Source organism: Schistocerca piceifrons, unplaced genomic scaffold (genome assembly GCF_021461385.2).
Source record: "Schistocerca piceifrons isolate TAMUIC-IGC-003096 unplaced genomic scaffold, iqSchPice1.1 HiC_scaffold_1683, whole genome shotgun sequence".
Taxonomy (NCBI): Eukaryota; Metazoa; Arthropoda; class Insecta; order Orthoptera; family Acrididae; genus Schistocerca; species Schistocerca piceifrons.
The window spans coordinates 411,351-483,439 of NW_025727549.1; the positions used below are offsets into that span (position 1 = coordinate 411,351).

Consider the following 72,089-nt stretch of genomic DNA (forward strand, 5'->3'; position numbering starts at 1 on the left):
CCACTCTACTCAAGTTACCTCTTCACATACTGCTGGCCATACTATTACCATCATGCCTGCTACCCAATGAACAACAACCATAATGTAGCAATATCTCATTCCAAAACACAGAGTAAAAGCCATATGTAACAGTATAAATTCTTATGTAAGTTAACAAGTAGTCATTGTGCTAATCTTGACAATAATTTACGGTTCTGAAAGCTAATTCTATGAAGTGAAACTATTATTTTGGAATTTTTTTTTATTCTATACTGTAATTAGAAAAGGCAAATATAATTTTGCTATAACTGCTGTTTGGATGTGATACGATCACCCACATAGCTGTTATTTCCATAATGCATACAATAAAAGTAAATCTGTAATGGGTTTGTCTGAATTTTTTAGTACAAAATTGACAAATTAAACTTATCAATACCGTACAGTGACATAAACTGAAGAGACTGTTACCCATCAAAACAAACTCACATACCTTCAAAATATTTCACATTGCAGGTTCAGCATATCCTGAAAGTTTTCACAGGCATAATTAATGTTACTCTATCTACACCAATTTCATCCGTACTGATCTCTCCACTCATTTCTGCTCTTTTAACTCATTTCAGTTACATAATATACACACAGGTCCCGCAACACAAGCATGAGAAGTGTTCAGTACCCGCTGTATTAGGCACCTCACTGTGCAGCTGCAGGTTGAATGTCTGGAATCAGGTTGTACGCAGGTTGCAGGGAGTTGGCTTACAGAGATACTGTACAGCTCTACAACAAAAGAAGAGTAGACCACTCACACCGGGGCACCACTGGGGTCTGCCTCCCATTTACTCAAACCATACTGAGGCGACCTTTGTAACTAGGAGAATACTTGTGCTCAATCTGGAGCCAATCCCAGACTTTGTGTGTCTGAACACAACACCCAACTTCAACTTGGCAGTTGCTTCCAGTTTTCCAAGACTGTGTACAGGTTCTCCTCTAACCCTCTATTGAATTAGCACTCCTAGGAGAAACAATATTATGGGGATTAGCTCATCCAAAGACTGCAAGTTGATTCCTGGAAGAATCTTTCATTTTGGAGTGGCACTTATACTGAAATTCCATCTCAGTGCCTTATAAGTGTACCTCAAGTTTCACCACAAAGGACCACAGTTTCTTAGCATTAATGGAGGGAACTACTCTCAACTAAAACATATGAAACCATGTGTAACAGTACTTTACAGTACAACTATATTATTTTTAAAGTCCAATAATACCCACAGATGTCTCGTAACATTGAAAATATTTAAACAAATAATTCCATCCTTTTATTATCACCATGGCCAATCACAAGTTAGGCAATTATTTTCCGGGGACTACACTCACTACGGTTGTAATAGAGTTGGTTTTCTCAGAACTCAAGTTGAAGGTGGTATTCACTTCATTATCATTTCTGAAATGGCCTAAGACTTAATTTACTCATTTACCTGATAAAATTGGTTTTATTGTAAATTACTTATCTAATTAATGATGGCAATTTGTATACCACAGCATTCCTCTGTGGAGGGGCAAGCCCACAATGACGCTCAACCATCCACAGTACAGAGCTGATAATACTGCTGTCACTAATTGATAATTTTGCTTTTAGAAGTTTCACGTTCAAATTTTGAGCCTTCACCTTCAGTAAAACTTGCATTTTCAAAACTATCTGAGCCAGAAATGCAACTTCAAATGCTCCATTACTTCCTGGATCAGGAATTAATGTGTGAATGCCAGAAAGGTTTTATGTACATGACTATTTTTCCACCTTATCAATTTCTGGACACCGAGGTACCTGCTTTGGGGATGTCCATTAACTAGCTGAACTCAAAACCTCACCAAATCTCATTTAATGGTGGAGGGGAGGGCAATGAAAACCTCACATCAGTTTGTTAATGGAAAGAATATACATTATTATAGTGGATAACATTTTCATTCACAAAATTACTCTCCTGTATAACAATATTAAAGTGCCCATCAACCTTTATGGCCCCTCTGCACTCAATGCTATCATTCCAGCAAGACGTTAAGCATTCATGGGCGGATGCTAAGATGAAGTTCACCAACGTGACCTCTCTAGTGATCATACAAATGAAGTGAGAGAAAAGCTAAGTAATCGCACAGTTCAAAGGAAAGTAAAACAATGTCATCTTTCATTCACAAAGTAAGTAAAGGTTCAACGAGATTTAATTTATTGTATAAAATACATCAATAAAAGACTAGTTTTTTACCTATCCATCAAAACTATGAATACTATATTTGCAGAGCCTTTTCGTCTGTCTGACTCTTGTCTGTCCATCTGTATACTCTTCACAGCTGTAATGTGTAAAATAAGTGTTCTCAAATGTTTTTAATCAGGAGTTAAAAATACTATTTAATACACTTTCTAAATGTATATACTACATTTTTTCTGCAAAATTAGCTGTCGAATGACAGCTACATTTACAATGGAAAACAACAATTTTAATTGATTTAACTTTCTTGAAAGCTGCCAAATGGTGGAGAATATTCAGAGAATATCTGTTATCATAATACATGACATTAAGTTTTATAAAAATAATTGTGAGCATTGCATTAGGTATTTTTAGTGGTATAAAGCAAAAACATGAACATATCAAATAAATTTAATTATTTAAAAATTATAGGGTAAACTTCAAGTGAGGGGAAGGGAGGGGCTTTCACCACATCTCATCTAGGGAGGAAGGTGGGTTCAAATCTTCTTAAAAAACCCTCGTACAATTAATGGACATACCCTTTCCTACATCATCCGCAGACAGGCCTCTTTATCAAGATGCCACTCTCTACATCCACATTCCTGTTCCTTGTTTCCTTATTTTACATACTTCTTAAGATAATACTGCATTATCTCCACTGATAGTTATGTGTGACAACATTTATTTCAATCAAAGGACATAAATAAAGAATGGAGTTGGAGATACCACACCTTGTCAAGTTTATAACTAATATTTCTGGTACGATTGCTGTACCTTTTGGCATTTGTATCCTATGTATTGATATTTACAGTTCATTACAAACAAAGTGCCAAATAGATTAAGAAGTGGTGTTAGTCATCAAAACAAGTAAAACAAGTCCAATTAACATGTGCCAAGAGAGGCATACTTTCTGAAATCTGCATGAGGGGCTGAAAGACTATTGGTTGCTGATGTGAGCACAGTCACCACTTGGTGCTTCATGAAGTGTGTCAACAGTACACATCACTCTGATGTAGTCAGTAGTCAGTTATGTGGCTAGAGTTGTGTTGTAGCATAGCTTGTTTTGTTAGTCTGTGTAACTGTACAGTAAATTACGCACAACCCTTGGTGTTTATTGTGGTGTCTTAGCTACTTATACAGAGTACTTTCATACTGTTTTTAAGTACAAATGGTCCAGTGCATTTTCTTTTCTCTCCAACAATGGAAACCTACTACTCCACAAATGATATGGCAAATACGATTTTATGTTGCAGTTTAGCTAATGTAAATAACTTTCAAGTATGTGAACTACATGCTGAAAAATATCTGCACCTCAGAGTAGCACCTAATAAACTGTTTGCCAAACATGTCCACAGACCTAGGTACACAGGTCCTTTGGCAAACAGTCGATAGCCTCGTCCACTCCATACACCTGATACGGATGGAACATGCCACCTTAACAGACAAAAATTCTATAAAATGTGTGACGATTAGTGGGCTGTGTGGTTCCTACCCTTTTATAGACAGTACTTCATACACAATTTCTGTATCCATACCAGCACAACCAGACATCAAGGCAACAAGATCACAACTGGCAACTTGCAGTTCTATCAATGGCGCAAGTAAGTGTGTAGTGCAGATCCTTTGTTTGTATCTAAGATTTCACTTACAGATAAGGTGCACACCTTACATCAATTTGTGTCATAAACTTCCAATATGAGCATGTGTAGGCTGATGAAAACCTCATCCACCTGCGCTAAGACAGGATAAGCACTGTTTCTCAAACAACAAAACAGCAGGTGTTTTTGGGCAAAGATTAATAGGGCCACAGAGATTAAATGGTGCTCATTATCAGTATTTTCTCATTAATACTGATGAAGGACGAGTCGTGTCAGTGAAGACCACAGATAAGGTTGATGCACAACGGCACAGCAGCACATTCTCGCAGCAGTGTGGTAGAACATCTAGCACTGACACTTCAGGACCACCACCAGTTTGTTTGGGAAGGCCCCACTCTCCTGGTACCCCACACCCCAGTCATAAATACTTTCGCTTATGGCAACAACTGAAGAAATAATGGATTTAGTTTCAAAGGAGTGTGATTCCAAATCCTGGAGAACAAAGGGACACACTGTTGTGGTTACTAATAACACTGAGCCCCTCCTGTAAACAAGAACTGAGATCTAAGAAAGTATGTGATTCCACAAGCTCTTTTATAGGATCTGTTTTCTTGTTTTGATGATCACTACCACTTCTTAAATTATTATGCGCCTTAAAAAAAACCTCTTTATTTTGTGGTTTTGTGTACTGTCTTGTTCCAGATGTAACCAGAACACCTGAGCAACATCAACAGCTCTGACACTTCTACGTGTCAAAGATTTCTGGGGGTGTGAAATAATAATAATAAAAAAGAAATGTGTTGACAGGGAGAACCAGTCTGCTGATTTGTTGTTGCAATCATACAAAATAAGATTGCAGGGATGCTGCAAAAAATAAAGTAAATACATTCTCTAAATAAGAAAGCATCATAAGGCAAAAAATATTACAAGCTAACAGCCCATAAATGTACAATGGGCCAAATAGTTGAATCTGAGTCATAAGTAATGTGATATCACTTCAAAGATTGATGCACTTATTACGGTTTTAGACATAAAAATAAGAATACAGAAAGCCTGCCAAACTTGTACTAAATTTCCAGAAAAGCAAGACCCACTGAAGGTGGCTCACAGCTGTGAAAACAATTGTGTAACAAAAGATCCGAACTTGGTCAATGATTGCAGAAACCAGTAATTTCCCTTTGAAATTTTGTGTGATTGTGCTGGACAATAACCCATTTTAAAAAGGCTTATTTATTTCCCTATCTTTGGTTTTATTTTTGAGATACTGCTACAATCTTAAAAAACAAAAAACAAAAACATAATTGCTCATATTAACATTACTTACTGACTCTTGTTTGATGGTAGTCACACCACAAACAAAGCTTTGATGTTGTTCTGCTTCCATCTTCTGGGAGAAAAAAATTTAAAAAGAAATTAACACAAAACAGACAACAAATAACTAACAGCAGGTAAACCATGCACTACAAAAAAGTGGGTGACTAGTTCCAAATCTTTTATTTTGTTTGACTGGAGCTTCAAAACATGCACAGCTATTGGATGGGAGTTGACAATTAAACCAATTGTTGAAACCTTGTTTCACATATACACACAGATTCAATCTGTACTTGATGACGTTTAAGTTTATTCAAATCATTTTTCTGTCTACATATTTTTTTATAATATGTAGATTTTTTATAAGTTCCCCTTATATGTAGAGCTAGATAATCAGAGCTCAAAGTGGTGTTAAGATTGGCAACTTGTTTTCAGCGTTTGGAACTGTAAAATTGTGCATTTCACTAAACAAACCAAAAAAGTGATATTCTATGACTACAACACCAGTGAGTCAGAGCTGGAAGCAGTGATCTTATGCAAACACCAGGGTGTAACAATTTCTAAGGGTATGAAATTGAATGATCACATGGGTTCTGTCATAGGTAAAGCGTTTGGCAGACATCTGTTCACTGGTAGAATATTGGTGAAAGATGCAATATGTGTATAAATGAGATTTCTCACAAAACTCTCACGTGACCCATCCCGGAATGTTGCTCAAGTACAAAATAAGGCTAAAAGGGGATCCTGAATGTATACAGATAAGGGCAGCATATATTGTCACAGGTTTTTGACTCAAAGAAGCATGCCACAAAAATGTTAAAAAATCTGAATTGGCAGACTCTTGAAGATAGATGCCGAATACTCTGAGAAACTGAGCTGTGATGTTTCCGGAAACAGTATTATGTGAAGAATTTATAGAGACAATGTTTAGCTCTCTGTGTATCACTCCCACAGATACCGTGAAGACAAGATTAAACTAAGTACAGAATGCTCAGAGGTATTTAAATAGTAATTTTTCTCATGCCCCAGGTGATATCGGAATTTTAGAAAACCCTAACATGTGTTACGGCATAAGGTTTACTCTTCCATGCACTTCACAGTGGTTTGCATTTGTTCATCACTAATTCTGTAAATTATCTGAACACTTGGAACACAGATCCACAAACTGTTTTTAGTGCTGCAGAAAAGCAAATTCGTTGTGAATAACCTTACATGACACAGCTTCAAGTATTTTCGTTCCTTCATCAGTTGTTAGCATACTCATGAAACTTCCAGGCATCTAGTTGTTCTCAAACAGCAACTGAATAGCTCATTAAGAAAATATTTCACATTAAAGATTACTTGAACAACTAAGGATGATGCTAAAAACTTTAAAAGGTTGTGTTAATATTGAAGACTAATAATCTCACAACCCCCTCCCCCACCCCACCCCCCTTGAACCATGGACCTGACAATTACTGAGGAGTCTTGTGTGCCTCAGCGAAAATAGATAGCCGTACCGTAGGTGCAACCGCAACGGAGGGGTATCTGTTGAGAGGTCAGACAAATGTGTGGTTCCTGGAGAGGGGCAGCAGCTTTTCAATAGTTACAGGGGCAACAGTCTGGATGATTGACTAATCTGACCTTGTAACATTAACCAAAACGTCCTTGCTATGCTAGTACTGCGAATGGCTGGAAGCAAGGGGAAGCTACAGCTGTAATTATTCCCGAGAGCATGCAGCTTTACTGTATGATTAAATGATCATTGTGCCCTCTTGGGTAAAATATTCCAGAGGTAAAATAGTCCCCCACTCGTCTCTCTGGATGGGGGCTACCCAGGAGGACGTCGTTATCAGGAGAAACAAAACTGGCATTCTACGGACCAGAGTATGGAATGTCAGATCCCTTAATAGGGCAGGTAGGATAGAAAATTTAAAAAGGGAAATGGATAGATTAAAGTTAGATATAGTGGGAATTAGTGAAGTTCGGTGGCAGATGGAACAAGACTTCTGGTCACGTGAATACAGGATTATACAGGGTTATAAATACAAAGTTGTAGGGGTAATGCAGGAGTAGGTTTAATAATGAGTAAAAAGATAGGAGCACGGTTAAGTTACTACGAACAGCATAGTGAATGCATTATTGTAGCCAAAATAGACACAAAACCCATGCCTGCCACATTAGTACAAGTTTATATCCCAACTAGCTCCACAAGGTGACGAAGAGATTGATGAAATGTATGATAAGAGAAATTATTCAGATAGTGAAGGGAGACGAAAATTTAATAGTCATGGGTGCCTGGAATTCAATAGTAGGAAAAGGAAGAGAAGGAAACGTAGTAGGTGAATATGGAATGGGGGTAAGAAATGAAAGAGGAAGCCGCCTAGTAGAATTTTGCACAGAGCAAACTTAATCATAGCTAACACTTGGTTCAAGAATCATAAAAGAAGGTTGTATACGTGGAAGAAGCCTGGAGATACTGGAAGGTCTCAGATCGATTATATAATGGTAACACAGAGATTTAGGAGCCAGGTTTTAAACTGTAAGACATTTCCAGGGGCAGATGTGGACTCTGACGACTATCTATTGGTTATGAACTGTAGATTAAAACTGAAGAAACTGTAAAATGGTGGGAATTTAAGGAGATTGGACCTGGATAAACTGACAGAACCAGACGTTGTAGAGAGTTTCAGGGAAAGCATTAGGGAACAACTGACAAGAATTGGGGAAAGAAATACAGTAGAAGAAGAATGGGTAGCTTTGTGAGATGAAATAGTGAAGGCAGCAGAGGATCAAGTAGGTAAAAAAGACGAGGGTTAATAGCAATCCTTGAGTAACAGAAGAAATATTGAATTTCATTGATGAAAGGAGAAAATACAAAATGCAGTCAGTAAATGAAGCAGGCAAAAAGGAATACAAACATCTCAAAAATGAGACCGACAGGAAGTGCAAAATGGCTAAGCAGGGATGGCTAGCGGACAAATGTAAGGATGTAGAGGCTTATCTCACTAGTGGTAAAATAGATACTGCCTACAGGAAAATTAAAGAGACCTTTGGAGAAAAGAGAATCACTTCCATGAATATCAAGAGCTCAGATGAAAATCCAGTTTTAAGCAAAGAAGGGAAAGCAGAAAGGTGGAAGGAGTATATACATGGTCTATACAAGGGATATGTTCCTGAGGACAATATTATATAAATGGAAGAGGATGTAGATGAAGATGGAATGGGAGATATGGTACTGCGTGAAGAGTTTGACAGAGCACTGAAAGACCTGAGTCGAAACAAGGCCCCGGGAGTGGACAACATTCCATTAGAACTACTGATAGCCTTGGGAGAGCCAGCCCTTAAACAGCTCTACCATCTGGTGAGCAAGATTTATGAGACAGGCAAAATACCCTCAGACTTCAAGAATAATGTAATAATTCCAATCCCAAAGAAAGCAGGTGTTGACAGATATAAAAATTACCAAACTATCAGTTTAATAACCCACGGCTGAAAAATACTAACACGAATTCTTTATAGACGAATGGAAAAACTGGTAGAAGCCCACCTTGGGGAAGATTGGTTTGGATTCAGTAGAAATGTTGGAACACGTGAGGCAATACTGACCCTACGACTTATCTTAGAAAATAGATTAAGGAAAGGCAAACCTACGTTTCTAGCATTTGTAGACTTAGAAAAAGCTTTTGACAATGTTGACTGTAATACTCTCTTTCAAATTCTGAAGATGGCAGGCGTAAAATACAGGGAGCGAAACGCTATTTACAAGTCGTACAGAAACCAGATGGCAGTTATAAGAGTCGAGGGGCATGAAAGGGAAGCAGTGGTTGGGAAGGGAGTGAGACAAGTAAAAGTAAAATAAGAGCCCACTTCCTTTAAATGGCTGTCGGTTCGTCAAATCAAATAATTTTTTTAAATATAAGTGAGTTTACTGGCGATAGTATTTCTGTTTACCATGAGTTCCGCTTATGTCATTTCCCAGTGTAAACCAGCTCTGCCCAATTGGTAATGAAGGAACGTGATGTTTAATGCGGATTCTGAATTATAACGTCTTTTTCTTGAGGTTACCAGAGGTAAAGTAAATCTGTTTGTGCCTTTTAAAAGTAAATGCCTGAACCCACGCATTTCACCTGTGATAGTGCGATCAACCAGACCATTGTGGCCACATTTCCCAGCCCCAGGAGTGTGCTGTAACAGATCATATGCTTAGCGTACAACATTAGTCACGGTGGAAAATATGCGAGTCTATTAAATGATTAAATAGAAGCAAGCTTCTGACAAGGAGATTATGCTATTCTCATGTCAGCAGGATGTAAAGACTCTTCTAGGCATCATAGCCTCGATGTGAAGCATTTTGAAATTTTCACTAATTCAGCAAATTTTTTTGGTTGAGAAAATCCACTTTGAAGTGTGAAGTTACCGGATAATTCGATTATTACCATCATTATTATTATCATTTTCTTCATACCGCTGCTGGAACACATGTGCTTGAACATCATTTAGGCCTAATGCCTTTTGGTCATTATAGAGGTAGTTGCCCAAGAACAGTTTCTTTCCCTGTCTACGGAATTCTTTTCATGTTAATATGAAACATCAACAATAACACGTAGATTACATTAAAACTGAAGTAACTGACGAAGACGTCACTTGATAACAAAAACGCGCTGTCTTTCTTCATTTACTTGCGCCTAGAAATGGCTGTCGAATACTGCCAAGTGCCAAACCAAAAATCGGTGGATCTTACTGCCTTCCGATATATGTCGCTGTCAGTTCTTCCATATGATTTGGTCGACGTGACCTGTTTCAAGTTGTGTATGACAGAGAATGTTTTAGAAAATAAATTGTTTTCCTTTGCAATAAACAGAAAGATTTTCATTCTAAGCTATCCAAGTTCAAAATTTTCGCAACATTAGTTGAAATTTAATATTCGCTTCTGTAATGTGGGAAAGTATTTCACAGTTGCAAAACCCGCATCCGACCCATTGACCTTACACTTAATCGCTGACCATAAATTCTAGCTCAGAGTGACATCAGTTTAAGTAACATAATGTAGCGAAGACTATTTGCCAGTGCTCTTTCTCACCGGAAAATACGCAATTAACCCACTGGGCTCCATAAGTAAACTGTAACAGTAATTTCTGTGTGTATGCAACGCATACGGATTGTAGAATTTAGTAATGCACTCTCTTCCAATTCTGTCTACAATACAGTACGCCTGATCAAACGGGCCTTTTATCATTACAGGCAACATCATAGTGACAACAGTAATGTGCTTTTACTGACAACCTCACTGCTCGTTTTACCTGATTTTGTAATCATTTAAATAAACAAAATGAGCTTCCAGTGTACGTTTTTTCTCATAAGACGCATAATGGCAATGAAGCTTGTGGCATCAAAGAGAGACCATTTATGTTGTTTAATTTTTCTCCTTTTCTGTTTATGCCAACTTGAAGGCACTACATTCAATTCAGTTCTCTTTATTTTGGTGCGGGGACGCGCAAGTGCCAACGCAGGCACAAACGAGAGATCCTTAATTTTAATGCCAAGCAGAAGCTACAGAGGTGGCTACATGGCGGAAAACTGATAAATAGCGAGACTACGAGTATGAAGGTCTCGGCTTCGATCCCTGGTCAGTCCCACGAATTTATCTCCCGTTTTACACTTATTTCCCTTTGGGCAGTGTTTGTTGATGTGAAAAATGCCGAGTTGCACTGTGGTCCGAAAGCCACGTTAAACTATAGGTTCCCCTATTAACTGTCTAGGCACGTCAACTCAATGGTCAGAGGAAAGCAACGACATAGCACCTCCAACAGGACCGTGCCTACTAAAGCACTGTGGTGTTCAAATCAATCTTCTGACTGATGACTGCTTTACTTTACTATGGGTTCCACAGTTAATGATCTTCAGGTTATTAACATTTTTGTGTTTTCATGGTGTAGCTTTGATATCAGTAAACGTAAGTAACCGGCCGAGCACTGTCAGCGTTCGAGCTGTCAAGGTGGGAGACGACGATGCTGCCGACCCCAGCTACAATCTTGTTCATGGCTATGTTTCAGTCGACTACCACTTTGTGCCTTTCTGTGTATTTCAAGATATACTTTTATACACTTGGTATGCATCCACATTAATATCTGACAGAGCTGTATTTAGCAACACGAATCAGATATGTTTTCCGAGCAATATATCAGAAAATATGTCGGTGCAGCGAGGTTTCGTTTGTGTGTTGCGCATGGTGCAAGAAATATTTGTGTTTTGCTTGCTTCTGTGATAGGTTTCACCCCACTGAACGTGCGCAAGCTCACGAATAGACTATCAACAATTGGAATTACGCAATAATACACTTGAAAGGTGTATGTTTGCATTATATAACCCGATGAAAATAACTGTAAATAGATAATATACCTACTTGCTTATTACTCGCGCTTCTTGATGCTTTTCTCAAAAAATTAAAATAAAAAGAAAAGAAAAAGAGAGAAAGAGAGAGAAAACAGAAATGTATTTCAAATATCAGCTCGGTGATGCCATGTTCGTCTCGTGATGTAAAGCAAGGATAGTTGATAGGTAATATCTCGTTGTACTAGCGATACGTGTGGCTACAGGATTCTTTCTTTTCTTTCTGCAAACAACCAGAACAGAATTCAGTAACAAAGTGGTAAGACCACCTATGCAGTGGGCCGATTAAACACTCAGCCTTTCTTGGTTATTTTGTTAATCGTCTGTACTGCAGTAAACGTCCTTGATTACTGATTTGTTATTACTACCATTTTCACTGTTATTCGTCTCACAATAGCTTTCCTACCACTCATTGCTGCCGATGCACGTGAAGAGTGGATCAGGATGAATGGAATGTGGGATGTTTCGTCACGGAGAATATACACATTTATCTCGGCGTCGTGTGTTAAGGGTAATATGAAAATCTCAGTAAGAGAAGACAACAATGAGATGCCGGTGATGCAGGCAATAATATCCAACTATTTCTGTCGACTTAACACTATGACGACAGACAAATTGGCGTCTCAATGTATCTTGATAATACTTTGTTAGCCTTGTTGCGGCCTCGTTCTAATACCTCATGCAAGCAGGCATAACATTTTGGTTTCTGAACACCGAGCAATAACACACAAAGATAGTAGATGGAAGGATACAAAGAAACAATCAGACTCATGGGTGTGGATGCAGTTCATCATTAGAAAACTAAAAAAGATCGATGTATACGCTGGTTAGTATACATTATTCGTATAGATCTGAAGATGCAAAAGCGCAGATCTGCACAGTGCCCGCATCTGCACTTTAGTTACTGTCTTAATGGGCCTAATATTTAGTTCCTTCTCTTCTGAATTTTCAAATGTATTGATTATTACGTGGCACAGAATAATTAGTTAACTGTGTTTCTTACAGCTCCCTTCCTACCAACATTTTTCTACATTCTCGTGCAATTCATTAAATGCTACTAGTATGACCACAAGACTGCACATAGATGCAAGCGATTTCAAGGTGCAGTGTTTGTTATCTTACTTTTCGTGAGAGGTGGAAAAAGTTGATTTCCAAAGACTTTTTATTGTACCGAAATAATCTGTTGTCACAAAGTAACAGGGTAAGTATTTTATTCGTATATATTTTGTGGGAAACTGTAATCGTGATGGAAGTTTATACACCTGAATGTTTGACACAACTGGTGGGAGAAAACGCGCCCCTCCCCCATATCCTCCAATGACACGAGCGCGGGATTCTCCTCGCATTCCGCTACAGAGCTGTTCCTAGCACAACTGAGAATTAACCACATAGTCAGAAAAATTTGGCGACACTGACAGTGCAATCACTTCCACGTATGGTACTGAATTGACTCGCTAAATTCACTTGATATTCCCTTTCCATCCGAATGCCTCTTGCTTATAACCCCTAGACACTGACACAGCAAATTCAATTTTTTGGCTAAAGAAATACTATTCTTCACGTAAGTGACAACTTCTATAATCGTTCACGATTCGTTATGAGGCTGAGCGACTAATACCATGATGAGAGTGGCGTGCTGGCAGTAGTGTGTACGTAGCCCCGCGCCCCCGCCCGTATCTCGTGTCGCAACGGCTAAATGAGTCGTCAGTTCTAACCGTGGCAGGGATCAGCGTGTGCAAACTTTTTTTCTGATTTATTTTATGGAGCTGCGAATTTCCAGAAAAAAAATCTCTAACGAAATTGGAAGAAAACTTTTACACATCAAGTCCTCTTGGTAGCTCGACACAGAAAGCTGTGTTAATATTCATAGATCTCGATTTCTGACCGCCAAACTGCTTCATAATACATCTCCATTAATTAATGTATGGACCTCAAGACAAGCAAATGTTGTGCTCGACTACCGGCCAGGCACGAAAACGTCCATGAATGAGTTTCTTAGTTTTGAGTACACTTACGAAAGAAATATAAAAACAACCATGAGAGTTACTGATTTATGATGCTTAGTTCACAATCATTTCTGAGTATTATTAGTAACTACGCTCCAGTCCCTAAACCTAGTTACAGAAATGTGAATCAGACACATTACGTATTCCAGGCCGTGCCAGCCGCGTCTTTGAGATGCCGGTATGGTCACTTCCCAGCCCTCTGTAGGAACACATCGGTTCGTCTTCGTCCTGCTGGTTCTGTAACTCAGATTTGCCAACAAGGCAACGTATGTTTGGCAGCTCTGTGATCGACGAGTTACTTCCTGGTGTGCATGGAATTAGCCTCAAAGTTCACTTGATTTCTCGTGTCAGTTCCATTGAATAATCTGAGTTGTTATCGCTTGAGGTGTAACAAAAGATTGTAAATTTACCGTTTTCAGCCCAGCAAAGTCGTTGCACGTGGAAATCGCAACTAATCTTGTCCGTTAAATAGCGATTCACGAGTTCTAGTCACTGTTGGCCTCGTAATAGGAATAGTGGATACATACGTATTCGCTAGCTCTGTGGTAATATGCAGACATGTAAAAAGCGCCTGTTCTGGTTCGCGGTTCCAGTCTCGCTAGATCTGACGTTTTTATCCCTTCTGTGAAAGAGCTACAAGCAGTCAGATCAAACATCGATAAGGAAAACGGAAGAATGTACTTTCGGTTCATAGTGCAATGGTGAAAAACTAACAATGATGCACAACAGGTAATGCCTCTTTCCGTTGCTGAAAAGCAGATTTTGGGTTTCTGGGAATACATAACTTTATTTACGAAATGGGGCATTTGCATACCTCTTGAGTATGACACAGCATACCAATTAAACACAGACCCAATCTAAATCTAAGTGAGTAGTATTTTACTAATTCGGTTCGATAGAGGCACGCTTGTGTACAGATACTCAGCTTTATTAAAACAGACTTTCGTTGTAACGTTATAGTGGGTAGTTTTATTTCATTTCTTATAATACAGTGCACAATTTTCGTAGGGTTTCTTTTAGTGATGTTTGAAAAATAGTAAACATGAGAGAGAAATTAATCATCAACGATATATGCGAATTCTCTGATGTTATCTACAACAGTCTGACACTGCACATGCAGTATATTGATTACATGCATGTTGAAAACTTGTTCTGAGTTAATGCTGTCAAACAAGGTTTGAAGAAGAATAATATGCCACTACCACACGACAGCTAATGTAGAAAATACTTTTCTGGCGTATTTTGGCACGATGTGTTCTCCCCATACATAATACAAAAATTTCGAGATGCATCTGCTGCCTGACTGTCTATTAAACCTGAAAAGAAAAAAATGTCGCAGTAGCTGGATCTTTTTCCACATGCGACTATTTTGGGTTGAGAAGTGAAGGGAATAATGTCCAAAGTTCCATTAGATTGATAACTTCAGCAGACAGCAGAATTGCGTTTTTAAAAATGTATTTGAACTCGCGACGTTTCGTCGACAGTGCATTACACTTACCGTTACACTACCAGCTGAACTGTAGCTACAGCACCTCAAGAACTTCCGCAATCCATAGTGTTGTGAGACAATGCATATGGCCGGATGTAGACTTCTGAGAGACAGACAGTTACAGCTTTTATTTTGCACTGCACGGCGTTTTCAACAGATAGCGCAATAGAGTAGCTCAAGTGGAAAGGAACACTTCCTATTTAAATTTCTGCATCCTACACTGTTGGCAGTTCTGTGTAGGTGGCAGTTACGTTGTTTTATTTCGGCGATTACAAAATTGAGTCGAATGTATGCACTGGGTAGCCGAGGCAGCTAGTTCATGGCGATTCGGTCAACCAAGTAAATGAATGTACTGAACATCCTGCAAACCACTACACGGAGCCTGTGTGTCAGAATTCTCATCTTGTGTGCCGCAACGGTGTTATGATAGAGAAATGAGTCGTAGAGAAGAGGGTTTGGTGGTCTGTTGGACTGATGATAGTTTCATATGATGTTGGTCTCGGTTCGGTTCCAACTTCTGCCAATGTTTTTTGATAGGGAGAGGCAGATTCTATTCTCTTCTGGCTTCGCCAGGTGAAGAAGGTATAATGGCATTGTGGTCTGAAATTCACATTAAAAACGATATTCCTTCTCTACCAAGTAGACATTAGGTTGAAGCACAATAAAGTCAGGAGTGGCGACATGTAGAAACTCTATCACTGGTAACCTTCCTTATAGTAGTTATTTATTTCTAGTGACGAAACAAACGCTATGTAGGGTCACAGGACACTTATTCCATTTTTAATTTGAGCTTCAGTATGTCGATAAAATTGGTTCTGAACTGGGAATGCAACTCAGACCGCCCTTAACGCGGAATTTGATCCCTTCGTGACAATACAGCTCGACTACAATTTGTTGTTTGTTCAAAACTGCAGATTCCTCAACATCTCCACACATTGGGCGTGAATGGGTTCCAATCCCGGCCCGGCACTAAAGTTTTCATTATGTGTTATCAACCCCTGGCGTGAGAACACCTATCTGCTGGTGGATAATAATTTTGATTTTTAACGTATTTTCATTCGTTGTCAATACTAACGATACCTGACGTTTTTGACTCCCAGTGAGACGCAGAACTATTTGCGAGATCACTGTAAATTCAAGGACGTTATTCCGAGCTGCTGGTGGAGAAAAATTCGGTAGCTGACGTCTCTTTGTGTGTAGTCAACAACGATATGTGTGGGGTTCGATTACCAGTCAGCACTTAACTCTTCGTCATATTATTTCTAGTTCAAACATGCTGACATGTCACTGCTGGTGTAACAAACCCATATTTAACGTTAGTTTTCTCTACAATATAACAGCGATAGGTGCCGGGTTGGTGTTCTGGGAAGGAAAAAATTAATGTTTCGTCTCTTCATTTCAGTTAAAACATCTTGCTACTGCCGAGAAAATCCGATATGTCACAGTTGATTGTGCTTCGGTAACAATCCGATTAGGTTCTGGGTTCGAATTCCTGTCCAACACAAAGCTTTACCTCACGGCATTTCAAGTAAGTTACTTGTGAAGAAGCAATATTTAACATGTCTCGTAGTTCGTTAACATGGACAGTAGATGCTGGGTAGGAATTCGCGTCCGTTAAAAATGTTTACGTTATGTAATTTAAAGTTGATATTCCCTAACTGATGCTACCTAAAATCGAGGTATATCACTCTCTGTATGCCTACTCGGGAATGACTGTTAGTTTCCGTCAGCCACGAAATCTTTGCTTAGTCTGCATGACCTGGGTTTGAATCCATATGCATAACGAGACGGTTCGTCTTGTCATTTGAAGTCCATACATATTCTCAACTAGCAGCTCAAGAAAAACGTAAATTTTTAATGTCATTTTGTGTTAAATGATAAGTACGGTATGTTTCTTTTAAGAGGAAATCATGAATACGACGAACTTACTACGTGCATTACCTATCTGACGTAATAATGAGAGTGGTAACATTTCAGGTATGTCATTTATTGTAATAAATGTGAACTTACAAGCCTTAAGGACAGTCTTACCTGTGATAAGGTGTTCCCTGATATTTGTAATATCGTGGTATTACTTTACATCTTGAGTTACTGCGATACAGAACAGTGTTTTCTAGTGGTGATTTGTTGGAACCATTTTCAATAGTCAAACGACTGTACCGAGGAGCGATTAGAGGACCTGATAGACAGCTGCGTTATGAGGGTTTTATGCGAATCGGGCGAAATGCAATTCAGGTCGTTCGGATACTTTTGAGCACGACTGTACATCGTGTCTACCGATTTCCGTCCCATTCAGGTAATTCCTTTGTGGTGCGTCGTTTGTCTTTTGCCGTAGAACGTACTCTCTACAGACTTCTCCTTCCACTCTACTAGTCTGCGCAATTGCATCATGCCAATGGAAAAGGCTCTGCTAAATGCAACCAATGTATTTTTTTAAGAACACAACTATCTCCCCGCATAGCAAAAGGTTTTACAATGTTAACCAATCGTTTCAGTGCCAATTGCTCAGTTCTTACACAATTCCAACTCTTCACCCAATTTTTCCACTTCAGCCAATACGCTACTGTCCACGTTCACATTTCGCGGAAGTTGGCGTCCTGATTTCCCCTTCTCTACTGTTTCGTTAAGATTAACCAGAGAGGAGCTCTCCTAAAACTTTATAGACAGGAGTGTGCTCACCTGTTAACCGGCGACGAAAATTTGGCCCAACAGTTCCCAAAGGAAAAAGAATTCCTGAACACAATACAGCTAAGTCGCTTTTCAAGGAACACAGAAATCTCCGTCTGTTACTGACTTCCCCCTGCACAGCATTATCAGAAGGCGAACCGTCGGAAGAAAACACAGTTCTTTTGAAATGTGTTTTGCCCGGATGGCACTGCTTGTAAAATCAAGACTGCACGAACAAAGGAGCTCATCACGCTGCTATATACGACTCTTCTGAATCTAGGCCCGGCAGTGTATGTTATGTGTACCACTGCCAGAAAGCAATGCGCAGGCACCTGGACCGAACAAGGCTCGAGCTGTGGTGTTTACCTGTGATGAGCACATACTCTGCCCATCACACTTGTTTTCTCCTCTGAAAACTAAATTTTGAAGTGTTTACATGACCAGCCTGAAACGGAATTGTGAAATCGGTCTACGAAATCCGGATTCGAGAGCCTCATGTAAACATAGTGAGTGAGCTGCTTATAAATGTTGACTCCGACTTTGATGGTATATCAGGGCACTACAATTGGCTCTGAGCTCTGTGGGACTTGACATCTGAAGTCATCAGCCCCCTAGACTTAGAACTACTCAAACCTGACTAACCTTAGGACAGCACACTCATCCATGCCCGAGGCAGGATTCGAACCTGCGACCGTAGCAGCAGCGCGGTTCCGGACTGAAGCGTCTAGAACCGCTCTGCCACAATGGCCGGCTATGTGAAATTTCAGAGGCTACCTTTACCACCATACAGGTTACCCGTCTGTTTTTCAAGGAGCTCTTTTCGGAGTGGGGGAGTGGCTATGTACATGAAAAACGATATTCCATTTGAATCTACTGACGTAGCAAAGCACTTCACTGTATAGGTCTTCGACTGTTGTGCAGGAGTAGCTGAATTTATTGAAACTTAACGTTAAACTTTAATTACTTATAGGTCCCCTAATTCGGATTTCAGGAAATTTCCGTTCAAGCTAGAGAGGGTTCTCAGCTCAATTTATGGAAAGTATCAAAAATTAGTTTATGTGGTGACTTTAACATTAATTTTACAAGTGACTGTACAATAAAAACAATGTTGAAAGATCTGCTAAATTCATGTCATCTGACGTTGATTATGTTCTTTCTGACCAGAGTGCAGGGTACGGTAGCACAAACACAGATAATATTTGTGCATACACAAATGTTAAATATAATCGCAAAGCATTTAGAAAAGTTAATCCAGCGGTAACAGAGACTTTTTCTAACTTCATTAAAGAACAAAAGTGGTAGAACGTTTATAGAGCTGATAAAATCGCCGACAAGTAAATATAATACTTTCCTCAACATATTTCTCATGGTGTTTGAAAGTTGCTTCCTATTAGAGCACTCTATACTGGATACTAGCACTAACAGGCATTCGAGGTAGCTGATTAGTGAGATAAGGATATCTTGTAGAACACAGTGGGAATTATATAACGCTAGAAATAGTCACAATAGAATTGCAGTAGCCCGTTACAAACAGTACTGGAAAGTACTTAAAAATGTTATTGGGAAGGCAAAAAGCATGTGATATGCTAATAGAATAGTTAATTCCCGGGATAAAATTAAAACCATACGGTCAGTATTGAAGGAAGTGTCTGGTCGGCAGCACAAGGTCAAGGACATAAAATCAGTATTTAATACAGATTCCGTTACTGATAAGTCAGATTTAGCTACAATATTTCACAATCACTTTCCCAATATAGAAGGTGAGCTAAATAATACCTTAGTTTCCAAGGAGACTCACATTTCTCTCTTAGAAAATGACTTTCCAAGACTATTCTCTGAAATATACTTCCGTGATACTGACAAGGGGAGGCTGAGTCAATAATTAAATCGTTGGGGACTTAGGGCTCTCATGGATATGATGGGTTACGTGGAGAATACTAAAGCACTGTGCTGCATATATTAATCAGTACTTAGCCACATTTAGAACTTTTCCTTTAGGAATGGTCAGTTTCTTGAACGATTAAAGTACTCAGTAGTGAGACCGGTATATAAAAAAGGAGAAAGGGATAACGTCGACAGTTTCAGACGTAATCCTATACCATTGGTGTTAGCTAAAGTTATGGAAAAAGCTGTATACATAACGATAATTAATCATTTCAGTTCACATAATTTGCTGTCAAAAGATCAGCTTGGGTTTAGAAGTGGTTTAATAACTGAAAATAATGTATTCTTTTTTTCTCTGTGAGTCACTTGGATTAAACAAAAACTCGTGGACACTAGGTGTTTTCTTTGATTTAACTAAGATGTTCGATTGTGTTGGTCACAAAATATTACCGGAGAAGTTGGAATAAGACCAGTAACACGCAACTGGTTCCACTCATACTTTCAGAATATACAGCGGAAGGTCATACATCCACAGTAATGAGAACGGCTAAGACGTGGAGCCTGACTGAGAGACGGTTGTGGAAGGGGGCTCGGGTGTCAGTGATGGGACCGTTCCCGCTTCTTATATGTATAAATGTTACACTTTTTAATATGACAGGTGATTCTGAAACATTTCTGTTAACTCGGTAGTGAAGGATATCGAGTGCAGCATAGGCAAAGTACTAAACAGTACAGTTCGTGGCTTGTAGAAAGAAAATTGTTGCTAAATCACAATAAGACCCAGATTTCACCGTTTCCAACGCAGAATTCAACTAAAATTGCTATTTTGATTATACAGGACGAGCATATGATTTATGAATTTGAACAGTCAAAACTCCTAGATAATCGGATAGTTGGTAAACTGTCATGGAATTCTTTTCAAGATCTTGTTCAAAAACTTAATGCTGCTATTTTTAGCACCATTAGAATAGTATCTGAGCTATGTGATAGACCAACACAGAAATTAGTCTACTTTGTTTAGTTTCATTCGCTTATGCATATCGTATTATTCTCTTGGATAACTCTTTCCATTCTCAAAGTGTATTTTTGGTTCAGAAATGGGGAGTTCGAGCAAAATGTGATATACCTTCGCGAATCTCTTCTCGGCCCCCGTTCAAGAGTCTTAGAATTCTGACACAGGCCTCTCAGTATACGTTTTCTCTAATTTCGTTCGCTGTTAACAACATGAGCTTATTCTCTAGAAGCAGCAGCTTTCCCTCAGTTAATACCAGGCAGAAATCCAGCCTGCATTTTACTCACACCTCCTTTCCTCTTTGTGGAGAAAGGCGTGCAGTATTTGGTGCATCCATTTTCAATAAGCTACCATGAAGAATTCTGTCAAAGCTCACTCCTTCTAGTGTGACGGGAATTCATGTGTTATATTGTTGATTATGCCAGTTTTTACTCGTCAATTTGTCAGTTGCATACGCTTCGTGTAAACGTTAACTGTTATTTCGTTTCTGATGTTAATTTCATGTGCTGACACGTTCCATAACCACGGAGTTTTGTTTCTCAGTTTGGTCCTGATGAGCCACAAGTATAAAATAACATAAAAATAAATAAATCACTTTCCAGAACGAAATTTTCACTTTGCGGCAGAGCGTGCGTAGGTATAAAACTTCCTGGCAGATTAAAACTGCGTGGCAGACCGAGAATCGAACTCGGGACCTTTACCTTCTGCGGGCATTTTTTTTTTTTTCACCAACGATATTACAGAGGTTGACCATTAAGGGGAGTTAGAACGGAAATTTTTTTTTTAATATAAACTCACATGGGAAGTCTTTTATTTTATTTTTTGAAATATAATCTACACTGGTTGAAAATGATAAAATTTTTACATGCATTACTTCAAGATTTAATAAAATCGCTAATTTTTTATATAGAAGGCTGCGATGTGTTGGCCATGTCCAGAACAGGATGGGCACCAGGTTGAGGAAGTTGAAACAAAGTTTGAGAGACAAGAACCATTCTGATCGTAAAACCATAAGAAACAGGCTAACAGACAAAATGATTGACGAACTACGGCAATATTATGGGATGACCATCAGAAATAATACTGAGGATTTGTTGAAAATGAAGCAGGCAGTATGGGCTACCGTCTTCCACAGACAGTCAACTGATGAAAAACCCTCTGGGACCTAATTCATGGTGCAATTACCGCAATGCCCAGTACTTAAAAAGTCCATAGAGCAGTAAACATTCCATCCCAACAGCAGTCGTGGACATCATAACACCTATTTACAGAGACCTAGCAAAACCTGAATTGCTGAAGAAGTGTCTGCATGGTCAGACTCAAAATCCCAATGAGTCGTTCAATAATCTTACATGGACTCGCTTACCAAAAAATGTTTTTGTTGGAATAAAGACACTAACGTGGGGGTCAGTGATGCTGGTATTGCTTTTAGCGATGTGCAACATTGGTAGGGTGAAAGTGCTGCAGCATATGGGAATTAATCCTGGAGCAAAATGCATCAGAGAACTTGGGCGGATGGACAAGGCTCGCACTGATAAAGCAGAGTATGCAGCACAGTTGGCCACTGAGGAGTCCAGAAAGAAGAAAAAACTTGGAAAAAGATCAAGAGGATGATGTACAGTATGGTGTAGGGTGCTTCCGAGTGACTAAAAATAAAAAAAATCAAGCATATATTAAGTGAGTTACAGTCTTTTGAAACTTTAGAAGCCGTTCCTGAAAATTTACATTTTCTGTTGCATTTCCCTAAATCTCAGATACCACTTCAAGTAGAGTATTCAAATTTTCATGGAGTAATAAGATACATATCCTGGGTCCACTGAACTAAAAGAACAACATAATGTTATGTATAATTAAAATTATTTAGGATAACGTACAAAAAAGTACACAAAATTCTAACCGTGTAATTAAAAAATTGTATTTCCGAAAGCAGTTGCTGAAATGCAGTTATTGTAGATCAGTAGACACAGAACATACAGTTTAATGCCCTGTAAAAGCTTCATGTCAATGGCTACAGTAGTTCCTTAAATACAGGGAAACCAAGTCAATAAATTTAACATTATCGGGATAGGGCGTTCCAACTCCCCTGAAAGTGAAAGTACTTCAAGAGTGGCCAACAGCAGACTGACTACACTTTTAAAGACGTACATGACATTCAGTATTCATTTCATTATTTCATTGTAAGATCGCAATCGCTGCAGGAGACGTACAGCTTCAGGTTTCTTCTTACCAAGGACAGCCGTCGATCAGGTGGGTGTTAAATATATGTCGTGTGACTAGGGCCTCCCGTCGGGTAGACGGTTCACCGGGTGCAAGTCTTTCGAGCTGACGCCACTTCGGCGACTTGCGCGCTGATGGGGATGAAATTATTATAATTGGGACAACACAACACCCAGTCCCTGAACGGAGAAAATCATCGACCCAGCCGGGAATCGAACCCGGGCCCTTAGGATTGACATTGTGTCACGCTGACCACTGTGTTTTCCTTTGTTGATCCCATTTTGTTCGTTGTATACGTTCGGGGCGGACTTCTCATGACACCCGTTCAGGTTGTTCGTTGATCCGTTCACTCAGTTTTTTTTTTGATTACAGAGGGTAGCTACCCCTCTGACCGAACACGCCGAGCCACCGTACGGTGTAGCACTCAGCTACCGGTGGCGGACAGGTGAATGTTGTAGCCGCGTGAAGTGTAGCCGCAGCCGTCTACGCCCGCCTCCGCTGCACGAGAAATCCCAGCTCAGTGAGTGCTCCAAGTTGGTCTTCTCGAAGGGTAGTTTCTTGTTTTTCCATTTCGCGGCAAGTATGTATCCACACTCTGGTTTCCCGAGTTTGGATTTCTCTGTTAACTTCTCTGAAGTCTCAGCGTCACACTCTGAAACATCCTTTCTCCCAGCTTGGGCGCATCAGAATATGAGGAGGGTATCACGTTCATGTAATGGGTTTCTTCTCTTAATATCCAGATGAATGTTGTGGATGAATGCTATTCACAACAAATAAACTTAAAGAAACGGAAGGAAAGTTGCTTCTCCTGTGGTGGTAGCTTCTCACCATTTGGAAATGAAATTTACTTTGCAGCAATATGTAAGCGTCAGTTTAAAATAAAGAAAAAAAAGCAAAAAAAAAAAAAATCCTCCAACAAATTACATAACATTTCTCGTTTGACTATTTACAGTTTTCTCGACTGGCGTGTGTACATGTGACTTTGTTGTGCTTGCGCTCGTCAGCTATGTGGAAGATACTTTTCCGAACATGAAGTAATACTGGGTGTCCGAAAAGACTTTCCCTGATTGCATAAATTGATAACTCAGGCTAGAAGTAAGATACAAATATGAAACGTGTGTCGGATTGTTTACAACTATCAAAGTTTTTTTTCTGTTGTAGGTTCACAGTACGTAAGTAGTGGATGAGGTGCAGTGCCCAAGAAGCCATGTTAACCAATCAGGAGAAGGCACAGTGTGTCCTGTGGTACCATGAGACACGATCACCAACCACTGTGCAGAGACACTTCCAGACAACATTTGGACGGAATCCACCTGATGTCAAGAGCATTAAAGCCTGGAATGAGAAGGTCAAGAACACAAGATCGGTTGCTGACCTTCCGAGGCCTGGTCGACCAAGTACCTCAGCAGACAGGGTGGAAGCTGTAAGGCAGTCTTTTCTGCGAAGTCCGAAGAAATCGGTGCGCAGGGTCTCACGTGAGTTACAGATGCCAAAAAGCTCTCTCCATGACATTTTACACAAAGGTTTTTGTTTCGTGCATACAAAGCGCAAATCGTTCAGGCCTTGTTGCCCAATGACAGTACACGTCGAAATGCTATTACATATTGAGGACGATGATGGTTATCTCAGACCAATTGCCTTTTCTGACGAAGCAACGTTTTTTGTCAGTGGAGTAGTGAATCGCCAGAATGAGAGCATTTGGGGTTCACAACCCCTGGCGAGGTCACGGAGTGCACCAGAGGCAGTCCAAAGGGGAATGTTTGGTGCGCGCTATTGCACGATCGAATTATCGGGCGATTCTTCTTCACTGAGGCAACCATCACATCTGCAGTGTATCTGGACGTGTTGCAACTGTATGCTGTTCCTCAGCTGCTTCAGTATCACCCCGATGTCTCGTCTCAGCAAGACGGTGCACCGCCTCATCGGGGTTTGGACGTCCGTGCCTATCTCGATACGACCTTTCCTGGGCGATGGATTGGTCGTGATGGGCCAACGGTTTGGCCTCCACGCTCTCTTGACATAACCCCATTAGACTTCTGTTTATGGGGTTATGTCAAGGACGAGGTCTACCGAACACGTGTACCAGATCTTGAAACCCTGCGGCAACGGATAACCACAGTCGTTGAATCGATCCCTCCAGTGATGTTGGCTAATGTGTGGACGGGAATTAAATATCGCCTAGATGTGCTACGTGCTACCAAGGGTGCTGATGTGGAAGTTTACTGATGTGTGAAAAAAAACTTTGATAGTTTGTGAACAATTAGACAGAAGTTTCATATGTGTATCTTACTTCTAGCCTGAGTTATCAATTTTTGTAATCAGGGAAAGACTTTTCGGACATCCTGTACGATGTGGAATGACTCTCAGTTTTGAGGTAAAACGCAAATAAAAAAGTTTTGGAACAACCGTTTGTACTTAGGATCTTTTTCCAAATTACGATGTTGCTCCTGAACATACAAAATGAACGCTTTGAGGAGTGCATGCTGTTGGGTGACAATGTACAGTACGCACGTTGTCCGAGGGCCAGGTATAACTATTGTTCTTCGCGGCAGGGAACAAGTGCTAGTCCGGGTGTAACACATCGTCCACGGTGATCGCATTCTCTGTCGTCCTGTTAATAATCGATAACTTTTTCCTCGTCCAGTTCCATATCACGATGTTCTCTCCACAAACGAAGGTGTGAGTCATTGTGTCTATAAAATGACATTGGTTATAGTATGGTGTAGGGCGTAGTTTAATTTTATGCATCTTTTCGCCTGTAGAGATCTTTTTATTTACAATGTCATACCATACAGCAGCTATGACCGACATATGAACGGGGATGGTGATGTTCGCCTATATACGTTTCCGTGCTCTATCCCGGTTTTTCTTTTCGATTGGATTTCGTTGTTGTCTCTTTGTCAGTTCAAAGTAAGGTGTAGAGGTACTAAAATGATGAGGTGACAGGTGCAGGCAGTTGGTTTCCGTGAAGTAGACGCTGACGCATCCCAGCCTTTGGATGGTGTGCCCAACGTTGATTGGCGGCGTCACATCCTGAGGTACTAAGGAGGTGAATAGTCTCTCGTATATCCCAGTCTGGTTGCTGCTGATTATTTTGGATGTTCTATGTATGAAGACCGCAAGACGCTGAGTGCGTACATCCTTATACACTACTGGCCATTAAAATTGCTACACCACGAAGACGACGTGCTACAGACGCGAAATTTAACCGACAGGAAGAAGATGCTGTGATATGCAAATGATTAGCTTTTCAGAGCATTAACACAAGGTTGGCCCCGGTGGAGACGCCTACAACGTGCTGACATGAGGAACGTTTCCAACAGATTTCTCATACACAAATAGCAGTTGACCGTCGTTGCCTGGTGAAACGTTGTTGTGATGCCTCGTGTAAGGAGTAGAAATGCGTACCATCACGTTTCCGACTTTGATAAAGGACGGATTGTAGCCTATCGCAATTGCGGTTTATCGTATCGCGACATTGCTGCTCGCATTGATCGAGATCCAATGACTGTTAGCAGAATATAGAATCGGTGGGTTCGGGAGGGTAATACGGAACGTCGTGCTGGATCCGAACGGTTTCGTATCACTAGCTGTCGAGATGACAGGCATCTTATCCGTATGGCTCTAACGGATCGTGCAGCTACGTCTCGATCCCTGAGTCAACAGATGGGACGTATGCAAGACAACAACTATCTGCACGAACAGTTCGACGACGTTTGCAGTAGCACGGACTATCAGTTCGGAGACCATGGCTGCGGTTACCCCTGACGCTGCATCATGGGCAAGAGCACCTGCGATGGTGTACTCAACGACGAACCTGAGTGCACGAGTGGCAAAACGTCACTTTTTCGGATGAATCCAGGTTCTGTTTACAGCATCATGATGGTCGCATCCGTGTTTGGCGACATCGCGGTGAACGCACATTGGAAGCGTGTTTTCGTCATCGCCATACTGGCGTATCACCCGGCGTGATGGTATGGGGTGCCATTGGTTACACGTCTCGGTCACCTCTTGTTCGCGTTGACGGCGCTTTGAACAGTGGACGTTACATTTCAGATGTGTTACGACCCGTGCCTCTACCCTTCATTTGATCCCTGCGAACCTACATTTCAGCAGGATAAAGCATGACCGCATGTTGCAGATCCTGTACGGGCCTTTCTGGATACAGAAAATGTTCGACTGCTGTGCTGGCCAGCACATTCTCCAGATCTCTCACCAACTGAAAACGTCTGGTCAATGGTGGCCGAGCAACTGGCTCGTCACAATACGCCAGTCAGTACTCTTGATGAACTGTGGTATCGTGTTGAAACTGCATGGGCAGCTGCACCTGTACGCGCCATCCAAGCTCTGTTTGACTCAATGCCCAGGCGTATCGAGGCCGTTATTACGGCCAGAGGTGGTTGTTCTGGGTACTGATTTCTCAGGACCTATGCACTCAAATTGCGTAAAAATGGAATCACATGTCAGTTCTAGTATAATATACTTGTCCAATGAATACCCGTTTATCATCTTCATTTCTTCTTGGTGTAGCAATTTTAATAGCCAGTAGTGTACCTAACCTGACTGCATTGCGAGCCAGTGTTATCTGAACTGGAGTTTTGAAGATATTTCCTTTAAAAAAAAAAAAACAATATATGGCAACAAGAAGCTTGTGAGCAGTGTCAGTGGGTTTCGGTAACACTTTCTACTAAGAACATAGATACTTATAAACTGCACGCTTTGGAAGCAGTTGAGGGATCTAGTCTTGTTTGCCGGCCGAAGTGGCCGTGCGGTTAAAGGTGCTGCAGTCTGGAACCGCAAGACCGCTACGGTCGCAGGTTCGAATCCTGCCTCGGGCATGGATGTTTGTGATGTCCTTAGGTTAGTTAGGTTTAAGTAGTTCTAAGTTCTAGGGGACTGATGACCTCAGCAGTTGAGTCACATAGTGCTCAGAGCCATTTGAACCATTAGTCTTGTTTTCTTGTAGTTGAGCCACCCAAGCACGACTCACGACGCCTTCTCACAGCTTTGCTTGCGGAGATACCTCATTTCCAAAGTTATAGAAGCTCTTCTACGAAGCATGCATGACTAGCATCGTGGAAAAAAGAATACTGCGGAGTTATGGCTTAACCACAGCCTGTAGGATGTTTCCAAGATGAAATTTTCATACAGCATCGGAGTGTACCCTGATATGAAATTTCTTGGCAGGTTAAAACTGTATGCCGGACTGATAATCGAATCGGAACCGTTGCCTTTTGCAGGCATGTGCTCTACCGACTTTTGTTTCCTTTGGATTCAGAGTGCTAACCATTATACCATACTTTATACGCACGCGCACGCACACACACACACACACACACACACACACACACACACACACACACACACACACACCTGGCTTCAATGCACTTGTTTTCAAGTACAATTAATTGACATGCGTGAAGGACTATTCTTTCTTTGTTTACTAATTCCACTTCTCGTTACTTGGAGCGCGCCATGAGGTGCACATTTCCATCTTCGTTGGCGCTGATAATGATGAAGATCTCTGCTAGAACTTTTTTTCTTTTTTTTCATATGTGGTCTTCGACAGAGAAATAAACTCAGATGATACTACAACAATCAAACAGAAATGGTGGTTTCAGGTATCTCTGTTGCCTGAGAGCTGAAATGCATTCTTACATTCCTCGAAAACTAAAACATGTTCCAAGTACACTTACAGTGAGTTATGCACCCATAAATGAACAGACTTCCTGAAAATTTAAACATATTCCTTATGTGAAACTTCCTGGCAGATTAAAACTGTGTGCCCGACCGAGACTCGAACTCGGGACCTTTGCCTTTCGCGGGCAAGTGCTCTACCAACTGAGCTACCGAAGCACGACTCACGCCCGGTACTCACAGCTTTACTTCTGCCAGTACCTCGTCTCCTACCTTCCAAACTTTACAGAAGCTCTCCTGCGAACCTTGCAGAACTAGCACTCCTGAAAGAAAGAAGTAAAGCTGTGAGTACCGGGCGTGAGTCGTGCTTCGGTAGCTCAGTTGGTAGAGCACTTGCCCCCGAAAGGCAAAGGTCCCGAGTTCGAGTCTCGGTCGGGCACACAGTTTTAATCTGCCAGGAAGTTTCATTTCAGCGCACACTCCGCTGCAGAGTGAAAATCTCATTCTGGAAACATCCCCCAGGCTGTGGCTAAGCCATGTCTCCGCATTATCCTTTCTTTCAGGAGTGCTAGTTCTGCAAGGTTCGCAGGAGAGCTTCTGTAAAGTTTGGAAGGTAGGAGACGAGATACTGGCAGAAGTAAGGCTGTGAGTACCGGACGTGAGTCGTGCTTCGGTAGCTCAGTTGGTAGAGCACTTGCCCGCGAAAGGCAAAGGTCCCGAGTTCGAGTCTCGGTCGGGCACACAGTTTTAATCTGCCAGGAAGTTTCATATCAGCGCACACTCCGCTGCAGAGTGAAAATCTCATTCTATATTCCTTATGTGTATATAAAAGAATGCTGAGGATGCCCGCCCAGTTGGCCGTGCGTCGTTAGACCCCACGGCTTTCCAGACTGGGAAGGAGCGCCTGGTCCCCGGCACAAATCCGCCTGGCAGACTTGTGTCGAGGTCCGGTGAGCTGGCCAGTCTGTGGACGGTTTTTAGGCGGATTCCCATCTGCCTCGGCGAATGCAGGCTGGTTCCTCTTATTCCATCTCAGTTACACTACGTCTGCAATCGCTGTGCAAACAAGTTCTCCACATACGCGTACACCACCATTACTGTACCACGCAAACATAGGGGTTACACACTCGTCTGATGTGAGACGTTGAATGGGGGGAGAGGGGGGGGGGGGGGAGGTCGACCGGGGGCCGAACCGCACAGTAACCCTGAAAGAGTGGTTCGGTATGGGGCGGCGGAGGGCTGAAGTGGACTGCGGTAGTCGTTGTGGGGTTGTGGACCACTGCGGCTGTGGCGGGGACGGAGCCCCTCCCTCGTTTCTAGACCCCCGGTTAACATACAATACAATATTAAGGATACATATCTACCTTTTGAGATAAGAACGCTCGTATTAAATCAAATTTCTTGTGTAGTGCTAGAGCAGGCTCGTCCAAACTGTGCCCCTGGGGCGCCAGCGCCCCGGGCGAATTCGTTATGTTGCTGCCTGCAGTGACCGAGTCGCGCCGCTGCCGCTCAGCTGGCTGTGCGGGCCGCCCGCCCAGCCTCGCCATGCCGCTGTACGCGCGCTTCGTACAGACGACGAACCGCTGCACCAGCAGCCGTCAAAAGCGACACAAAGCCGTTAGTCAGCAGACGCAAGGCTACAGTGGATCGAGATGAATGGTCAACACCAGCAGACAAAAAGAAAAAGGAGCGACGCATCCATACTTAACCTGAGAGGGAAATTAATTTCCTGTGTACTGCTGTCGAAAGTCGTGCCAAATGTTTAGTATGTCATCTGAACCTGATGCGTTTAAAAAAGTTTAGTGCAGACGAGTCAAGCATTTCAGAAGAAAAACTTATTTCGTGGGAAAAACAATTGCGCGAGAATTGTGGACACTTTCGTGCACTAGACAGCGTTAAGGAAGATGTGAATTTTTCAGATTATGTTCAAATCATTTGCGAATTACAAGAGCAGTTTGAAAACAGATTTTTGGAGATAGGTGAGCTTCAACCGGCCTTAGATATATTTGTTCGCCCGTTTTCCCTTCGGGCTGACGACGTCTCACAGGTGCTTCAACTAGAGCCGACTCACCTGCAGTGCGATATCCGCCTGAAGGACCGCTTTCTTACATGTCAAACTTTGGATGACTCTTACAATTGTCTTCCAGGAGGGAAGCACGCGGCCGAAGTTCTCCCAATGTTTGGTTCCACATATATCTGTGAGCGCTTTTTCTCTCTTTTAAAACTTGCTAAAACTAAGAACCGTTCATTACTTGGCGATAAAAAATTGACTTGACGTTATCAGTCTCACGGAATATTGTACCAAACATAGACAAAATCGTTTCCTCGAAAAAGAAAAAAAGTGTAAAATGTTAATTGTCTTCTTTAACAATGTTGACTGTAAGAATTAAAGAGCTTTATAACCTTAACCCTATTTTTTAATAAGTTTTCAAACTAGGTCGGCTAAAATTATTACGTAGAAAACAGCAAACTAAGGATCCGATTTCTAAACTCTGAAAAGGGATACAAAAAGACGTAGCTCGAAGTATAATAAAAAATATTTACTTGTAACTGCTAACAGTAAGAATGAGATTATATCCGTTACATAAAATTATTTCTAAAATAGAATATTTATGACTCTAGTTCATTTAAGAAACTGATAAACTTTTCACAAGACGCCTATTGTACATATGACGAGTGTACATGTGCGGTACTAATAGAACGAACCTGTGGGTCAGAAAACAACTAAGATGTTCATAGATTCTTGTTTTGCACATTGTTTTCTAAAGCTTTGTGTGGTAATTCTGCCACACGATCACTAGTTGTTACCTAAACGCTAAATGGTTTGCTTGTTTTACTGCTCATCGGCCTCTTTTACAGAGGTGCGCTTCCTCTGTTATTTTGTTTTCTTTGGATCTGACCGCGGGACAGCCCACCGCAGAGCAGTGCTGTGCGGTCTCTCTCTCTCTCTCTCTCTCAGCAGCTCTCTCTCTCTCTCTCTCTCTCTCTCTCTCTCTCTCCCCTCTCCTATGCCGACACTAGCGACACACGGTCGCGGCCGGGGCGCTGAACTACACTGCCTTGCGCCCGTGGGGCGCGGGCGCGCCCGCCGGACGCAATTCTTGGAAGAGCCTGTGCTAGAGGGAGATACAATTGGGAATAGTTTTTGTATTAACCTCAACAATGGGGACCCCTCAATCAGAAGAAAGTATTGTAGGTAGCTATACAGCACCTTCTACACTATGAAATTGATAATGTGCTTGGAAGTGTATCAGGTATTCGAGCCGTTCCTCTTCCGTGTCGTTAAATTGCCGGAACGCTGGTATGCTGGACAGCGGCACTTGTTGCGCTAGTCAATCGGTCGGTTTCTGTTGTGTGGCCGACGTGGCTTGTGCAGCCACAAGTTGTTGTGCTGTCGTCATCAAAGCAGCAATTTGTTGGTTCTGAAACTGAAAAGCTTGTGTTAGATCCGTCACATTGGCCATCTGCGGCTGAGGCGCTGGGGCTGGGGTGGAGGGGGTGGGGTAGCCATGGCTTACACAAATACGTTATACCAAAAAAGCAATCAGAGCCTCTGAAAAGAGAAATTTGATTAGTTCTGCGGCTCCCCTCCTGGAATACATGTAAGAATACAATAAGAGATTAGCGACACTTGAATACGAGCACCCCTACAAGTAAAAACACAAGAAAAGCAAGTACATCTGCACTGAATTACACTCGTCGCCAGTTTTTGTGTCGACTCGTTGTCACTGTAGGCTTGTACGCTGGGAAGCAAGGAGACAACGTTGTTTGGTGGCCGGTATCTTCTTCTATAACACAAACTGCACGCTTGTATTAACAAGGTTCTTTATTCATAAGAACAAGAAGTTACTTAAGACAGTCCAGGTGTTGTGGTACCAGTTCTTCTGTAGTAGTCCACGTTAGCCTCACTGCTGGTGAAGTACACGTCCCGCTATGCACACTACCCTGGGTCACTAGGTACTGACTCACTCTGAGATAGAGGCTGAGCTAACTGCGAATGCAATTCCCTTTGGGCTGCGACTGATGACTCGACTCGTTGACTCACTGGATGACTGCCCAGGATTGACCAGGCCCTCCGGTCTACAGCGGCTATCTAAATACTGGCGGCCGAGAGGCCATTGGCGGCGCGTCCCCTGCGAGTCTGTTTTTGGCCTCTCACTTCATAGGTGCATTGCTTGTGCCTACTATCGATCTTCTCGCAACCTCTTTGCCACGTGGTGCGCTAGAGACAGCTTAGGCCAGCACATCTATTATTGTCAGTCGTACAGATCATGATGGCAAGTTTATGTCATGTCCATTTCCATATCTCGTTAGCAGCGCTGCAAATAAAACGGTGGAGGAGTGTATCAGTGTTCTGACAGTCCAGTATTTGACAAGCCGATCCTGAATAGACGCTCGTTTGTGCTTCTGGTGTTGTATAAAGTGCAATACCATGTAGCTGCCGGCCACTGTGGTCGAGCGGTTCTAGGCGCTTCAGTCTGGAACCACACTGCTGCTACGCTTGCAGGTTCGAATCCTGCCTCGGGCATGGATGTGTGTGATGTCCTTAGGTCAGTTAGGTTTAAGTAGTTTTAAGTCTATGGGACTGATGACTTCAGATGTTAAGTCCCATAGTGCTTAGAACCATTTGAATCACGTAGCTCATACATGCGACAGTAAGGTTGTAACATCAATATTTTGCCAAACTTTACTACAAGTGATTGTGGGGAAGTTCTCTGCTAATTTGCTTATACACTTATCTTCTGCCAGCACTTTATAGACTTCCTTACTTGTTCAGTTCCTTATCTTTTATCTGACGTAGCTATTCTCTATAATATATGTTTTAATATGCAACAACCTATAACTAATATGGCCGACCATAGCAGGAAACCTGCTGCTATCTGGAGGAGAGGCAACATTCACAACGTCTGCTGTGGGATTTCCGTCACCTGTTGCTAGGACGTTTGCTGTCCTAAATATCAACAGAGCTCTGCATTTATCTCTAACGTTGGTGAGCCTTAAGCCACCATTTGTTTCAGGTAGATTCATGGTTTGGTAATTAACCATAAGGACACACCATGTCCATATGAACCACGCTGGAACAGATTCATTGCGATTCCGTATTGTTGGAGGCAAGGGGAAAATACTTGCGAGGGAGTACACCTTAGGAAGCATAGCAAGATTTATCAGCGTGATTTTTTTTTCTGTTATTACTAGAAGACGAGTGGAATTCTTTCTTAATATCGCTCTGATGTTACTGAGCTTCATTTTCAAATTCAAGGCTGTTGTCTGGGTAGGAAATTGGAAATTTGTGGTAAGGTCTTATGGAACCAAACTGCTGAGGTCATAGGTCCCTAAGCGTACGCTCTACTTAATCTATCTTACACTAAGGACAACACACACCCATGCCTGAGGGAGGACTCGAACCTCCGACGGGGAGAGCCTCGCAGACCGTGACAAGACGCCGTAGACCGTGCGCCTACCGGATGCGGCTAAACGTAGGACATTTGCTAAACCACATCCCTAGAAGTTTGATGCTATCTGCTTCTCTGCTGGTCCAGTTTCAATGAATCATATCCCTCGACCTAACTGCAAAATGCTGGATTTACTTACATTGACTTTAGCTCCATAATAGTAACTACATGTTTGAATCACGTCTTGTATCTTCATAACATCGGTTGGATCAGACATGTACATGGCCAGGTCATCTCTGTAAAGAGAGGTGGGAAGTGGCAACAGGTAGCAGAAGGAATAGGCCTAGAACTAAGTCTGACAGTTTTGTGGTGAATGTCAAACATAAGTTTGACCTGTTGCTTCAGTTAGAAACTGATGAGCCTCAAGCAGAGGTAGGTGTAGACAGGACACAACAAACTTTCAATAGGAAATTGAAAAAGAATGTAGGAAAGTCATCGAAAAAAAAGGAAGTTTTGTTGTTAGGCAGTTCTCATGCCAGAGGTGTAGGCCAACTTCTGCAGGAGGAATTAGGACCAGAATACCAGGTCACAAATTTTTTCAAACCAAGTGCTAGTCTGGATCAGGTGACAGAGGATTTAGGTTCACTCTGTAAAGGATTTACCAGGGAAGACACCGTGGTTATTGTGGGAGGGCCAGGGAACAGCATCGACAGAGATCCTGGGTACAGTATAGAGTGTGACCTGGTAAAGATTGCGTCAGCATCGAGACACACCAATGTTGAATTTGTATCTGTCCTGAGACGCCATGACCGGCCTCATTTGAATTCTTCTGTTGGGAGAGTTAATTTGGAGTTGGAACGGCTGCTTGGATCGGGTGCGGGGGCTCATATTGGTGTGGTTCCTGTTGATTATCTCAGTAGGTGGGACTATACCAGGCACGGCCTACATCTCAACAGGAAAGGGAAGGGGAAACTGGCTGGGGTAATAGCAGGAAATTTAAGGGGGGGAGGCACTGCCATAAATGGTAAAATACCAGTGGTTACAGGTGTTGGAGCAGCACCTTTTTTAGGGTAGGTAAGACAGAAAGATGTCAAGTTCTACGAGAGGTCAGGATTGAAACAAATCTTCAGTTTAGGAAAGAAATTAAACAGCACAATTCTAGCACATTGGATCACCAATCACAGCTACCAATTATAAATTTTCACCAATCACCAGAAATTTTATCTCCACCAAGTTGTATCTCAGTCCTAGGTAATTCCATTGATGAATTAAAGTCACCCAACCCAGTTGACATAATCTGCCTCTCTGAACACCATGTGACCACTGGTATAGGAACTAGTCCTAAGCACAATGAGAAACTCAGACAGGAGAGTACTGCAAATGTTAGAATAAGGAAAGGTTCTCATAAAAGTATAATTAAAAATAATGTAAGTATATTTCATCAAAATATTGGGAGTTTAAAGAATAAAGTAGATGAGCTTCTGGTTTGTTTAGAAGATTTAGAAGCTGAGAATGAAATAGATATACTATGCCTGTCTGAGCATCACATTGTTACTGATATGGATAAGGTAAATGTAAGTGGTTGTAAGCTCTCTGCACATGTAATGAGACAAAATACGGAGAAAGGAGGAGTTGCCATATATGTCAAAAGTTATCATTGTGCAAAAAGTATAGAAACAAAAAAGTTTTGTGTAGAGAAACATATAGAAGCATGTGCCTGTGAGCTTAAATTAAATAAAGGCACATTTATAATTGTAACTGTATATAGGTCCCCATCAGGAAATTTTCATCTATTTCTGAAAAATTTGGACTCCTTGTTGTGCTATCTGTCAGACAGGGGGAAGCAAATTATTATTTGTGGGGACTTCAATGTAGATTCTCTGAAAGAGGGTAATAGGAAAAATGACCTTGAAGTATTACTCGGTTCTTTCAATTTGGCACCCGTTATTGATTTTCCTACTCGGGTGGTAAAGGATAGCAGCTCACTGATAGATAACTTCTTTATAGACCAAGATAAGTTTAACCAGAGAAATGCTCAGCCTGTTGAGAATGGTCTTTCTGATCATGGTGCACAGCTAGTTACAATATATGACATAACTCCATTCAGCAATACTAAACAGTCCTCCAAAGTAGTACGTTCAGTCAACGATTTAACAATTGCAAATTTCAGGGAAAGCCTACAGCAGTTAGACTGGGATGAGGTGTACCGTGAACCTGATGCCAATTTAAAATATAATTTATTTCATGACATTTTTGTAAACGCATTTGAAAACTGCTTCCCCAAGAAAATAGTTAAATATACTCGTAAGAAACCTTGTAACAAACCATGGCTTACTAAGGGTATAAAAATATCTTGTAACCGGAAAAGGGAAATGTATCTCACAGCAAGAAAGAGTAGTGACCCAGAAACTATCAAAAATTATAAAAACTACTGTGTTATATTAAGAAAAGTTATTAAAAAATCCAGGAGTATGTGTATCATGTCTGAAATCAGCAACTCTGATAATAAAATTAAAACAATTTGGAATATTATTAAAAGAGAAACAGGTCAACCAAGTGCAGAGGAAGACAGTATTACCATCAAATTGAATGAAAACTTTACGAACAAAAAGTCAGAAGTTGAAAATATTTTTAATAATCATTTTCTAAATGTTGTGGATATAGTAGGATCCAGGTGTTCATTAGAAGATGCTAGGCTGTTAATGGAAGAGGCCATACCTATGCAATTTGATACAATTGAAATCTCACCCACTTCTCCTTCTGAAATTAGGAAAATAATAAACTTGCTTAAAAGCAAAAACTCACATGGAATTGATGGCATTTCCAGCAAAATACTAAAAGCTTGTTCTCAACAGATAAGTAAGATTCTCAGCCACCTGTGTAATAGCTCTCTGGAACAGGGCATTTTCCCTGATAGACTGAAATATGCTATTGTTATACCTTTGCATAAAAAGGAGGATAGATCTGATGTCAACAATTACCATCCAATCTCCCTTCTAACAGCTTTATCCAAAATTTTTGAGAAAGTAATGTATTCAAGAGTAGCTTCACATATCTGTAAAAATGAAGTACTAACAAAATGTCAGTTTGGTTTCCAGAAAGGTTTTTCAACAGAAAATGCCATATATGCTTTCACCAGTCAAATTTTGAATGATCTGAATAACCGAACACCTCCCATTGGGATTTTTTGTGATCTCTCAAAGGCTTTTGATTGTGTAAATCATGAAATTCTGCTAGACAAGCTCAAGTATTGTGGCATGAGTGGGACAGTGCACAAATGGTTTAATTCGTACCTAACTGGAAGAGTGCAGAAAGTTGAAATAAGTAGTTCTCATAACATGCAAAGATCAGCACATTCCTCAAACTGGGGAACTATCAAGAATGGGGTTCCACAAGGGTCAGTCTTGGGTCATTTGTTGTTCTTATTATATATTAATGACTTGCCATTCTATATTCATGAAGAGGCAAAGTTAGTTCTCTTTGCTGATGATACAAGTATAGTAATCACACCTGAGAAACAAGAATTAACTGATGAAATTGTCAATACTGTCTTTCAGAAAATTACTAAGTGGTTCCTTGTAAACGGACTCTCACTGAATTTTGATAAGACACAGTACATACAGTTCCGTACAGTGAATGGTATGACACCATTAATAAATATAGACCTTAATCAGAAGCATATAGCTAAGGTAGAATATTCCAAATTTTTAGGTATGTCCATTGATGAGAGATTAAATTGGAAGAAACACATTGATGATCTGCTGAAACGTTTGAGTTCAGCCACTTATGCAATAAGGGTCATTGCAAATTTTGGTGATAAACATCTTAGTAAATTAGTTTACTACGCCTATTTTCACTCATTGCTTTCATATGGCATCATATTTTGGGGTAATTTATCACTGAGGAATAAAGTATTTATTGCACAGAAGCATATAATCAGAATAATAGCTGGAGTCCACCCAAGATCATCCTGCAGACATTTATTTAAGGATCTAGGGATATTCACAGTAGCTTCTCAGTATATATACTCTCTTATGAAATTTGTTATTAACAACCCAACCCAATTCAAAAGTAATAGCAGTGTGCATAACTACAATACTAGGAGAAAGGACGATCTTCACTATTCAAGATTAAATCTAACTTTGGCACAGAAAGGGGTGAATTATACTGGCACTAAAGTCTTTGGTCACTTACCAAATAGTATCAAAAGTCTGACAGATAACCAACAAGTATTTAAGAAGAAATTAAAAGAATTTCTGAATGACAACTCCTTCTACTCCATAGAGGAATTTTTAGATATAAATTAAGAAAAAAAAATATTAAAAAAATAAAAAAAATAAAAAAATAAAAATAAAAACACACAAAAAAAATAAAGTTGTTATATTAACTTAAGTATGCTGTTAAATTAACCTAATTATGTCATGTATTGGAAAATTCGACTCGTTCCACATCATTACGAAATATCGTATTCATGATCCATGGAACTAGTATTAATCTAATCTAATCTACAAACATATTTGTTGCCTCCAGTTTCATTTCCATTAAGCTTCTCAGATAGTGGTCGTAGAACTTGCTCGTTTTATATTCAGAACAGTAGCATCGAGAGGGGGCAACCTTGTCGTATCGACGCTAGAATGGGAATTCTTTATGTTAATTGTCCATTTACAAGAATTCTTGCAGTTACATGAATGTATAATCTCCTGATGATATTTGCAAAAACTGGCTTCAATCTCATTTTCAACATGACACGTAACAGGTAGTTGTGATGGACCCTGTCAAACGCTTTGTCTATGTCTAACAACATGATGGTCACTCTGCAGTTGGATGCCGAAGCGACAGCCGTTAGATCACGGTATTCCTACAGCGCTTGCTGTATTGTCCTCCTAGGGACGGTACGCGTCTGATACTGACCTATGTGGAGACCAACAATGATGTTCAGTAGGTGAAGCAATACGGTAACAGCTAGCTTCGTAGTCAGCGTTTAGAAGCGATTTAGGATGAGTGTTTTGCAAATCATTAGCGCAGTTCTCTCTAGGGATCAACATTATGAGCTCTTCTAAAAACTCACAAGGAAGTGTGGCAGACGTACAAAATGGCTCTGAGCACTGTGAGACTTAACTTCTGAGGTCATCAGTCCCCTAGAAGTTAGAACTAATGAAACCCGACTAACATAAGGACATCACACACATCCATGCCCGAGGCAGGATTCGAACCTGCGACCGTAGCGGTCGCGCGGTTCCAGACTGTAGGGCCTAGAACCGCTCGGCCATCCCGGCCGGCGGCAGACGTACATTTTTCGTTGAGCACTGCGGTCAACATACTGCCGATCAAATTCCAGTACTTTAAGTAAAACCCTACCCGTAATCCATCAGGTTCAGCGTGTTTGTTTTCCGGGGTTCCTTTCAACGCTTCATACAGTTCTCTTCAGTAATCTGAGAGTCCAGATCTTCATTTTCTGCTTCCGTCATAGTCGGTTCAGTGCAGTTTAAAAAAACCCTCAAAATTGTCGTTGTCGTCAGTGTTTTCTGCAGAATATAGTCTCGTTGGACAAAATTTTTGGTGTAGTGTAGGTGGATAAGTTGTCATCAATCACCATTTCATGCTCGACGTCGCTTTTGTCTCTGGATCTTATTTTAACTCCCTATATTTGTTGACGTTTCACAGCGTTATTTTGTCTTTGACCCGTTTTATTTCCATGATGTGACGTGGCATATTTGCAGCATCTCCATGTAATTCTCTTAGACACCGGAAGTAGAATTCCATTGTGTGTGTTTCCCACCATTTCTTTTGAAAAGCATAACTTTTTAGTAAATTTCGTATATTTGGTTTTGTGTGTGTTACCCACCATTCCAGCTTAGTTCTGCAGCGCCCTATGTTCCTTAAGCACATTTACCAACCTCAATTTAACTCGTGCTCAAGCTGTGCCCATCAGATGTGAGATATTGAATTTCCACACACTCCTACCCCTAAATGTCCTTTGCCTTGGCATGTTAATATTAGACACAACTGCCAAATGAGCAGAAAAACTGAAAGGACAAGTTTCTGCGCTGAATACACTCCTTTTCAGGGTACTAGAGGCGTAGATTTTGGTCTATTCTGCTCATAGAGTGGCTAGTAATATAGGTGAACCCTGGGTTCCCTCTTGGCTAGCTGTGCAAGATGTCAACGAGGTGCAATCCCTTCACTAAGTCTCCCACATCTAATCCTATGTTGGGATCGGGTGATTTGTCGGAGGCGGAAAGAACACAGCTGAAATCTCCAGCAAGGTTGGAGTTCTGTTTCGCAGGATTGATTAATTCAACTATGCTTTCCTGAAAGAAGATAGTTTTAGCCAGTGTGGTTTGCGAACCGAGCTGTGTCTGTTTCGGCAGAAATTCCTCATCCACTTCCTAACTTTTTAACACGTCTAGGTATAGTTCCATCCTTGAATAACGCGGGGGTACCGCTTTTAGGTCCTCTATTGAGGATGGCATTGTATATCGCGATATGTCCCACCCTGTTTATTCACACTTCGTGCAACATGACTGTCTTACCGAAAGTATATATAAAATCTCGTATGCACTCTATTTTAGTCAGATTAGAGATTCTGTTAATGTTAACGGTAGCTGTTCTATATTTCAAATAACTTCCGGGAATTCAGCCAGGTAAAACTTTCAGCGACGGCCGATATTTCGGCGGGAGAACACCCCTCAATTTTCAAGGCAAACTGCAACGGACAGGCGACGTACATGCAAACTTAAAACCTCGGTTCTCGGACTGACGCAGGAAAGATAACACACACACTGAACACTAGTGCCACCAAAGATGATCAAAGTCAGAGCTGTCGATAGTGAGACTACGAACTCGCAGGTGAGGTAGCATTGACTCTGTCCCTCTGTTTTTTGACAAGATAGAGAGCCGGATTCCAAATAGAGTTTAAACAGAAACCTCCATCCCTGTTACCGAGGTTGCTCGCTAATTTAATCTCAACTGCCTTCTTAATAACACTGTCCCAATAGCTTGACGTGCATGTCAATATCTCTGTGTGTTATTATATAACATAATTTGCATGTACGTTGCAGTTTGCCTTGAAAATGACGGGGTGTTCTCCCGCCGAAATATCGGCGGTCGCTGAAAGTGTTACCTGGCTGAAATCCCCGAAGTTGTATGAAAGTTGTATACGCCAGGAGAACTCAGGTCTCACAAGCTGTTCTATATGATTGTAAATCAGTACCAGTACTCATTTCGGTCAGTCCTCGATTCACAGCTGTGCTTTAATAGAAGTCGTCTTCCATGTCTGCACCCATGCCACCGAGCGTCCCTGTATCGCGTCCGCCACCGTGTGTTGCTGGCAGATTCCACTCTTCCATTTCTTCATGCCCAGGTGTGTTGTCGTGTAAGGTTGCAGACACGTCCTTGCTGTACGGAGTGAGATTTTCAATACGTCCCTGTGTTCTACGCCAGCCATTTGGCATTCTTTGCTTTGGGGTTTCTCCTGAAATTTTTTCCGATTCTTCGAGCCTCGTCTTCTAGAGTCGCCGCCATTGCTTGGTTATGAACACCTTCTTCCTTATCGTCTTCCGATGCCTGTGGATGGTTGGCTTTCCGTGTTCCCTTTTTCTCATTTCGTGCCTCCATAGGTTGGTTGTTCGTATTTGCTGAATTTTTTTTTTAATTTTTGTGGTGTTTTTGTATTACTCTAATTTTCCTATTTCACGGTCTGACAGTTCTGCTACCCATGATTTCTTCGCCATTTATTCGTGATCTTATTGTCTTTCCGATGGTGTGTCATGTAGTTTCTGTAGTGCTTGCTTCGCTTTTCCTCTCAGGTGGGCGCACTTTTTTCAATTCCGTGATGGGCAATCCTCAGTTTTTTGTTTTCTGTGGTGGAGCTTTCTGTCGTTTCGTCGTTTCTCATCTGTGATACAGTCTCATGTGCGGACTTCTGTTGAGTATTTGGAGCTGCGGTCATGTCGTTGTCGTTTGCGGTGTTGTGCGCAATATCTGCCCCACTGCCTCGTTCATTGTCGTGGGGTCGCATGTCTGCGTTTTCTGCTTTGGTCTTTTCCATTCGTGCTTCCTCTTCGACGTGGCCCGCAGGGTCATCAGTAACTTCCTCTGATGTCTTAGCTAGGGTTCCAAGAACTGCTGGGACGTACGTTATCAGTAGTTGGCAGTTGTGGCATAATGGGTGGGACAGCTGCCTCCCTCGTCCGTAGTTGGCTCACTCGGCGCTCCGGACACTGAAAGGGTACATGCCCCGTGGAACCACATCCAGTGCATGCTGTAGGCTGCCCCTCATAAATATCAATAGCCCTATATCCACAGACGATTATACGTGAGGGAACATTCCAAGTCCTGTTTTCATAACAGTAACATCACCGACATTGCCGACAGAATGTTCAGTATAATCCACAAGTAGGTCACATTTTTCGGGATTCTTTAACTTAAGATAGACGGATTACTACTGGTCGACGGATGAATTTCAGCAACTCTATGTGATCAAAAGTATCCTGACACCACCAAAAACATACGTTTTTCATATTAGGTGCATTGTGCTGCCACCTACTGCCAAGTACTCCATATCAGTGACCTCAGTAGTCATTAGACATCGTGAGAGGCGAGAGTGGGCCGCTCCGCTGAACTCACGGACTTCGAACGTGGTCGGGTGATTGGGTGACACTTATGTCATACGCCTGTACGCGAAATTTCCACACCAGGTCACTGTTTCCAATGTGATAGTAATATGGAAACGTGAAGGGGCACGCACAGCACAAAAGCGTACAGGCCGACGTCGTCTGTTGACTGACAGAGACTGCAGACAGTTGAAGAGGGTCGTAATGTGTAATAGGCAGACATCTATTCACAGGAGTTCCAAACTGCATCAGGATCCACTGCAAGCACTATGACAGTTAGGCGGGAGGTGAGAAAACATGAATTTCATGGTCGAGCGGCTGCTCATAAGACACACATCACGCCAGTAAATGCCAAACGACAGCCTCCCTTGGCGCAAGGAGCGTAAACATTGGACGTTTGAACAGTGGAAAAACGTTGTGTGGAGTGATAAATCAGAGTAAACAATATGGCGATCCGATGGCAGGCTGTGGTTATGGCGAATGTTATGGCGAATGCCCGGTGACCGTCATCTGCCAACGTTTGTAGTGAAATTAGTAAAATTCGGAGGCGGTAGTGTTATGGTATGGTCGTATTTTTCATGGAGAGTGCTAGTACCTCTTGTTGTTTTGCGTGGCACTATCACAGCACAGGCCTACATTGTTGTTCTAAGCAACTTCTTGCTTCTCACTATTGAAGAACAATTCGGGGATGGAGATTGCATCTTTCAACACGATCGAGCACCTGTTCATAATGCACGGCCTGTGGCGGAGTGGTTACACGACAATAATACCCCTGTAATGGACTGGCCTGCACAGAGTCCTCACCTGAATCCTATAGAACACCTTTGGGATGTTTTGGAATACCGACTTCGTGCCAAGCCTCACCGACCGACATCGATACCTCTCCTCAGTGCAGCACTCTGTGAAGAATGGGCTGCCATTCCTCAAGAAACTTTTCAGCACCTGACTGAACGTATACCTGCGAGAGTGGAAGCTGTCATCAAGGCTAAGGGTGGGCTAACACCATACTAAAGTCCAGCACTACCGATGAAGTTCACCAAGAACGTGTAGGTCATTTTCAGCCAGGTGTCCGGATACTTTAGGTCACTTGGTGTATAATTCCACAATTAGATCACATTTTTCGGGATTCTTTAGCTTAAGACAGACAGTCTACTACCGGTCGAAGGAAGGATTCCAGTTATATCCTCAGTTAACTGATTCTTCCATAAAGTCCTGTACCACAAACGGCTTAGGTCGTGCATAGTTATTGTCAAACATAAACTTCAAAGTGTCCTTCCTTACAGGTTCTGCCATCAAAAATGCTGTCTGATCTGTGGCAATAAGTTACGACAGTTCAACGGCGTTAAACTCACTGACAACACCACACGGCCGGCCTGTGTGGCGGAGCGGTTCTAGGCAGTTCAGTCTGGAACCGCGCGACCGCTACGGTCGCAGGTTCGAATCCTGCCTCGGGCATGGATGTGTGTGATGTCCTTAGGTTAGTTAAGTTCTAAGTTCTATGGGACTGATGACCTCAGATGTTAAGGCCCATAGAGCTCAGAGCCATTTGAACCATTTTTGAACACCACGCGGCTACCGGCAGCGGAGACGTAAGCACAACCCGCTTCTCTCGCTACAGCCGCCGGGGCCAAACGCGTAGTCAGCTATCCCAAGCACGTCCTCACAGCTTTACTCCCTTCAGTGCCTCATTAGGCAAGATTAGCACTCCTGGGATAAAGGATATTGCGGTGGCACGGATTAGCCATAGCCTGGGGCTAAGCCGTGTCTCCGCAATATTCTTTCTTCCAGGCGTGTTAGTGTTGTATGTTTCGCAGGAGAGCTTCTTTGAAGTTTGGGAAGTATTAGATGAGATACTGGCGGAAGTATAGCTGTGAGAAGCGGCTGTAAGTCGCGCTTGGGTAGCTCTCGTGGTAGTGCAATTTTCAGTGAAATGCAAAGGCTCCGATTTCGGTTTTCGATCCCGAAAACAATTTTTAATTTGCCGAGAAGTTTCAATAAATTATTTTGATTACGTTAACGTAGCGAAAAATTTGTTTTGGCTGATTAATTTTACCATTTTTATCCATCTTTCCCTCCTGTTTTAATGTTTTTTTTTTATATGTTTTCTTTCTATCCTTCGTTCGGGCACCAGGCAGACCTAATTCTCGGCGGCATTTCCCCAGACGCCACAACCATTCGTGCCCCTGCCGTTATCGCTTGCAGTTTCTTTAATTGTACGGTGATAATTGTCCGCATACCCTCTTAGAGTAAACAACACAAATCGCGATGTGACGCAGTTTTCAACAATACTGCGGGCTCTTTAACGCCCTGTGCCGTATCTTAGCAACAGTCTGAGACGATTCGAATGGCGAGCAACACGAGTGTTCCTGACCGCATTCAGCAAAACCTTCAAAATTCGCGAAATGCTGTAGGGGCACGGGCAACAATGGCGGTGTATGGTAAGTCATGAACCAGCATCTTACTTCTGCGAATCCTTAGCAGCCAAAACAAGAGACGTCGAATCAATTGTACCTTTCTGCGGACGCATAACACAAATTCTCACGTCAGATATGTTTAATGAATATGGAGACCTTCGACACAGCAATTATATTCAGGGTGATTTAATTCTGCAAACCAATCGTCCAGACTGTTTATCGCGGTTAGTCTAAAGCAGTTTGTATTGGAGACAAATTAATTTTATAAATCTTGTAATTAGAGTGAGATCGGAATACTGCAAATTATAAATGCTCATATGGAGCTGCCCGTGCCAAGTGCTTGTCGTATTCGCTCGTTTAAATAACGTTCCACAAGTTTGGTACATCGCCAAGCTGTCTTCAAACACACGTTTTCTAGGGCCCTATCGTAAGAAATAATATACCTTTAAAAGAATTTGTAACGAGTTGTAGATGAATTTCGGGCGTTAAGTGCTATTTGTGATTCCAACTGTCAGCTTTTACCAGTCACATCCTGTGTGACGTCATAAGTTCACGATGTGAAGAATGTACTACATGATGTACTGGCGTTGTTATTAAATTTTATCTGTGGTTCACTTAGTAACTGACGTAAAATATGCTGTTTTTTGCAATTATGTTGCTATTTTCGAGGGTGTGGCTAGGCAGGAACCTAAGTGAACAGCCCGAATTGCTGTGAGTGAATCAAGTGGCAATCGTATTTATAATCTTGGTTCTCCTAAATATACAGGGCTATTACAAATGATTGAAGCGATTTCATAAATTCACTGTAGCTCCATTCATTGACGTATGGTCACGACACACTACAGATACGTAGAAAAACTCATAAAGTTTTGTTCGACTGAAGCCGCACTTCAGGTTTCTGCCGCCAGAGCACTCGAGAGCGCAGTGAGACAAAATGGCGACAGGAGCCGAGAAAGCGTATGTCGTGCTTGAAATGCACTGACATCAGTCAGTCATAACAGTGCAACGACACTTCAGGACGAAGTTCAACAAAGATCCACCAACTGCTAACTCCATTCGGCGATGGTATGCGCAGTTTAAAGCTTCTGGATGCGTCTGTAAGGGGAAATCAACGGGTCGGCCTGCAGTGAGCGAAGAAACGGTTGAACGCGTGCGGGCGAGTTTCACGCGTAGCCCGCGGAAATCGACGAATGAAGCAAGCAGGGAGCTAAACGTACCACAGCCGACGGTTTGGAAAATCTTACGGAAAAGGCTAAAGCAGAAGCCTTACCGTTTACAATTGCTACAAGCCCTGACACCCGATGACAAAGTCAAACGCTTTGAATTTTCGGCGCGGTTGCAACAGCTAATGGAAGAGGATGCGTTCAGTGCGAAACTTGTTTTCAGGGATGAAGCAACATTTTTTCTTAATGGTGAAGTGAACAGACACAATGTGCGAATCTGGGCGGTAGAGAATCCTCACGCATTCGTGCAGCAAATTCGCAATTCACCAAAAGTTAACGTGTTTTGTGCAATCTCACGGTTTAAAGTTTACAGCCCCTTTTTCTTCTGCGAAAAAAACGTTACAGGACACGTGTATCTGGACATGCTGGAAAATTGGCTCATGCCTCAACTGGAGACCGAAGGCGCCGACTTCCATCTTTCAACAGGATGGTGCTCCACCGCACTTCCATCATGATGTTCGGCATTTCTTAAACAGGAGATTGGAAAACCGATGGATCGGTCGTGGTGGAGATCATGATCAGCAATTCATGTCATGGCCTCCACGCTCTCCCGACTTAACCCCATGCGATTTCTTTCTGTTGGGTTATGTGAAATATTCAGTGTTAAAACCTCCTCTACCAAGAAACGTGCCAGAACTGCGAGCTCGCATCAACGATGCTTTCGAACTCATTGATGGGGACATGCTGCGCCGAGTGTGGGAGGAACTTGATTATCGGCTTGATGTCTGCCGAATCACTAAAGGGGCACATATCGAACATTTGTGCATGCCTAAAAAAACTTTTTGAGTTTTTGTATGTGTGTGCAAAGCATTGTGAAAATATCTCAAATAATAAAGTTGTTGTAGAGCTGTGAAATCGCTTCAATCATTTGTAATAATCCTGTATATGACTACTTTTTTCCGAATATGGTATGATTTCCGAAGGTGACTTTAAGCAAGGCCCAAGAGCAAAGCTTAAATTGCTACATGTGAAACGATTTGCAGCTATATTTATAATCTTGGTTCTCACAAAAATTTTGCTGTTTTTCTTTTTTTAGAATGTCGCACGATCGCCGAGCGTGTGGTTAGGCAGCAACCTAAGGGGATAGCTATATAGCTTTCAGTTCTCCATTTCACGGTTCATTATTTTTCGTGATTTTTCATAGTGTTTATTTATGCTACGACTTTTTTTGTGTGTCTATACGAGTCAAGTCGTGATTTTTCATAGAGTGTGTTTATTTCTGCTGCGACTTTTTTTGTGTGTCTATACGAGTCTAGTTGTCGATTCCAACATGGGTTATTTTTAGCGTTTTATAAGTAGCTTAGTGAACGATACGAACAAGTCAAATCCTTAACGAAATAATTAACAGCCAGTGAAAATGAGGAATAACGGAATGTGGAATCAACAATTAGAGTGATAGCATGGATGACAATTCTCAAAGAATGCACAATACACACCTACTGTAACAACAGCAGTAAAGAAAGCAACACCAAGAAAGCATAATCTACAGTGCATTGTTTTAGAATTTTCGTATGTGGTACCGCTCTAATTGCCGATTCTACGTTCCTTTACTACGTCATTTTCTTTTCGTGAGGGTTGCTAATTCCTTTAGGATTCAACTTATGATATTGCTTCCCGTACTACTGCAAAAACGCTATAAATAGCAAACCATGGAATCGACGACTGGAATTGACCTATGTAGCTCAAATCTAATTACCGGTTCCTAGATATTTTATTTATCACGGTAGTACATAAAGCGACACCAAAAACAGAAATCCTGTAGCAAAGAACTACACACACCTACTACGAAAACAACGCTGAAAATAATTAATGTTGGAATCGATAAGTAGAACTGTCCTATATAGCTCCATTCTATTTATCGATTCCAAGATTTGTTTGTGTATTTTTGTTACCTGTGTAGTGCCCTTACTCGATGGAATTCAGTATTTTTTTCTCCTTATTTCCTGCTTACGTCCTTGTTACGTTTTCTGTATATTTTCTGTTTTGCAGGTGTTGTGTTAGATGTTAGTTGCCCCCGCCCAAAACCCCCACCTTCCCACTTTAATCCCGTTAGATTCAATATCTATTACTAAGAAGCACCACTATTCCATAACATTACGTGTTTACTATGCGCAATATTGTAGTGAACTGTAAATATCGTATATGGTTCTTTCACGACTACTCACGTAAACTCTGACTATAATTGAGGTATTGAGAACCACAAGGGCCCGAATAACATACACAAAGTTTTGAGAAAAGTAGATGTTTGTGAAAATAAAATTTATAGGGAAACCACCAGTTTCATAGTTTTGACTTTCCGGTTGGAAACCGTAACACATCAACTAAGATGGTGTTCAGATTTAAATTATCTGCCCTTCTTCTTCTTTTTCCTAGCCTGTATGCCGTACCTTCATGGGGTCAGTATGTTAATTTGTCAGTGGTACAGGGAGCACGATGCCCCTTCCTGTTGCCTACCCTTCCCAACCTCCTCCAACTTCTTTGGGCACAGTTTTGGCAGATCTATGAAGGGCGCAGGATTACCTCGGTCCTGCTTATATCAACTTTTATGCTGCACTATGTTTTTGACAGTTGATTTTTCTCAAAATTGCACTGGGAACGAAGTACTCAAGACAAATCAAACCTATTAGTGCAAAATACGTGTTTTGGCAAACTCATACGCATTTTTAAGGCGTGATATCTAGAAACACGCAAGGAATAAAAGAATTGTGCACACTACTTTGTCGTAAGTTTTATCATCTACAAAAGTTATTCAGGCTATTTTAACCGAAATTCCATTGGACGGGAGATATGTGGGGGAAAAGGATTTTGCCATGATTTCGGCTGGTTTGCTCAAACATGGCCGAGTGCACACATGCGCTCCACTGGCGAGATTTGGATTTTACAACAGGAGGCCAGTGCATGCAGCACACTAAAAAACTGGAAGTACAGGGATGATTACGATCGCGGATCATTAATTTCACTGGACTGCACACCTGCGTATGTCAGATATATTCTAGTGTAAAGTTCTAACGTAAACAACAGCTCGCCCCTCGCTGCTACTGGTATACTTTCAGGTCTGAGTTACTGTAATAGCCCCTCTCACTCTTATCAATTCGATTGACTACTTAATTAAATTGATCAATTAATTAACCTCTCCCCCTCTGGTAAAACCCCTCCCCTCCCACCCTCAGATTTAGTTGGTCTGTCATTTGGAGGGAATTCGATGGTAGTGGATGGAATATTGTTTAAACAATTTAAACTCTGTATAGAATATTGTTTAGTTATTTATGGCAGTGTATGGAATATAGTCTATTTATTCAGTTAAAGAATTTGTCTGGAAATAGATTGCTGTTTATGAAATATTGTTTAAACAAATTAGACAATGTGTGGAATATTTTTATTTAAACAATTTAGGGGATTCAAGGCAGTGTATGGAATATAGTTTATTTATTTATTTAATGAATTTTTCAGGAAAATGATCACCACCACTGCCGCCCCACCCTCACCTCCCTCACCCCCTCCCCTCTTCCCCTTCCCCTCCTCTACCTGGAAACTGGCGGCTCTGCAGTGGAGAGGAAGGATGTCACGAAGGGAAATTCAAGGATACATTGTTCTTTTTATTAAAAAAATCAGTTTGCCGGGCTTGGATTTCACTTTCTCATCATTGTCTGCTGTTTGAAAAGATGCAGGTCTTGTGAGAAGTAATTACATCGATCACATTTCTTTTTTTATTCTGATTGCGCGAGGAATACCGTCATGAAACACACGTCACACGTAATTACACATAGTTAAAAATCTTTCGATCGCGAAGCATGCAGCGCCCACCGTGCCCTGTCCGCTGGACTGCACAGGGCGCCACCGCACATGCTCCTGGGAGTCGGGATGCACCGGTGGCCTCCACAAAGTGACAACATGGCCGTCAGCAGCCAGACCGAGCGCAGGCGTCAGTTCAGGTCCTGCAAGGATGAGGTGGTAGCATGCCTGTGATACATGACACCTGAGAAATAAGTGTCAAAATACGTGTTCACCTAGGCACCGTTGCTGGCGCGATGATGCAAAGCTGCAGGTCTAGTGCTTTAGAAATCTGTTCCAGTGCTTACCAGAACTGCTCAGGGTGCAGTGTTCCCAGTGATCTTAATGGGAAATGCAAGCTGTGTCTAGCTGCGCACGCGTGTTTACCTGCCCAACATGGCTGATGCATCACTGCAAAATGTTAGCGTGGTGACTCACCGTCTAAAAGTTCTCAGTATTGTGCTGACGTCACATGGCTATGTAAATAACCTCTCGGAAATTGTTAAGTGTCGCAGAAATAGTTAACGGTCGCTTTTTTAGGAGCTTTCATGATGTCTCAGCTCGTCTGCACGGAAGTTCCTGACCTGACAGAACCTGTTTACGAAAATAGGCTAGAATAACGCTGAATACATTCCTCCTGATGCTCCTAACGTGGCACCCTTCCTGGAAATCGTCAAGTCCTGCTTTCAACAAACATCTCTGAAACACAAATGTTCTCACTGCTATACAGGGTGGTCCATTGGTCGTGACCGGGCCAAATATCTCACAAAATAAACGTCAAACGAAAAAACTACAAAGAACGAAACTCGTCTAGCTTGAAGGGGGAAACCAGATGGCGCTATGGTTGGCCCGCTAGATGGCACTGCCATAGGTCAAATGGATATTATTGCGTTTTTAAATAGGAACCCCCACATTTTATTGCATATTCGTGTAATACGCAAAGAAATATGAATGTTTTAGTTGGACCACTTTTTTCGCTTTGGGATAGATGGCGCTGTAATAGTCCCAAACATATGGCTCACAATTTTAGATGAACAGTTGGTAACAGGTAGGTTTTTTAAATTAAAATACAGAATGTGGGTACATTTGAACATTTTATTTCGGTTGTTCCAATGTGATACATGTACCTTTGTGAACTTATCATTTCTGAGAATGCATGCTGTTACAGTGTGATTACCTGTAAATACCACATTAATGCAGTAAATGCTCAAAATGATGTACGTCAACCTCAATGCATTCAGCAATACGTGTAACTACATTCCTCTCAACAGCGAGTAGTTCACCTTCCGTAATGTTCGCATATGCATTGACAATGCGCTGATCATGTGGTCAGGCGTTGTCAGTGGATCACTATAGCAAATATCCTTCAACTTTCCCCACAGAAAGAAATCCGGGGACGTCACATCTGGTGAATGTGCGGGCCATGGTAGGGTGCTTCGAAGACCAATCCACCTGTCATGAAATACGCTATTCAATACCACTTCAACTGTATGCGAGCTATGTGCCGGACATCCATCATGTTTGAAGTACATCGCCATTCTGTCATGCAGTGAAACATCTTGTAGTAACATCGGTAGAACATTATGTAGGAAACCAGCATACATTGCACCATTTAGATTGCCACAGATAAAATGGGGGCCAATTATCCTTCCTCCCATAATGCCACACGATACGTTAACCCTCCAAGGTCGCTAATGTTCCACTTGTCGCAGCCATCGTGGATTTCCCGTTGCCCAGTAGTGCATACGATGCCGGTTTACGTTACCACTGCTGGTGAATGACACTTCGTCACTAAATAGAATACATGCAAAAAATCTGTCATCGTCCCGTAATTTCCCTTGTGCCCAGTGGAAGAACTGTACATGATGTTCAAAGTCGACGCCATGCAATTCCTGGTGCATAGAAATATGGTACAGGTGCAATCGATGTTGATGTAGCATTCTCGACAAACGTTTTTGAGATTCCCGATTCTCGCGCAATTTGTCTGCTACTGATGTACGGATTAGCCATGACAGCAGGTAAAACACTTGGTCATCATCAATTGTTGTGGTTGACGTTTCACATGTGGCTGAACACTTCTTGTTTCCTTAAATAACGTAACTATCCGGCGAATGGTCCAGACACTTGGATGATGTCATTCAGGATACCGAGCAGCATACATAGCACACGCCTGTTGGACATTTTGATCACAATGGCCATACATCAACATGATATCAACCTTTTCCGCAATTGGTAAACGGTCCATTTCAACACGGGTAATGCATCACGAAGCAAATACTGTCTGCACTGGTGGAATGTTATGTGATACCACGTACCTATATGTTTGTGACTATTACAGTGCCATCTATCACAAAGCGAAAAATGTGGTCCAACTAAAACGTTCATATTTCATTATGTACTACACGAATATGTAATAAAAATGGGGGTTCCTATTCAAAAAAAATATCCGTTTGACCTGTGGCAGCGCCATCTAGCAGGCCAACCATAGCGCCATCTGGTTTCCCCCTTCAAGCTAGACGAGTTTCGTTCTTTGTAGTTTTTTTCGTTTGATGCTTATTTCGTGGAATATTTGGCCCGGTCACTATCAATGGACCACCCTGTATAGAGGCTCCTATGTACTGTCACACAGGATGTCTTGGAATGAATGGAGCATTATGATCAGCACTTACTGAATGTACCTGCCAAATTACTGATGCTGTCAGTATAGAAGCACTGTCCGCCTATTTCTTTCTGCAGACAAGACTTTCAGTCCCGAAACTAGTTTTTACAGATCGCTATATTGCACTGACAGTTAAACCCTGCTAAAGTGACCTACAGATCGTCAAATATGGAAAGACTCTTACTCAATTACACTGCTCTACCAATGAGGACGGAAGCTTGAACATAAGAGCATAAAACCGATGTCCAACCCAAAATTATGTCACCGCGTACTGTGTCGATGTAGTAAATATACAATTCGTATCTTGCGCCATATAAAATCGCCCCTTTCGCATCATTCGTACAGCTATCGACCACCAGACACTCGTACATATACCGTGAAGACCATTGTACAAAGGCTGGGTCGGTTCCACCTGGCACAAAGGCATCACTGTTCATGGTCCCGACCTGCTTGCTTTGCTTGTTTTCTGCACCGGTCTCCAGACTCTGGGATTACAAGATCATATGTAATTTCACACGGCTTGCCAGAATATCATACCATTTTCGCGATACTTCTCGATATCTAGTACAAAGCAATAATGAGTGCTCAGCAGTATCGCTTGTGCAGTATAATTTCGAAGATATAGACCAGAAATTATTTCTCTAGAAACTCGAAACCTTAATCAGGTGGAGCTTGCTGTAAGCCAACGAGTAACTAGAAAACGATCTCGCAGATAGATCATTGGAACAGGTTTCTAAAGCGCTAGACCCACAGCTCTGCGTCATTGCGCCAGCAACGGTGCCTCGGTGAGCACATATTGCGACAAGTATTTCTCAGCTATCATGTATCAAAGGGATGCCAGCATCTCATCCTTGCAGGACCCGAACTGACACCTGCTTGTGGTTCAGCAGCTGATAGCCACGTCGACACTTCACGGTGCATCCCGACTCCTAGGAGCACGTGCAGTAGCGTCCTGTGTGGTCCAGTGGACAGGGTACAGTGGGCGGTGCGTGCTTCGCGATCGAAGGATTTTTAACTGTGTGATGGGTGTTTCATGACGCTATTCCTCATGCAACCGGAATAAAAAAAAGAAATGAGAACGATATAATTACTTCTCGCAAGACCTGCATGTTTCCAAACAGCAGAGAATGATGAGCAGGTGAAATCCAAGCCCCACAAACTCTTTTATTTTATAAAAACCAATATACCCTTGAATTTCCCTTCATGAGATCCTTCCTCTCCACTGCAGAGCCGCTAATTTCCAGGTTGCAGGTGGAGGGGAGAGAGTGAAGGGGGCGAGGGGGACAGTGATGGGGTGGTGGGGGTGGTGATCGATTTCCAGAAAAACTCTTTAAATAAATAAATAAACTTTTTAATAATAATTAAAAAAATAAATAAACTCGAGGACACTATTGGCAAGATCCCAGGAAGGAATACAGCCATATTATTGCATGATTTTAACGCCCAGTTAGGGAAAGAGCTGAAGTATAAGTATATAGTGCGGGAATACCCAGCTCACATGCACACTAACAGAAATGGAGAATGGCTTGCGGGACTCTGTAAACCATTTAACCTAGTAACGAAATCAACAGCCCTTAAGCATCTACCAAGAAAGCAGAAGACAATGACTTCACCCAATAAACTTCTAGGAGATTTTCAAATCGTTCATGTGGCCATATCAAGAAAGTCCTGTAGAGAAGTCCAGAATGCGAGAGTGCTAAGAAAACTTAACTTGGAGTCACACCACTACCTCTCCGATTTCTGTCTATGAATACAAGAAAGTCTCAAACTCCCAAACTCACCAAGTTTGTCTTGGAAAAACTGAAAACCTGCAATATGCTTACATAGAGAATGCAAACACTAGATCATGAATGCAACAACTGGGACCAATGAAGGGACCAATTACCTGCGACCAAGCGATCACGAAGAGACAAGCAGCTTGGCTAAGATGGAGCTCACAGAAGTCCGAAACAAATATGGAGAAGTTCATAGAACAGCCCTGGCTAACTGCCAAAACCACCAGGCAGGTTAAACATCAGTACACTCAGGACCAATTGACTCCATTACATGAAGATATCAAGGAGAATAACTCTAGAAACTTTTACCAAACTTTCAAGCAAAACATTAGAAGCTATGCCCCACCCAGCTTACACTTCAGAGGACCAGATGGAAACATAGCCTATAATGACAAAGACAACTGCCACGTATTGGCCACATATTTCGAGAATCTCCTCAACTGTGAGTCCCCTAAAACCTCCTTTATCTATTGAGACAGTCCCAGACAATCAAACTCTCGCCCTCCAACAGAAGAAGAAGTGAAAAACGTCATTCAGTCCCTGAAGAATAACAAAGCACCAGGAGAAGACGCTATAGTTGCAGAGCTGTGGAAGCAGGCTGGAGACAAAGCAATTAGCAAGTTGACCAAGATCCTATGGAACATAGAGTGGCGAAAAGAAATGGAAGAACAAAATATACCGAGCGGTATTTACCTGGTCACAAACGGAAGGGACTGGTAGTAGACTGTTTAGCTTTCACAGATGATCTGGCACTTATAGCAAGCTGAGTGGAAGTAGCAGTAAAGCAGCTCGGTATGCTCAAACTCCAAGCTGCCAAGGTAGGACTTCAAATGTCACTAGAAAAGACGAAATTCCTCACCAAAATCAATGATACTGCCAGTGTTCTACAGTTGGAACAAGGTCAAATTGAGAAAGTTGACAGATTCAAGCATCTAGGAGAATGGTTGGAACATGATCTATCAGAAGGAACAGCACTAACAACTCGGATTAATAAGTTACAATTAGCATATCAATTAACCAAGAACATCTATAATAAGAAATGCCTATCTTACAACAACTCAGACCTGAAAGTGTATCGGTAGCAGCGAGGGGGGAGGTTTCCTGAGGGGGGGAGGGGGGCGGGGGAACAATAAGTTAAGGACCTGTCAATCAAAAGAAAGGGTCCTTTTAGCAGAACAGTAGGTTAAGGATCTGTCAACAAAGGAGAATAGTAGGTTAATGACCTTTCAATCAAAGGAGAACAATGAGTTTGCCCCTGAGTGCATACCTGCCCCTGATGTAGGCAACTGGCACTAACAAAATGCGCTGCTGGGGGCTTTGGTCCACTACTCTCGTGGTCTTGTGACGTTTCCATGAAGTGAGAAGAAATTCCATCACAAAACTTTTTGACTTCGCCATAGACCAGCAGATATGTCACCCCCAACACACATGCCTAGCTCAGAACCCCCATTTCCATATGTCAAACGTATTGGTGAGGGCAACTTACACCTATTCATGTCAGTATCATGTAGGAGAGTTTTTGAATCACTTCCCACACGGACAATATTGGATGCAAGTGTGGATTAATATACCGATTGGTATTTACCTGGACACAAACGGAAGGGACTGGTAGTAGACTGTTTAGCTTTCGCAGATGATCTGGCGCTTATAGCAAGCTCAGTGGAAGTAGCAGTAAAGCAGCTCAATATGCTAAAACTCCAGGCTGCCAGGGAGGACTTCAATTGTCACTAGAAAAGACAAAATTCCTCACCAACATCAGTGATACTCCCAGTGATCTCCCCACCAACATCAGTCATGGTAGTGTGAAGTTGTCGACAAAGCGGTTACGCGAGGGAACCTGTGGGACTGGATCCATATTTCACTAAGTGTACCCTATAACGCATCCTGGAACACCGTTCCGTGTACGTCAATCAAAAGAAAATGTGGGTGTGGGTTCGCAAAAGAATGGCCCATATTACCTGCACAGCACCTTTATCAATACCAATAAAAATTTACTACAACCAGACTGGCACTGCTAAGCGACTGCAAAGCTATTAAAAAGAAGTCACAACAGAAACATAAAGAATTTATCTGCAATTTTTTGCAACTCTCTCAAGTAGATTGAGGGTTTATACAAGGGATTTTCTCTTACTCTTTGAGGAAAGCCTTATTGTTTTCTCTCAAGAAAAATTTCCACCATCTCCCCTAGAGAGTCTTTGCGCTGTGTTTCTTCCCAACATGTTTCAGTTGTTTCTTTAAGGGGAGTGGCCACTGGTTCTTTTAGAGGCGTTTTCTTTTCAGTGTCTTCCAGACTAATTTGACATAACGTCTCTTCTTCCCATCATGAAATTACTTAATGTTGCCAGAGCAGATTTGTTTATTTTTCTTTCAGTGAAGAGGTTATTTTATTGTGATCTGAGGCTTTCCCGGCGAATGTGCTGTATCCAAGGTTCTCGGGTGTCCAGCCGGATCCGACCGTCGAAGTTCCACGATATTTCAGCGAATAACCGTTCCTCCATCATCAGGTTATTTTATTCATGTACATGAAGAAGTTATTTCGAAGTTCTTCGTGAAGAAGCTCATCTTCTACTACGATGAGTAATTTAAAAGAGTCTGGAAGACACCCCAGGACAATTTCTCCGCTCGGGACTGAGCGCGTGTGTTGTCCTCATCATCATTTCGTCATCATCAACGCGCATGTCATCGAAGTGGCGTCAACTAAAAAGATCTGCACCGGGCAGCGGAAAATCCCCAATCCCCGCCAGTGCTGCCATACGCACTATAATTTTTTTATTTTTTATTTACTGAAGAATGTCGCTTTCCTTTAAGAACAAAAAGTGACTAGTAAACAGCAAGAGACCTGACCTTTTGCAGAAGGATCTGGTGTAACTACCCAACAACGTTAAGTTTTATTCGTTACACTTCCAGCCATATAAGTGAACACAGAACATAGGAAACTTATATGGAATGCAATATCTGCCCTATTTAATCTACCAAACAACAACTTTGGCTGAAGAGGACACCACACAGACGTGATAATAAAACGTCAGAAGCTATAAAACAGTTTCCCGACACAGAAGAAACGAATGCTGCAGTTTTTGCTGAAAAAGCAATAGTCTTCAGCACTGTAGTCTTTTGAAGAAAAATTAATTACATTTACGTAATATCTGTGTATTAGAAAGTCGAGTGACGTGTACGAAAATGGTAATCATTAGACGTGTCGAGAAAAGTGGCAGTCATAATAAGAACAGGCAGCAGCATAAGTACCTACATGCTTCTTATACATGAAACAATGTGTTTACGTTATACTGCTTTCAGCGGAGTAAGCTACAGTTATTCAGTATACGAAAGTATTTCTTAACTGAATAAGCTGTTCACTGGATCAGCGAGATTTGGCTCTTTTTGCATTTATTTCACGATCATTCATGTCTTAGTTAAGAAGAAATACAATCAAAATCAAACATTAATTTCTCAAAGTTAGGGGGTGTTTATCTTGGTCAGACTGTGGAGCTACTGTGTTGCAACAAAACAATCGGAGAATAGTAAATAACTCGTGGCGGAAATAATAATCTTGCAGCAAAGGCCATTAAATGTTTGCTGCCAGTCGTCTACATCGATTATATTTTTTTAAAAATTCGTATGATTATATCATAATCAGAAATAAGACAGACAATAAATAAGTGGATTACCGATTTGAAAACAACTACGTCTTTATCCAGTATATTTAGAGAAATGGTCCTCCAGTTTTATCCAGTTACTGTCGTTTCGCCACTTATGAAGAAAAAAGTTCGATAATCGAAACTATTTTGAACATGGCTTCATTCTCACTAACACATAGTTACGTCCACGTATGTTACCATGTTTTGTTAGTTTGCTATGAGTGACGTTAACCAGATTTACCTGAAATTTCTCACCCTCGTCAACGTTTCACCCTGCATTCAACACGAAACATTTTCTTGGAGACGTACATGATATTGCGTTGTACTTATTGTTCCACGGCTTGCGCGTCTCTACATATTCCGAATAGCCTCAACAGAGAAAGAGTGTCTCATGTCTCGGAACAACGTATTCTTTATGCATAAATAGAGATGCCGATGAGGTGGATTACGAATGGAACTCTATATCAAATAAGCAGTAGTGGATCAACAGCTATTTAGACGGCGTTTGCTTATAGGACGTAGGTCCCACAATTCTCTTGCCTGACTACATTCAATGGTGCTATGTTTCAACCTAACCACTCTTTATGTCAATATACTTTTCACACCTCTATGCCTTTCAAAAAATAATCTTATACTGTGTCGGCAAAATGTCCCATTACAGCAGCTTTCACTTTATCATCATCAAATTTCTTCTTCGAAGAAATGGCTCAAATGGCTCTGAGCACTATGGGACTTGACATCCGAGGCCATCAGTCCGCTAGAACTTAGAACTACTTAAACCTAACTAACGTAAAGACATCACACACATCCATGCCTGAGGCAGGATTTTAACCTACGACCGTAGCGGTCGCGCGATTCCAGACTGAAGAGCCTACAACCGTTCGGCCACAACAGACGGCCTTCTTCGAAGAACTTTCTTTAGTTTGGAGAAGAGGAGTAGTCACTGTTGGCTAGATCTGGACTACAGGTGGGTGGTCAGTCTCGTAGAAGCCACATTCCTTTACTGCAGCCTTCGCAACTGCCCCTGTGCGCACTGGCGCAGTGCCGTGGAGAAGACGAATACCATGTCACGACCTTCATCACCCCTGTAGTATGTTGGACTCGTGTTATTTGTGCAGAAGTGAAGCATAGTACAGTGTGTTCACAGTGGTATACCTTTCTTTGAAATGAACTATAAGAATTCCTTTGGAATCACAGAAGATTGTTCCATGACCTTCTTTGTGGACTGAGTAGCCTTCGCCTTTCTTTGAGGAGCATCATCTGGTTTATGCCATTCAAGAGATTCTCTTTTGGACAGAGGATCATAATAAAGAACCATAGATTCATCCCCTGTAACATACATTCCAGAACTTCTTTCTGGTTGCCACGGCACAGCTCCAAGAACTCGGCGCACGAGTCACCCACTGTTCCTTCTGCACTGCAAAGAGAAGTCTGGACATCCGACTTGCACTAACCTTTTCCATGTGCAAATGACCATGCACGACCCGGAAAACGCTTGTTTTAGATAACTCTAACCTTGCTGCAATGTCCTTAACTTTCAACCGCCTGTCGCTCAGAACTTCACTTTCAGAAATAACTATAGTTTTCTCAGTCACCATCTCAGCTGGCCGACCAACAGGTGGTCATCAGCAACCTTTTTTTTTTATTATATGTCGACTCTCCCCCCCCCCCCCCCTCCCAGGTGCAGGGGGGCGGGCTGGCAGCAGTGTAATACACCGCTCTGTAGCCTACAGATAAAGTTAAAAACATAATGAGGAGACATAACAATAAAAAGAGGTGATAAAACGGTGACTGTGTAAAACTGGTACATGGCGAAAAAGTTGTGAAGAAAACATAAAAAACAAAAAGGTCAGTGATGCTGATTAAAAACACTTAGGAAATAGCCAGGCACAATTAAAAAACATGACGACAGTCTGGTTCTGCATGCAGCACTTTCAAAAGGGGACGCACAACACTGAACACTCACGGAAAATACTGCACTATAGAGAACAAAGGCATATGGGCATGGGGGGGGGGGGGGTGCAGACAGATGGGGAGGGGGCGGGGGCGATCACCAAGTCTCTCTCTGCCTAGACGAAACTGTTTAGACCATTCCTTCACTGTGAAGTATGAAGGGGAAGCATCACCATAATACCATCCAAGTGGACTGTGATTTCAGCCAGTGGAAACCCGAGGAACTTTATCCCTGCACGGTACTCGATTTTATCCATTGCAGCGCCGCAGCAAGCAACGCCTTACTGAAACGAGTGTCACCGTACGACTGAGGCTAGCAGCGGGCTGCAGTTTGTGCGAGCATCTACTGGCAGATGCCGCTAGCTCCCCTTCGCGCTCGTATTCAAGGCCAGGCCGGAAACTTCTAGAGCCTAATTCTAGGTGGGCTTCAATACTTGTATTACCCATAACTGCCAGTAGACTACACTATTACATACACGTAAGACGGTTCTTCTTTAAAATACTTTGAGCAGCACATGAGCCCATAATAACCCTGAAAATTAATTTTATATGTGCATGGCAAATACAAGCTCTGCAACTTTGCTTCCGCCGTTTTTGCCCGGTTACTCATGTCTCATTCAAAGTATTTTTCATCGCTGGCCACTACTTTCTCTCACCTTTCGGACAGTGTACGAATCCCGCTTCGAAAAAATTGTTCATCTTTTGAAGCGATCCACAGATCGATCCAATTTGTGATTTCTTCATGAGATCGGAAGTGTTGGTCAGCGAGGCCATGCACCATTGATCTAAACAGGTGATAGTCAGAGAGAGCAATGTCTGGCGAATATGGCGGATGGAGTAGGACTTCCCATTTTAACGTTTCCAAGTACGTTTTGACCTCTTTTGCAATGTGGGGTCGATCGTTGTCGTGCTGGAAAATCACTTTATCGAGTCTCTCGCTGAATTGCGGCCGTTTGTCTTTTAATCCTCTGCTCAAACGCATTAACTGCGTTTGATAACGAGCACCTGTGATTGTTTCACTTGGTTCTAACACCTCATAGTACACGATGCCGAGCTGGTCCCACCAAATGCAGAGCATGATCTTCGAGCCGTGAATATTCGGTTTGGCCGTCGACGTGGAAGCACTGCCGGGATATCCCACTGATTTGCGTTTAGGGTTATCATAATTAACCATTTTTCGTCTCCGGTCACAATACGATGCAGAAATTCCTTCCGTTTTTGCCTCTGAAGCAAATGTTCACAGACACACAAACGCCATTCAACGTCTCTCGGTTTCAGCTCACACGGGACCCACGATCCATCTTTCTGAATCATGCCCATAGCCTTGAGACGTTTTGAAATGGCTTACTGTGTCACTCCCACTAATCGTGCCAATTCTTCTTGAGTTTGACGCGAGTCTTCACTCAGCAATGTCTCCAATTCTGCATCCTCGAAAACATTCTCTCTTCCACCACTATGCCGGTCTACGACATTAAAACGCACCGTTCTTGAAGCGTTGAAACCACTCACAACACGTTCTGTCGCTAATAGCGTCCTTACCATAAGTACTTGAGAGCATTCGATGATACTCAACCGCTGTTTTCTTCATACTGAAACAAAACAGTAACACCTCCGCAAATGACGAGAATTAGGCTCGTAAACTGACATTTTCAATCCAGAACGACTTTATGATGCAGACACAAATCTACTTATGTTTGAATGAGGTTGTGTTGACCGTGGTCCAAGCCAACTGCCTGGCGTCTGCGATCGCTAAGCTTAGCAGACGTTACTCAGTCCAACTCCGCATAAAACCGTAGGAGTGACAGGTCTGACTCAGACGCCGTCTTTTAGTTTCCCAGTTCCGAACGCATCGAGACTGGGATGACAGGTGCGCTGTTGCATGGACCCGGATGGTGAAGGAAATGGCGGAGCAAGAGTGGTTGATCTCGACCATCCAAAGTAGACGGTGATGACAATAAAAAGAAAGGAAACAGAAATAAATACTAAAACACTATCTAATTCAACACGCATAAATGATTTTGGTTATTGGCCGAGTGTTGGGCATTTAAAAGGTATTAAATGATCCTTGCCCGACCTGGTCCTGCCGATAGCCCACAGATATTCACACGTGTAAGGCAGGCATGACCCTAGGGAGAAACAAGCACTTTCCTTCTCGTGGTGTATACGTTTATCACAAATAGTGCTGCCCTGTTTGGGGTAAAATTGTACACTTTGATTTGAAACTTTGGGTCGGATAATGTAATAATTACTTAAACGGAATATTGGATGTCCATTATTTTCTGCCAACTACTGAGAAAACTTTCCGAGGCAAATTATCTCATTCAAAGTGCTTTATCAGTATTACTGGATTTTACAAAATCGATATCTCATCTGCACGGTTTGTCATATGAGCGATTCGATATATTGTATTATCAGTGAACGACGCCAGTATTCGGTGTCATTCTCCGGATTGCTTCTGAATTTTTGCTTGCATCCAGAATATAGAACATTAATTTCTGTTTTCAATTCCTCTACAGTATTCACTTACAACTTCCGGGCTGATAGGCCGTGGTCGAAGTATAAAACTCTCCCCTGACGTTTCGTCTCCGACTGCGGGAGACATCCTCGGAGGTACAGCGGCGAACTGTTAAGAGAACTCGAGGAAGCGCTGATTATGTAGGCAGTGCAGAGGGCGCTACTGTCGATCACGTGGCGTAGGCTATGAGTTGTCTCAGGTAATGCCAACATTCTCGATTGAAAGTAATCGATCGTCACGCTTGCGGTGCAACGCTGACATCCAAGCTGTACCTCCAAGGATGTCTCCCGCAGTCGGAGACGAAACGTCAGGGGAGAGTTTTATGCTTCGACCACGACCTATCAGCCAGGAAGTTTTAAGTGAAGACAATACTGGCCGTGAAAGCTTACACTGTATGATCCCCTACAGTAGTTCGTGTTTTTCCAAGCAATTATGTAATTATTCTATCTACTTCCTTCCGGTCGTTACTGAGAACGTCAAGGATTCCTGTGTTTTTCCACGCCAAGGTCATATCTATAGACTTGTTAGATAGTTGGACATGAACTACTGGTTCCAAAACTGCTGAGCACTTGGTTATTGTTTGTAAAGCTAAGATCAACACTGGTTTGGCTGAATGTAATTGATACACAGACACTCTCGTTGCATAATATCCGTCTGCAGAAATTTTTTTTCCAGCTCCCAGGATGTTGAGAAAATAGTCTGGTGGTTTCATATTTCTCGGGCCATCTCATCTTATACATTCGTGACAAATTCGAAGCATATTTCCAGCGTGTAGTTGATTCTCTAAAAATGTTTATAGTGTCTTTTACAATGGCAACAATATTCCTAATTTTCGGCACTGTGTTTGTATCGTAACCCATTTTGTAAACCTTCGTCGCCAATTTTGTAAAGGCCTCGTCGCTACTGCTGTGGAGGTCGAGCTTGTGAGTTGGTAAAACGGCTTCTGGTGCAGTACACCGCTAAGACAATTTCGCCCTGCCACTACTGAGCTACGTGCCAGGGCCAGGTAGCAGAATACGTTCTACAACGCCCTAACAAATTAGAAACGAAGTGACACAATTAAAGTTGAAAAGGTTGATTTATGTTTGTGACTTGTTGAACAATGAAGTCGGCAACACTGCTTGTAATATAACACAAAAAAGACCGTCAATGGCTAAATGCAAATAATTGTTGGTAAACCTCACAGTACATAGCAAATCCAATTACAACAACAGTCTTGGTTCAAATGGCTCTGAGCACTACGGGACTTAACATCTGAGGTCATCAGTCCCCTAGAACTTAGAACTAGTTAAACCTAAGGATTCGAACCTGCGACCATAGCAGTCGCGCGGTTACGGACTGAAGCGCCTAGAACAGCATGGCCACCGCGGCCGGCAACAGCACTCTGTTCGCTAAGAGTTCACTAAACGACGTTCCCTGACCAAGTCAGGACTGGACGATGATCTATAACCAACTGGGCGAGAGCTGGTCTTTTGTCTTTGGATCAGCCTTCCATCCGTTGCCGTCCGGTCATTGGCGGACTGTACTCGGCCGGCAACTGGCCGAGGCGAAGTCGATATCTTCGTCTTCAGCGTCGCAAGAGGCGAGTCTGTACGGCACCGGCACGGCTCGCATCTTCGCGCCTGTGGTGATTCTGCCCTGACTGTGTCTTGTTCAGACGACACAGCAAGCCACAAGATTGAGTTTGTGGCTTGACCGAAGAAAGTGTGAGGATCGATAATGTTCTGTCTTAAAATAGCTTGTACACCGCTCTCTCTGCCCGCCATTGTAGAACATCCATCGAAGCAAAATCCTACACAGTCTCCAGCGTTGCACAGTTAATGTTCCCCCATGGTGGACGCCACAGGTTCCTTGAAATTAGGCTGGATTCCCAGTTCGAAGTGTGCCTCGTGTCGAATCGCGACCAGCACAAAAAGTCTTGCACCATTCCACAACGGCACATTCTCCATTCTCTGGTGGATGTCTACTGGTGTTCGTCCTTCAGCAGTCACGAACAGAATAACAAAAGGTTGGTGCTTTTGGACACATTTGGTAATAACGTCGTCGTATTTCAGGTTTCCTCATTTACAACACGAGTGTCGGGAAGACACGAATGTCACACTAACCCCTTACCAACATGTTGGTGCTTGTATACTCTCACCCGAGTCGCGCGATGTTGCATATACGCTGCAGCAGCTCCTCAAACGGAAACTTTTTAAGTGACCCTTACACTACATGACTATCCGGACATCTGGCTGAAAATGACTTACAAGTTTGTGGCGCCCTCCATCGGTAATGCTGGAATTCAGTATGGTGTTGGCCCACCCTTAGCCTTGATGACAGCTTCCACTCTCACAGGCATACGTTCAATCAGGTGCTGGAAGGCTTCTTGGGGAATGGCAACCCATTTTTCACGGAGTGCTGCACTGAGGAAAGGTATCGATGTCGGTCGGTAAGACCTGGTACGAAATGGCGTTCCAAAACATCCCAAAGCTGTTCTATAGAATTCAGGTGAGGACTCTGTCCAGGCCGGTCCATTACAGGGATGTTATTGTCGTGTAACCACTCCGCCACATGCCACGCATTATGAACAGGTGCTCGGTGGTGTTGAAAGATGCAATCGCCATTCCCAAATTGCTCTTCAACAGTGGGAAACAAGAAGCTGCTTAAAACATCAATATAGGCCTGTGCTGTGGTAGTGCCACGCAAAACAACAAAGGGTGCAAGCCCCCTCCGTGAAACACACGACCATACCATAACACCACCACATTCAAATTTTAACGTTGCGCTACACACGCTGGCAGATCAAGTTCACTGCGCATTCGCCATACCCACACCCTGCCTTCGGATCGCCACATTGTGTAGTGTGATTCGTCACTCCACACAACGTTTTTCCACTGTTCAATCGTCCAATGTTTACGCTTCTTACACCAAGCGAGACTACGTTTGGCATTTACCGGCGTGATGTGTGACTTATGAGCAGCCGCTCGACCACGAAATGCGTTTTCTCACCTCCCACCTAACTGCCATAGTACTTGCAGTGAATCCTGATGCAGTTTGAAATTTCTGTGTGGGTCTGGATAGATGTCTGCCTATAACATATTACGACCCTCTTCAACTGTCTTCAACTGTCGGCGGTCTGTTAGTCAACAGACGAGGTCGGCCTGTACGCTTTTGTGCTATACTTGTCCCTCCACGTTTCCACTTCACTATCACATCGGAAACAGTGGATCTGTGGATGTTTAGTATTGTGGTGGAAATATCGCATACAGACGTATGACAGAAGTGACACCCATACACCTGACTGCGATCAAAGTCCGTGAGTTCCGCTTTCTGTTCTCTCACAATGTCTAATGACTACTGAGGTCGCTGATGTGGAGTACCTGGCAGTAGGTGGCAGCACAATGCCCCTAACATGAAAAAGTATGTTTTTGGGGGTGTCAGGATACTATTAAAAACATTCGTGGTAAGGTCTTATAGTACCAAACTACTTAGGTCATCGGTTCCTAAGCCTACATACTACTTAAACTAACTTACGCTATGGACAACACACATACCAAGGCCCACGTGCGGACTCGAACCACCGACGGGGGTAGCCGCACGGACCGTGACAATGCGCGCAGACAACGCGCAGTATTCTTTTGATCACATAGCGTGTATAATAATTTTCCGCGCAATAACAATGGCTATGCCACTGATGACAGTGCCTCTAAATCAGAGTTATTAAACACGGTTTTCAGAAACTCGTTCACCAAATGGGGCGAAGTAAATCTTCCAGAATTCGAATCCAGAACACCTGCCAACATGAGTTTCTTAGAGGTAGATATCATCAGTGTAGTGAAGCATCTTGAATCACTTAATAAAGGCAAGGTATCCGGTCCAAATTGCATACCAGTCGGATTCCTTTCAGCAACAGTTCCGCATCTAACAATCATACACAAACGCTCGCTCATTGAAAAATCTGTACCTAAGGACTGGAAAGTCGTACAATTCGCATCGAGAAAGGAAACATGAGTAATCCGTTGAATAACAGACCCCTATCACTAACGTCCATTTGCAGTAGGCTTTTGGAACGTACTCTGTGTTCAAACATAATGAATTATGTCGAAGAAAACGATTTACTGACTAATAGCACGGATTCAGGAAACATCGTTCTTGTGAAACACAACTAGCTCTCTGTTCTCATGAAGTAATGAGTGCTGTCGACAGGGGTTGTTAAACTGATTCCGTATTTTTATATTTCCAGAAGGCTTTCGGCACCGTTCCTCACAAGTGTCTTCTAATCAACTCGCGTGCCTATAAAGTATCGTGTCAGTTGTGCGGCTGGATTCGTGTGTTCCTGTTGGGCAAGTCACAGTTCATAATAACTGATATAAAATCATCTAGTAAAATAGAAGTAATGTATGGTGTTTCCCAAGGAAGTGTTTAGGCCCTCCTAGATTGTTTGCTGAAAATACTGACATTTACCGTCTTGTAAGTCAAAAGATGACCAAAAGGAATTCGATAAAATATCTGTATGGTGCAAAAAGTGACAGTTGAGCCTGAATAAAGAGAAGTGTGAAGTTATTCACATGAGTACTAAAAGAAATCCGCTAAATTTCGGTTACGCTATGAATCACACGAATCTAAAGGCTGTAAACTCAACTAAATTCTTGGGGATTACAGTTACGAATAACTTCAGTTGGAATGGTCATATAGATAATGCTGTGGGTAAAGCAAACTGAAGACTTCGATGTATTGGTAGAGAATGTAGAAAATGCAACAGATCGACTAAAGAGACTGCGTACACCTTGCTTGTGCGCCCTCTACTGGAGTATTGATGTGCGGTGTGTGATCCGCATCAGGTGGGACTGACGCAGGACATCGAAAACGTTCAAAGAAGGGCAGCTCGTTTTTTATTGTTGCGAAATAGGGGAGAGAGTGCAGCGCACGTGATGCCCGAATTAGGGTGACAGTCATTAAAAGGCGCTTTCCGTTGCGGTAGAGTCTTCTCGTGAAATTTCGATCACCAACATTCTCCTCCGAATGCGAAAATATTTTGTTGGCACCCACCCACATAGCGAGAAATCATAATCATGATCAGAGCTCGCACAGTGCTCGTTTTTCCTGTGCGGTGTTGGAGAGTGGAACCGTACAGAAATAGCTCGAACGTGGTTCGACGAACCCTCTGCCACGAACTTAATTGTGAAGTGCAGAGTAATCATGTAGATGTAGATGTAGACAAGTGGGATGTTTCTCGTTCTTGTTGATGTCGGCTAACCACAATAGAGCACATACTCTGAGACAAGAAATCAATGTGAGCTCGTAGCAGACCGTTCACTATGTTATCATTAAAACTTGTTGAGGTACGACTGGGCAAACAAATGTCGCTTATGAATAAATTTTGGTATGCTGAGTTTTCTATTTTGTCTTTGACACATATCCTAGTTCCTGGTAACACCTCTTTCCGTGAGACTACATTTAAAATCCACGTACTCAATAGGAATAAATCGTTAATAGTCCAGAACCACATGAATCATGTGTAAAGGTTCCTTTTTATGAAAATAAACAAAGGGTTTTGCAAAAGTTCATTTCTTTACTACGCAAGTCTGTAACAAACAAAGGAAAAGTAAAATTTGACAGACCTTTTGCGTACATGTTTAGCTATCGGTGTAACGAACTGTCAGCTAAAAATTTAAAGTTACGGCACTGAGTCAAGCAAAAACGAATTTCGAATCTTTGATCCTTATAAATAGCTGGTCTTTATAAATAGCTGGTCTTTATAAATGGATGGAAGAATTTGGCCATAATTTCTGTAAACATACAGGTCGACACAGGGATACTGCAATCGACGTTGCTATTTACAAAACAGTACATTACTCGAATACATATATTATATTTTGAGCTCATGTCAAAAATCTGTACGACTAATACGTAGCTTTTAGTCATGTTCGCTACGAGATTGTTTTTCCCGCCACGTATATTTACTCTTCGATTGTTTTCCCGCCACGTATTAATTACTCTCTGTTTTCCCCCAAGGAATAACTGCTCTTTGAATGGTGTATGTGTACAAGTAGCTGTCACTTCGCAAGACTTGTATTTTTTGCTCCGCCTTCGACAGTTACATACAAGGCGAATTCGAAACTTCCAGTATTCTATAAAGGACTTCTGTAACAGAAGATTTTTTTTTCTGTTTCCACCGTCCAGCAGAAATCTACTCGGCATGAAGGTTAGAGATACTCCTCTCTTGTAGCCCAGGATGAGACTGACGTTCTATCATTAGCGGCTGTGCTTACAGGTACTTGCAAAAATTTGTCATGTTTCTGTTCTTCGAGGGTGTTAAGTTTGTTGGATTTGTATTAGACATTTTTTACATGAAAAAATTATGCGGGCGCATTGTACGCATTGTCGATTGAAAGTAATCGATCGTCACGCTTGCGGTGCAAAGCTGACATCCAAGCTGTACCTCCGAGGATGTCTCCCGTAGTTGGAGACGAAACATCAGGGGAGAGTTTTATACTTCGACCGCTGTTTCACCACAGACCAGGCAGGAGGGCGCAGAGCACGATACATTTTCTTTCTTTGGTAGCATCTTTTTCTGTTTTATAATTTTGGAATTTTGGTTTTTCATGTTGATTTTAAAATGACCTTTTTCATGTTTGAAATGTACTAACTCGATTTTTCCTCACAGCAGGTCAACTGGTGTGTGGTTGCAACATTACGGTCCCATTGAGTACATTTTCGGAGAGAGGGACATCAGTTGCACCACAGGGCAGGGTGGAGGGTGCGGAGCTCTATACATTTTTTTTCTTCGGTAAGCATTTTTTTGTGTTTTACTCTTTTGGAATTTTGGTTTTTGATGTTGATTATAAAATGACCTTTTTCATGTTTGAAATGTACTAACTCGATTTTTCCTCACAGCAGGTCAACTGGTGTGTGGTTGCAACATTACGGTCCCATTGAGTACATTTTCGGAGAGAGGGACATCAGTTGCACCACAGGGCAGGGTGGAGGGTGCGGAGCTCTATACATTTTTTTTCTTCGGTAAGCATTTTTTTGTGTTTTATACTTTTGGAATTTTGGTTTTTGATGTTGATTATAAAATGACCTTTTTCATGTTTGAAATGTACTAACTCGATTTTTCCTCACAGCAGGTCAACTGGTGTGTGGTTGCAACATTACGGTCCCATTGAGTACATTTTCGGAGAGAGGGACATCAGTTGCACCACAGGGCAGGGTGGAGGGTGCCATGCACGATACATTTTCTTTCTTCGGTAAGCATTTTTTTGTGTTTTATACTTTTGGAATTTTGGTGTTTGATGTTGATTATAAAATGACCTTTTTCATGTTTGAAATGTACTAACTCGATTTTTCCTCACAGCAGGTCAACTGGTGTGTGGTTGCAACATTACGGTCCCATTGAGTACATTTTCGGAGAGAGGGACATCAGTTGCACCACAGGGCAGGGTGGAGGGTGCGGAGCTCTATACATTTTTTTTCTTCGGTAAGCATTTTTTTGTGTTTTATACTTTTGGAATTTTGGTTTTTGATGTTGATTATAAAATGACCTTTTTCATGTTTGAAATGTACTAACTCGATTTTTCCTCACAGCAGGTCAACTGGTGTGTGGTTGCAACATTACGGTCCCATTGAGTACATTTTCGGAGAGAGGGACATCAGTTGCACCACAGGGCAGGGTGGAGGGTGCCATGCACGATACATTTTCTTTCTTCGGTAAGCATTTTTTTGTGTTTTATACTTTTGGAATTTTGGTTTTTGATGTTGATTATAAAATGACCTTTTTCATGTTTGAAATGTACTAACTCGATTTTTCCTCACAGCAGGTCAACTGGTGTGTGGTTGCAACATTACGGTCCCATTGAGTACATTTTCGGAGAGAGGGACATCAGTTGCACCACAGGGCAGGGTGGAGGGTGCGGAGCTCTATACGTTTTTTTTCTTCGGTAAGCATTTTTTTGTGTTTTATACTTTTGGAATTTTGGTTTTTGATGTTGATTATAAAATGACCTTTTTCATGTTTGAAATGTACTAACTCGATTTTTCCTCACAGCAGGTCAACTGGTGTGTGGTTGCAACATTACGGTCCCATTGAGTACATTTTCGGAGAGAGGGACATCAGTTGCACCACAGGGCAGGGTGGAGGGTGCGGAGCTCTATACATTTTTTTTCTTCGGTAAGCATTTTTTTGTGTTTTATACTTTTGCAATTTTGGTTTTTGATGTTGATTATAAAATGACCTTTTTTATGTTTGAAATGTACTAACTCGATTTTTCCTCACAGCAGGTCAACTGGTGTGTGGTTGCAACATTACGGTCCCATTGAGTACATTTTCGGAGAGAGGGACATCAGTTGCACCACAGGGCAGGGTGGAGGGTGCGGAGCTCTATACATTTTTTTTCTTCGGTAAGCATTTTTTTGTGTTTTATACTTTTGCAATTTTGGTTTTTGATGTTGATTATAAAATGACCTTTTTCATGTTTGAAATGTACTAACTCGATTTTTCCTCACAGCAGGTCAACTGGTGTGTGGTTGCAACATTACGGTCCCATTGAGTACATTTTCGGAGAGAGGGACATCAGTTGCACCACAGGGCAGGGTGGAGGGTGCGGAGCTCTATACATTTTTTTTCTTCGGTAAGCATTTTTTTGTGTTTTATACTTTTGGAATTTTGGTTTTTGATGTTGATTATAAAATGACCTTTTTCATGTTTGAAATGTACTAACTCGATTTTTCCTCACAGCAGGTCAACTGGTGTGTGGTTGCAACATTACGGACCCATTGAGTACATTTTCGGAGAGAGGGACATCAGTTGCACCACAGGGCAGGGTGGAGGGTGCGGAGCTCTATACATTTTTTTTCTTCGGTAAGCATTTTTTTGTGTTTTATACTTTTGGAATTTTGGTTTTTGATGTTGATTATAAAATGACCTTTTTCATGTTTGAAATGTACTAACTCGATTTTTCCTCACAGCAGGTCAACTGGTGTGTGGTTGCAACATTACGGTCCCATTGAGTACATTTTCGGAGAGAGGGACATCAGTTGCACCACAGGGCAGGGTGGAGGGTGCGGAGCTCTATACATTTTTTTTCTTCGGTAAGCATTTTTTTGTGTTTTATACTTTTGGAATTTTGGTTTTTGATGTTGATTATAAAATGACCTTTTTCATGTTTGAAATGTACTAACTCGATTTTTCCTCACAGCAGGTCAACTGGTGTGTGGTTGCAACATTACGGTCCCATTGAGTACATTTTCGGAGAGAGGGACATCAGTTGCACCACAGGGCAGGGTGGAGGGTGCGGAGCTCTATACATTTTTTTTCTTCGGTAAGCATTTTTTTGTGTTTTATACTTTTGGAATTTTGGTTTTTGATGTTGATTATAAAATGACCTTTTTCATGTTTGAAATGTACTAACTCGATTTTTCCTCACAGCAGGTCAACTGGTGTGTGGTTGCAACATTACGGTCCCATTGAGTACATTTTCGGAGAGAGGGACATCAGTTGCACCACAGGGCAGGGTGGAGGGTGCGGAGCTCTATACATTTTTTTTCTTCGGTAAGCATTTTTTTGTGTTTTATACTTTTGGAATTTTGGTTTTTGATGTTGATTATAAAATGACCTTTTTCATGTTTGAAATGTACTAACTCGATTTTTCCTCACAGCAGGTCAACTGGTGTGTGGTTGCAACATTATGGTCCCATTGAGTACATTTTCGGAGAGAGGGACATCAGTTGCACCACAGGG

The 72,089-nt window shown here is 42.0% G+C and overlaps 3 non-coding genes across 3 annotated transcripts; 2 read left to right on the top strand and 1 right to left on the bottom strand.

Annotated features, from left to right (window-relative positions):
* Positions 1 to 28,557: 28,557 nt before the first annotated feature.
* On the bottom strand, positions 28,558 to 28,632 carry Trnas-cga. Its single transcript has one exon. It is a non-coding gene; the product is annotated as a tRNA-Ser (tRNA).
* Positions 28,633 to 28,777: 145 nt separating this feature from the next.
* Trnas-cga lies at positions 28,778 to 28,852 on the top strand. Its single transcript has one exon. It is a non-coding gene; the product is annotated as a tRNA-Ser (tRNA).
* A 226-nt stretch (positions 28,853 to 29,078) lies between these two features.
* Trnas-cga lies at positions 29,079 to 29,153 on the top strand. Its single transcript has one exon. It is a non-coding gene; the product is annotated as a tRNA-Ser (tRNA).
* Positions 29,154 to 72,089: the final 42,936 nt, after the last annotated feature.